We start from the raw sequence: 69,937 nt of genomic DNA on the forward strand, positions 1-69,937 counted from the left end.
AAATGGAGAAAGGAGGCTTTGGGATGTTATTTGGAAGGCTAATATTCCTTAGAAAATCAGAATTTTTGCATGATGTGTTGTGTCAAATAGCTTGGTCGTTCAAGTTAAAAGAGTAAAACACCATCAATCTACCATGTGTTGTGTTCGATCTATGGTGTTGAAGATGAAAGCATTTTTCATGCTTTGGTTATATGTTCCAAGGCTCATGCGCTTCGTATGGCATTGAGGGATGAGTGAAATTTGCCAAGCAAAGAGATCTTCAATTTCTCATGGACGGGTTGGTTTGTTATACTTTTGGATCAGGTGAGGTCACTGGTACATGAGCAAATTATTTTCATTTTATGGAGAGCTTGACGGAATGATTTGATCTTTGGCAAGGGATTGAAAGCTTTATTTGCCTCAATGAATTTTATCCAAAATTACTAGGCATCCTTTTCATCATGTCATGTCAATGCGCGGGTGGAGGTTAGCTACAAAGGTAAGGGGCGGTGGATGGTTTAAGGTCCGTCAATGACGTGCAGAGAAATTTTGTTTCTTGGCAACCTCCCTCATCGAAGTTCATTAAGATAAATGTCGACGCGAGTTGTGTGTAGGCCATTAGCGTTGCGAGCGTGGGGATTGTTGTTATAAATCTTACTGGTGAAGTCATCATTTCCTTATGGGATTTTATTGGAGCTTGCAATAGTGTGGATGAAGCGGAACTTGAGGTGTCCCTCTCCGATCTCTATATCGGTATCACCCTGCACAAGCCCGTTATTCTAGAAAGTGGTTGCTTTTTTGTGGCTTCCTTTCTTCCATATGATATTTTTGACAGGTCTTCCATCGTTGATCTTAAGAAGGAAGTATTGGGTGTCTCTAAGTTTTTGCCAAATTTCAAGATCTCTAAAATTAATAGAAAGGTCAATATGATGGCCCACGAGATCATGAAGTTTAGTTTTGTTAATAGGTCCGTGATGTTCTTCTTAACAATGTTCCGCCCTGTGTGACAAAAACTGTAATGAGTGATTGTATGAACTTTTAATTAAGTAATATATGGGGAGGGGGTTTTCCAAAAAGGGGGGTAATAACACAGAAGTTTGGCATATTTTCATGGATAGCTGATAGGCCATCTGAAAAAGATACAAGCCCTACAAGATTTTTGTAGGTCTAGGTTGATCTTGTTGGTCCTCTAATCTGGTTTTTATTCACCGTGGCCACAAGAACATCTTAGTGCAAAATATCGGCTTAGACATAAGAAAATCTAAGACAACTTAGTTATAGGAAAAAAAACATAATTAGTTCAGAAAGTCTGTTTGGGTGTTGTCATCGATGGTTGTTAATGTTGATGGTTGCTGCTACATGTTGCAGTTCACTCTGACAGGACTTTCAGGTCACGTTTTTATTTTTATTTTTATTTGCCTTTTTTCGTGTGTTGTTGTTTTTTTTTGCGAACTAATTCTTGTATTACTCAATCAAGGTTACATCACGCTCGACAGCATCCAACGCATCCTTTGGTCCAGACCCTAGCCACACCATTGTTCTGCCCTGAGTCCTACCAAAGTTTGCCAAAGCATGACTAGAGAAATTACAATTTCGACGTATATGAGTAATACAAGAGCTACGTTCCGACATGCTAGCTTTAATCTCCTGAACGAGAAACGCGTACTTTGATCTGTTTGTGTCTCTGCTCTTCAACATGTTGACAGCCGTCAAGTTATCACATTCAATATCAATTGGAAGATTGCTCCATTGTAGAGCTAGCATGATCCCCTCACGGATAGCTAAGATTTCACTCTCGAGCACATCATCACATGAGGATAAATGCCTACAGGAGCTGAAGATAATTTCACCCATATGATCCCGCAATAGCATGCCTGTTCCACCTACTCCATCTTGAACAGAACCATCTGTGTTTAGTTTGACTCTCCCAACAGCTGAGGGCCTCCAACAAGTACCCTTTTCTGAACTTTTATTGCATGTGAGTGAGGTACGTGGGAGGTAAAACTGGACAGGGTTTTTGCCTTTAATATGATCAGCATCAGGATGATCTATAGCAGATTGAAGTGAAGCCAAATAGCTAGAGAGAAATCTGACAGAAACATCAGTTGGAGGTGCAGGTTTGTTATGTACCAATTCGTTTCGCACATACCAGATGCGCCAAAACAGCATGAATATTCGAAGTCGAGTAGGCTCGTCCAGCAGGCATATAAACTGAATGAACCAATCTTCACCAGATCTTGTGATAGAGGTCACATCTGGCAATGTCCATTCTTCAGAAACAGCCCTCCATAGCATTCTGGCATTGATACAGGTACAAAAGGTGTGAAAGGAGTCCTCCTCCTCCGATCCGCAAATGGGGCAAGTCGCATCAAGCTCAAGTTTTCTTCTCTTCTTGTTACACCACGTGGCCAATGAGTCTGTAGCGAGTCGCCAAGCGAAGCTCAGAACTTTTGGAGGACACGCACATGACCATAGGGCCTTCCAGCCCTCCCGTCGTCCATCAGGCCGAGAACTTGAAGAAGAAACATGCCCATTGTATAATTCATCCGAAGCTAACTTATAAGCACTCTTGACAGTAAATAAGCCTGATTTCTCTGGTGCCCAAGCAATGAAATCCTCACCAAGACGAAGTGACGGGCGAATTTTCTGGATCTCACAAATGTCAACTGGGAGAAAAAACTGGGCTAGTTTTGCATTGTCCCAACAACCATTGTGGTCCATAAGCTCAGAAACCCATTTGTATCTACATCGTCCTTTTTGCGATATGAGACCACCAGTGGGTTCACGGGCAATCCATCTATCACGCCAAATCCTTACTTTTTCACCATTTGCAATCCTCCACACAATCCCTTTTTTCAATAGTTCAAGACCATGGCACACACCCTGCCAAGTAGACGAAGGATTGCTCGTAAAGACTGTGTCCTCCAATCTACCGTTCGGGTAGTATTTTGCCTTAAGTAGTCGTGCACACAAGCTATCTGGATAAGCAAGGAGCCGCCAAGCCTGACGGGCTAGTAACGCTTGATTAAATAATCTAAAGTCTCGAAAGCCCAGACCACCTTGGCATTTTGGTCTAGTTATTTTATCCCAAGCATACCAGTGTGTCTTCCTCTTCCCCTTCTCCACACCCCAAAAATAATTATGAATCATGCGGGTAAGATCATCACAAACCTATGCATTCTATTCATATAGAGGCCAGGTGTGTGCTTGTGATGATTGTATTCTCTGCGACATTATGAGTCAACAGAAAATGCTCTTTATCAGAAAAAGCTACTCCTACCTCTTTTTTTTTGCGGAGAACCAAAAAAGCGACATCAACTGTGTAATTTAGACCAGCTACCCGGTCAATAAGAACCGTATTCAACTAGGGAGTACTTGCTATCATAGTTCCATGCTTCTCTCCATGCATTTGCCCCCATGGTCGATGGACAAATGGGTGTTTGTCCACACAAACCGCAACAACATGCCGATATTCCTGTGGTACGGCATTGTACTACTGCACGCACCCGAAGAAGTTGAATTTTTTTGCGAGCGGCGAATGTACGTAGGTCTGAACGAATTTGTCTTGTCTCCGGGAGAAATCTCCCGAGTTCCAACGGAGTCAATGCCGTGGATACGCCGAACATATGCCTGCTACGTACCGATCCCACCACTGTACGTACCACCCGGCCCGTGGTTATCAGTCGGCACCATCCCATGTCTCTCGGGCAAGACCATGCAATGTCTTTCAAAAAATCAAAGAGCATGCATGCAAGGGAAAGGGATCAATCAATTTCCACTACGTGCTAACCTAGGAGCACCAATTTAAAACCAGCTAAGCCCACCTAGTAGTGCATCAAAAGCTTTCACCAGTAGAATATTGCGCACACTAGATCTTGTTCCTGTGGCCGGGCATACATCGGAGATCACATATTCTTTTGAGGCCAGGCTTAGTCGTTCGACCGCCGTAACGCACAAGGAGGAGGGAATAATGTTGGCCCTGAACTGTACAGGGCCGTACGAACAGTGGCTAGCTCGCACTAGTTTTAGCTTTTGGCGTGTACAAGGCCCCCCTGTCCCCTCCCTGGTGATGATGATCATATCGTGCTGCTTATCTTAAGACATGTTGGGGCGTACTGTGAGAGTAGAAGCCAGTCCAGATAATTGGGAGGTAGGGTAGGTGCATGGCCAGGTGCCCGGGTGCAGGTGGGCGTGGGAGTTTGGGGGGCGTTGGAACTTGGCCACGGGGCCGGCCGGGCCATGCACCATGTACGTAGGCGCAGTGTATCATATAGCTAGGCTCATCAAAGCTCTCCTGCGCCAGGGGGGCGCGGCTGAGTGGAGGATCTCGCCGCGCGGCGCCAGCTTTGACCAGATGCCCTGTGTTCAAAGCCCAGGCCCCAGGCTCGCACGCACCAAAGGTGGCGCAGTGCGTGTGAACTCAGACGCAGCACGTACTACAACATGCCGTCACCTTTTTTTTTTCTCAAAAGAGATTATAATCTATTCTATACAAGTTCATCAGAGATACAAAGTATCTTATAAATGTTAATAAATTACATCCAGCTTTCTAGACCGTCGAATGACCATTATATAATTCTGATATTTCTGATAGATGTTCATGTTAGTGTAGCAAGTGTGCTTGCCAAATGTGATACACTATGGCATTGCTTCGTTGGTGAAAAGTTAAATAAAAGTAAGTGTATCATTTGGACGTAACATTTGACGTTATACTTGTTTGTTTGTTTGTTTTGCATGGGCGAAAATGCTTAAGTTTTTCCCTTGAAAATTTATGGGTGCCACTTGGGCGTGACAATGAACATATATATTTGTTTTCAATGTTTTTTGACATTTGTACAATACATTTGGCACGCGGGAGCATGTGCTCTCTAGAGCCAAAATGGATTTCCGAACGAGTAAAATACTTTATTTGTTACTGTCCAATTCGGGACGGAAGGTGTGCATGCATGCAGTCAATAAGGTCCATCCATCAAATCTGAAGAGAGAATATACTATATACTTGCCATGTCGACAGGGCTAGAAAAGGAATGGCCTGGGAGGGAGATGCATGCATGGATGGTGCAACGCCGGACGAGGGAGGAAGAAAGCGTCATTGCTTTTCACGGTCGTTGCACTGTGCCACTTGGCTCAAGGCGTCGGGACACGTACGACCCGCGCCGCTCGTCTTTTTGACGCGCGCCGGATTGGACGTCAGATCCAGGGGCCTCGTGCCCGTGGGGCAGCACATGATCGATGCTGCACTATACCAATTATATCCTAAACTTCCATATCAAAAAAAAAAGTTATCCAACTTGACTAATCAACGTGACATCAAAGCAGACAAGGAACAGTCGCAGATAAGAAACGGTTTAGGGCATTTTCAAAGCTGGCCCGCAAATGTCTCTGGTGTATGTCCGTTTTTATGCCTGGACGTGGTATGTGGACATGATGCAGAAGGAAGTCATTCGAAGTTATTCGCAAATTAATCAGGTTGAGAGGCGAGAGAATAGAGGGGGAACATGCATACGATGGGATTTGTGGTGTGGTGTCCGGTTGGGAGAAGAGAGAGAGGAGAGGAGGATCATGCATGTGAAAAGAGAGAAAAGAGAGAAGATCATACGGAGTCTTTGTGTTGGTCAAGTGCATGTCTAGACTTCGGCAAAATTCCCCCACGTTTGTTTCTAGGATACCGAAATCTGTAACTGTTCATAAGGGAGCATTTGAGCTCGGGAACAGAATATGACTTTTGCGAAGGAAGTATGTTCCTTCGGTAAACAAACCATGTTGTCTTTCTTTTTCTTCCTAAAATCAAAGTTGACTTTTTATCATCATCTTTTGCTCAGTCAATCTATCCCTTTACATTGTCTTCTCAGTTATCTCACTCGCCCACAGTCTACAACAGTTCCGCCTTGCCTCTCGTGCCTTACTCAACCACCATTTTTGTCGGTCCTACTGTTGCCTCAAGCCATCGATCCCTCCACCCCGCCCCCCTAGAGTCACAAGTTTCTTCTCCGGTGTAGTTTCGCACCCCGACCCTATTCCGCACCACGGACACAAAACTACATCATTGCCACTGCTCCCTGTCCTCGCAGTCTCAAACTCAACACAAGCCCTCTGGCATCACATCATTGTTGCTCATGCTTCAGGCCATGCCCGCCCGCCCGCCCGTTGTCGCTGCCCCCCTCATCGCCTTATTCACCCAGATACTCATGTGTTGCTTCAAGCTTATTGCGCTTTAGAAGAAAAAAAGTGCCTACCGCCTAGAAAATGCACATAAAAAATTGGAAGTGTATATTATGGAGGTGGTTAATCATATCGTGTACTCCATTTCAAATAAGTTTGTCCAAGTTCATAGAGAGAAAAAAATCTACATCTACAATGTCAAACACACATCATTACTTCATTAGACGCATCATGATGCGTATTTCATATTACATTTTTTTTGTAATGTAGATAAAGATAATTTTTCTATGCATTTAGACAAAAATTATGAAGCCTGACTTTTGGGAAAATATTTGCAACTGAGGTTTTGTTGCAGTTTTTATTTTGGCAACATAGGCTTTGTTGTAGAATTTCTTTTTCCATCTTTATCTTTTGCAACATAGCTAATGTTACAGAAGAAACTTGTGCAACATTGTCGATGTTGCAGAAAAAAATCATCGGGAGCCCGCGGCATGTCACGTGGGCCACGTGTTGTGCGAGCGAGGTGGCGGATGGGATCCAAGAAATCAGCCGGTTGAGGGGAATCATTTCCCTTATAATTTGCCGACATGGAATTTTGGGCACGAAGTCCCTCCAGAGTCTCCCTTCTTTTTCATGACGATTCCTCTGTTGACAATTCAAACGTGACACGATCACCGGATCACATGAGAACGTGAGAAGTACGACCCATTTGATCAGCCCAACATTGATGGATGATGTTAGTGAAGCGGTTAGCTCGGTCCTTGACGGGTCGCCAGCTCGGGGAGCCCAGGTGTCGGACCCTGTTGCGGCAGCGGCACGTACGTACGCACAAGGCGTCGTGGTCGAGCGCGTGAGCCTGTCGTTGCCCGGTCGCCACGCGCGCCATCGAACCGGAACAGCGACCGTTCGTGACCGATCGCAACCGCAGCTCGATCCGTTGCGATCCCCGGCGGGTCCCCGTTGCCGGCCGGCCGCGATCGACGACTTGGGCACGCACGGCGCAACAAACGACCCACGGCGATGGATGGATGGATGCGCGGCGCCGATCGGTTGCCATCGCTCACCGGCCGGCGGCTAAAGCTGTGCGCGCCAGCAGCCAGCTGCTGCTGCAGCAGGACACGGCGGCCCCTTTCGGCGGGGACGGGTGGCCGGAGGCGTCGCCACCACGTCTGCCGCCGCGCCGACCGCCAGAGAGAAGGTGTCGGGAGGGAGTGCGTGGGGCCGTGCCGGGCACCGTTCCGTTGGGTGTCGACGCGGGCTTTCACATCTGCCCGTGTGCCGCCCCGGCCCTGCCCGGGTTGCCTGCCTGGAAATGGCACGCCTGGACCATACGTACGGGCGGCGACGGCGACGGCGACGCGATCGGTCTGGCGACGTACGTACGGCCTCGATCGCGGCCGGCCCACGGTGCTGGCGCCCCGCGGTTGCGATCGGCAGCGACGGGGCCGGGCTCGGCCTGTCGTCGACATGTCCCCGGCCTGCGACGTGCCGCCATTACCTTCTTGCTCGCTCCACCTCCACATCAGTACGTACGTACGGTCCCCGATCGACTCCACCACGGACGTCCCAGCTGGAGCGATGGGCCGAGGCGGACGGCACGGCACGTACGGCTCCAGACGCCGCAATCACGCACGTACGCACGCCCCGCGGCCGCCTGCGCCCTGGCCTGACGTACCGTACGTGCATGCAGCTGGGGTCTGGTCGATCTGGTTTTTCCTTGCAGTCACACCAACCGCCTGCACGACGCGGTCAGACCGGCCGTGCCCATCACCCACCGGTGCTATTGCTAACTGTCGCGTACAGTATGTCAGTATGCAGTAGCAGCAACGTTTACATCGGTGCGTACATGCATGCACGTTGTCCGTAGATATCTGTCCCGTCCCGTCTCACGGCAATGTCGCTGTACCAGGCCGGCCAACGCAGACAAAAGAAACCAGCAGGCAGCAGTGTGTTGCTGCCGCCCGGTGTGTACGTGTCTGCAGACAGGCGCGTACACGGCGTGTAACAATGTAGCGTACGGGGGGGACGTGGGAGACGGCAGGAATGGCCATGCAGGTGAGGCTGTCGGCAGTCGGCAGTCGGCTACCACCACCAGCCTCTCCTGTAGCTGTATGGATGGATAAGTGGAACATACGGGACGGTGCATGGACTACAGGTGAGCAGACTGTCTACCGAGATCAACGACGCTTACTAACTGTCACGGCCCCGCCTGATCATGCTTTAATTCTTATGGATCGTTGTCTGCCGTTGATCATCATGTGGATTATCATTGTCTCAGGTTCACATTGTAAGGTAGGTGCAGCCGTACATGCATCACAGTTTGAGAGTAGACGTGTAAACAAACAAGAGCTATAGACAGGCCATGCAAGGGTCCGCTCACAGTTTTGAACAGGTAGGTGGAAAACATGCATATATTATCTTCCCACGAAGGCTGCAGCTTCTTATTACTTGAGAATCATCACTGATCCCTCCGTTTACAAGTGCAACTTCACTGACTCACTGACCCAACTCCGACACAGGGAATTGCCACATAAGATAGGAAACATGTATTTCTGTTATATACACAAGTATAAAAACACAAGAGAAATCGTAACCTGCACTGAGAAAAATGTTGCAGCCGTGCAGGTGATACCAAACTCCAGTCACAGGTTTTCCGAGGTTTAAATAAGTCTAGTTTTTTCTTCTTCTGAAAACGTGAAGGGACAAGTGCTCTGGCAATTCATAAGAGAATGGATCGAGTTCATAAGAAAAACGGGTCGATAACCTCGCAAACATCTATCAGGCCATCCAAAACTCTAATCAAGGTGATAAATTACTGGGCAACAGTTTAATTGACCCTGAGGGCTGAGGCCAACAGCATGTACAACCCATAATTAGTCAAAACGATTGACAAGTTCTTTCTTGCACGAGCTTGAGCCATTTTAACGCAGTCAATTACAAATCAATGCTTTGGGTGAAATGCTACAGGTAAAGATAAAAAATTAGTTCAAGGTATCTTCATAATCTACAAGATCCACATCGTCCCAAACAAGTCAGTGGTGCTTGTGCAATCCATGTGACATTTTGAACTTACACTGAGGTTACATGGACAATCCTGGCTGAATCACTCATATCTGTGGTTCCATACAAAATTTAACTGGGAGTAGCAAGCTCTGACACCAGTGTCAAATACTCAAATTCCACCGTCTCCCTAGATAAACATGATGGTCACAAACTGCAAACATGTTCGAGCACATGCTGATCTATGGATCAATAAGGACTCTTGTGAAATTTAGTTGACAACTTGGCAATGCATTTTTATCATGTTGAGGAAGAACATCTAGTATTCGGTGTTCGGCTATTCTGCTGTTTGCTAGCCAAAGAATTAATCTGTATTTTTATACAACAGTCGTCCCTTGCCCACACTGAGGAAATTCCCAACAGCCAACCACTGCTATGTGGACCCCCTAAGGACTAGCTTCATCTAACTAGTTTCAGGCAAGCTCCCCTCAGGTTGGGACAGTTACACCTGGTAGAATTTACAACAGATTATCACCGATTCCAACAGTTTGGGGATTGTTTTAGAGTAAGCATAAATTTTCAAATACCTGAGAAAGCGTTTGCAGCTTAATAATCTGGACACCTTTTGTTACCTAGCTGATTTGTCCTAGTTCTAGGCAAGCAAGTTCAACAAGGTGTATTGTTGGCCAAAGCCTATATCAGAAATATATATAGAAACCAGTGACCCTGAGATATGGGTACAACGCAGGGTTTCAAACATCTGCCCCTATACCAGTAAATTCAGAGGAATGAGATAATGCATTTCAAGCCCAATGGATATCAGAGATATAATATGGAGAAGCAATTGATGCCCTGGATTGAGATGTACTTGCAGGGAACACACCCCTCTCAAGCCGTCCATTATACCATCCATTCGTCAAACCTAATGGTTAGCTTACAGTCTATTGAGACCTGAAAGTAAACTCCAGAAAGGTTTAAGATGATTTCTATTACAAGTTAAAATTAAGAGAGGAACGGATTTTCCCCAGCTTGGTCTCACAATAATTTTAATTATGCTTAAGGTTATATGCCTAAAGATGATAGGTACTAGAATATTAGATAAAAGTACAACCTGCACCAGAGAAAGGATGTTTAAGAAGCTATATATATGACCATTTCATTTCGTATCAAGCTGGGTGAGAAGTCAATTTGAAAACATTGCCACATCAAGGACTAATAGAAAGGATATTGAATGAATTAGGAACTGGACACTTTGTCTGTAATGCAACAGTAATACAAGCATAGCATGGTACTAGAATCAAAATTCAAAGGAATGGAAACTTCATTGCAATAGCAGAACTGCCGAGTACATTTACCTGTAATTTGTATAAACAGCTCATGAACCTTCCGGGTATGGTATGCTGCTATTTAAGATTTGGCCGTGACATTAGATTTCCTGCCCATGCTTCCATGGTTTCCTCAGAGAACAGCCCAGTGAAAATATGAGAAAGACCACTATAACTGGTTTCATTTCACTGTAGAACTATAACTGAATGTCCATTCAAGACAAGGTTGTTTGCCTTTAAAGGCATCAATGCTTTAGGTAGTCGGAATGACCATATGGTAAAACCATGGAGTAAAGGGTCATCTAAACCTGTATTATTAATCTTCCTGCCCAGCTCTCAGAAATACATCATTCAGTGTAGAAGCAGGCTAACAGCCTAACTCAGCACTCAGGTCCATCATCAACTCGGCCAACAGCCCAATAGGGTTTTGAGCAACACATCAGCAAGTGCATTGCGTGCAAAACATCCCTTCACTTTCACATGTTGTTTCGGGGAATAACTGCATGAAAGTTGGCAGAAAATTCAACACTACCCATTCTATTTTCCTCCAGTGCCAAAGGCACAAACTAACATTAGATCCCCAACAACGCAGAGCATCATCATTGTTTCAATCACCTTCTGATCCAATGACAACCAGTGGGTAGATGAACATGTTAGTATCAGTTTTTCTGTCTGGCTGCCAGAATTCAGATCACACCACTTAATGCATTATCACAGTCAGAATCTGCTCCTGGCAATTGAGTACCTAGCTCTTTCCTTGGCTTGGGCGAGAGGCCCTTCGCGAGCATCTCCTCGTCGTATTTCCTAGCCAAATCCAGCATACCCTTTTCCAGCAATGCATCAATGAGTGTGTTGTATGCAAATGCATCCGGGGTGAGCCCTTGCTCTTCCATTGTCTTCCACACAAAGAACACAGGGCGAAGGAAACCCCAGCGCCCAAACCTCTTTATGAGCATGACATATGTGTCCATCCTCGGCCGGCAGCCCCTCTGGAGCATTTTCTCAAACAGCGCAAGGACCTCCTGCGGGCGGCTCAGGTACTGGAAGAAGCAATGGTAGGTGAGCTCATTGGGCTCGCACCCGGCCTTGTGCATCTGCTGCACAAACGCATAGCCTTCCTTGAACCTCCCTTCCTTGCACAACAGCTTGACGATCGTGTTGAAAGTGGCGGTGTTCGGCCTGCAACCACCATCAATCATCTGCCTGTACATCCGAACGGCGAAATCGACGCCCTCTGCGAGCCCGACGGCGTGGATCGCAGTGTTGTACGCGACGATGTCCACCGGGAGACGCTTCTGCTTCATCTCCTTGAACAGCTTGACCGCCTTCCAGGGCTTCCCTGACTTGGCGAGGGCGTCCATGTAGATGGAGTAGGAGTGGAGGTCCTTGGCGACACCGCGGGCGTCCATGTCAAGCCAGTGCTGGCGGAGGCGCGCCCAGGCGCGCGCCTTGGCCCAGCCGCGGAGGAGCAGGTTGTGGGTCTTGGTCCCCGGCGGGAAGGGCGGCGGGGCCGCCCGGCCGAGGCAGAGGTGGTGGGCCTCGTCGACGCGGCGGTGGTCGCAGAGCGCGTCGACGAGGAGGTGGAAGGAGGCCTCGTCCCGCAGGCCGACGGAGGCGGCGGTGGACTCGAAGGCCCGCACGGCGTCGTCGACGAGGTTGGCGGCGGCGAGGCGGTTGAGGAGCGCGCGGAGGGCGGGGCGGAGGAAGGCGGGGTCCGAGGGGTCGTGGTGGGCGAGGAGCAGGGCGGTGGCCTGCGGGAACTCGAAGTGCTTGCCGAGGATGTCGACGGCGCGGGAGAGGGTCGACGGGGTCGGCGGCAGGTTGCCGCCGCCCGGGGAGGCGGACCAATGGAAGAAGTCGAGCGCGCGGCGCCAGTCGTTGGTGTAGAGCGTGAGCGTCTCCTGCACCGCGGCCGCGTCGAGAGGGGCGGGCGGCGCGGCCTCCGGCAGCGTGGAGAAGCGGGCGGCGAGGAGCCGGCGGCGCACCAGGGAGAGCATCCCGCAATCGAGTGTGGTGCGAGTGGACCGACCCTGAATCCTGAAACCTCTTTCCCCCCTTGACCTGACCTGAAACTTCTTCAAATCTCAGCCAAAATCTGAGTCAACTGATTAAATTCAAATCATATTTCCAGAATTTCAACAAATTTCTGTTAATGGAAATCGGAGAGAGAAGCTCTCTTTTATCAAAAAAAATCATCTATTTTGATGTCGTCACAGTCTTGCAGATTTTCGGCACAGCGATTTTTGGGCTCAGTGATGTGCAACTCTAGGTGGCAGAGGCATCAAAATTTTCAGGCAACCAGCAAGTAGCAAAACTGAAACATTATACATTTGCATCTTCTATACTCCTTGGAGCAGTAAAACTTTTACAATCATCATCACAATGTTGTGTGCGGCTGCTGTCTTTTGAATTTTGTACACAATCTACATGCCTGAAGTATCAGCTTAATTAATTAGCACAGGTAATTCCCAGTATGGTCTGTTTTTGTTAGTCCGCGTCGTCGACGTCGACGCCAAAATCTGGCTCGGAGGGCTTCGGCACTCTCACAATGGGGAGAGCAGCAGCCTTGCTCCGAAGCCGGTGGACTCCCCGGAGAGCGTTGGCCGCGAACCGGGACGCGTAGATGGTCGCTCCCAGGCTCGGGCCGCTGCTGCTGCTCTGCCGGTTCGCAGCCTCCTCTTCCCTCCGGCGCTGCTCGGCCATTTTCCGCTTGTAGTAGCGGCGCCAGGCCGCCTGGATGAAGCAGGCTCCCCATGTCCTCCACTGCTGCGAGTAAAACCGGAATGTGTGCTGAACTTGCCTGCTGTGCAGCCTCCTGAACTGACTGGCCACAAATTTCAGCTCGTCGGCACGCAGGGAGAATGCCTCGACCTCGCTAAGAGCCTTCACTGTCCTGGACGAAACCGGGAAGTTAGCACCAGACTTGGGATCCAATGCCCAAGTGAGCAGCTCGTCGCCACAGAAAGAACCCTCCTTTAGCTGGACCTTGTTGAAGAATCCACTTCGGCCTCCATCAGTAGTCATACTCTCCAAGGAACCATGGAGAATAAATTGCATCTCATCCACTGGATCACCTTCCCTCAAAATGTATTCATGTTCAGTGTAGAGTGCAGGTCTTAATCGCTCGCATATTGCATCTAGTAGTCTTTCATCCATATTCTCAAACAAAGGTACCTATTCGGCAGCAAAACAGGAGGAAATCAGTGTAGTTCGCTACAAGAATTTCAAAGATACCTGACCAAATATATATCCTACCCTTTTCACTAAACCCAAACAGAGATGGCGTTTGATGTCCCTCCTAAGGTCTTTTGGAAGGGTTTGAACCAAATTTTCTTCATCTACTCCTCTGGTCTCCAACCACCTATACCGTTCATACCGCCTTACTCGTTCTCTGATATCCGGCGGCAGCGATCGGTGATGCATCCACTGCTCAGCATCACGCTTCTTAACTCTCATCTCTTCAAGGCGTATAGCAACTGATTGAAGGTAGGTCTAAAAAGACAATGTTACAACTTAGAATCTGGCAAAACAGGGTGAAAAGATAGTTTGCGATGCATTATCATTCTACCTGCATGTTACCGATGAGGAGCGCAAAGAGAATCAGTCCAAGGATGCATATTGCAATGGAGAATAACACCTCCCAGGGATATGTACTTGTTACAAACCCTTGGCCAAGGGTACTGTTAAATGTAAAGGAAGTTAAACATATCAAGCACAATGAACCACAAATATAAGATATGGAAAAATAATGTACGCTCTAGTCACAAAAAATAGTCATTGTGAAGACAAACAATTACCACATTAGCTGCTATTTTTTATCATAATATTTTTTAAGGTCGCAAAAAATAATCTATTTTTGAAACTCACAAAAGATCTAGTAAAACGAATTCCATGCTGCCAATACAAAAATTCTATACACTGAAGGTCCATTAGTCTTCAAAAATGTTTGACCAATACAGTCTCTAGGACACTATATCTGAAATCGGAAGAAGTATCCAAACAATGATAGCTGCTCATATAAACCTGCAACAATTAGAATGCAAAGTTGATACCCCAAGCAGAAGGACCCAGGTCAGGGTTCAGAAAATAGCTTTTGCTAGATTTCATGACCTAAGCCAGAAAAATGTGAACAGGCTGGTTTTTGCCTCTTTCCTGGTATGCCATTTTTGCTGCAAGGAACTTAAGATCTTGTGTTCTCTCCATCTTGGATGACTAGTACTCCCTCCATTCCTAAATATAAGCCTTTTTAGAGATTCCAATACGGACTACATACGGAGTAAAATGAGTGAATCTACACTATAAAATATGTCTATATACATCCCTATGTATTCCGTAGTGATTGAAATATCTAAAAGGGCTTATATTTAGAAACGGAAAGAGCAGTATATGCATTCTGTTAAAGGCAGCATATGAAATACAACCACCCTATTTTCAAGTGTATTGAGCTAGGCAGCTAGCACAACAGGAAACCCAGAACCTGCAGCGGCCAGTTCCCTTTAGTTCTCTGTAAACCCCGATAATCAAAAAGTGTACTGCTGGAAAGAAGGCCAGTTTAAGGGGCTGTTTGGTTCTATGCCTTGCATTGCCACACTTTGCCATACACTTTCTGCCAAGCTTGCCTAAGGTTAGTTCAATAAAATGAGAGCCACAAGTTGGCAATCCTAAGGGAATCATGCCACACTTTTTGTGAGTATGCAATGTAGGGCCCTAGTGTGGCTTGAACCAAACACCCACCTAAGTTGGTCAAACTTGCCTAACCTTAGGTGTGGCAACCTTTGGCAAACTTAGTCTCAAACCAAACAAACCCTAAATAGCTAGAAAGTTGGGTGCAACTTTTTGACGCCACGGCAATCATATTTGAATTGGTAAGTTATGTTATAATATTGCTATTTCCAAACAAAATCTAATCTAACACCAGTAAGTCCAGGTTATACTAACAGGATAACACATCATATACAATATCTTATATTCTCACTAGCAATATGGCACACGTTGGCTTTTCAGACCATTAGTATAACCAATATTAACTGGCATGCTCTTTCAAATCATACAAAAATAATCTCTGCAAGTTATATGTATGCCACAGCATACAAAGTTAGGAAAGTAGGCAGTTCCTTTACGGGTCTCTAAGATCCACTCCATTTGTTGCTTCCAAGCTCCAATAGTCCAGTTTGTCTGGAGTGGTCATCATGCAGATCCAGGTATCTAACAAAATTTATTTTGCGAGACAGGGAGTGAAATGGACTTTACACACTCCTGCCACGAGACAAATTCCGTTCCGGTAAAAAATGACTCATTTTGTGGGAACTGTTTAAATCAGAGTTTTTCAAATATATTTTCTTGTGCACAATGAAAGACTTCCTATAGAATAATGAACAGATGTACGGAGTATTGTTTTTTTTCTATTACCTTAAATTTTGTAATCCCCACCAGAAGCAATAACAACTTTTAGAGACAAAATTTCCTGGACCAAGTATTCCAGACACCAATGCTTGCTGATAGATACCAAAATTGAAAGAATCATTAGTGCCATTGCACTGATTAAATATTGGGGTACTCGTACTCCAATTTTTGTACTTGTCACTGCTAGCATGATTCTCACTACAATACAAGTAGCTGGGTTCACAACCATCTGTGGCATGACAGTTGACAAGCCAGCAACTATCTTTGCGCTCTATGGATAAGAAGTACCACAGAGTACCAACATTCTGCAACAAACAGCGTATAGAAAAATTACAGGGTTAATCAAGGAAAACATGAGCACCTACGACAAACTATGTTCAGAGAATTATGCTTAACATGACGTAAGACAATAACTATATGTGAGGAGAAGAGGATACCATCAAAAGTTAACTAACAAAAATCATCTAACCATAACTGTAGTCAATTAGTTGACATATTAGCAATGCCTACAATGTAGAGTATTATGCACAATCTCCAAGTGCTACGAAATCTTTAAACTATCATATCTGACGGGATAACTGAAGAGTTCAGATAGCAAAGATGGTAAATTTTGAAAAGCTACCAGGTATGCAAGGAACCTCAGTGTATCAACAATGTTTCTACTCGAGGCACTAATCATAGTGTAAAAACGCACAGATAATTGTGTGATAATGCTCTCTAGATGAAGATGCACATGGCATGGATAAACAATACATAGCATAGCAATCACTTACATGGCCAGCAAGCATAAACCAGAGAAGATAGTAACCAGCACCAGCCCATGCAGTCTCAATAAAAACACCAGCTGTCCTTTTCAAATCTTTGGTCACAGGGAATATCCTTAGCAACCTTGGAATGTATTGGCACAGGACAACCCAAACCAGTGCATCTTTTGTAGCCAGCACATCTGGACCATCAGAACTGTGGAGATATCTCCAAACAACAATCTGTCGATAACCAACGAGATCATTCAAGGAAAATATGAAAATTGTCTTGAAGTATGCAGTAATCATAGTTCAGGATAGTCGAATACGAATATCAAATTAATGGGACAAATTTAATGCAGCAAAACTGTGCATAGAGCCGGGCTATTGAAATGACAAATAAAAATATCTAACGCTAAAGTGTAAAAGCACTTAAAAGGTTTATCATTTCCATGTAAAAGAAAAGGCTTATTGTTTCAGATAGACCAAGTGACAGTAAAATAACCTTCATACTATTGAAGAGCATGAATGCAAAGAAGTACCTGTGGAAGTGGTAACAGTGCAAAGAAGTCCATTAGAAAGTAACTCTTAATGTAACGCATCGCAATTAGCGTTGGATCAATCACAAGCTCGCCACTTCCAAACACTCGAGAAGATGGAGCAACATAAGCGGTGCGGAATTGAAGAAACACACGGATAAGATAGACAGAGTCAATAATAGTCCGTACTACTGTTGATGTCACTGCCAATTTCTTATCTATACCGATGCAATTTGAGTTGTCGATGATGGGTAGGAAGAAGAAGAGTGGATCAACTGCAACAGCGAAAATACATGACAGGAAGAAAAATCTATTCATTCGCAGCAGGAACTTTTGCTGGGGATCAAATATATTCTTCTTAAAAGATTTAAGATCTTCCGCAAAAGCTGTCTTAGGAGCACCAGATGGATTGGGGTGCCTAAGTGATTTCAGTCTTCCAGAACTCTTTCTCAGCCCTGACATGAATGATCTTAGTGGATTAAACGAATCATAACCGAACCCAGGCATGCTGAACCTCAGGCTGCTCCTCCCACCAATTTCAGATTGTACAGATGATCTAGGGCTAAACTCATCCAGCCTGCATAGAGTATTGATATATAATTAAAACAAATTCAAAAGAGCCCACGGTTAAACAAAAGTAACATAAATATGTGTACGTACAGTGCACAGTGATAAGTTAAATCATATAATGCGTCTGATAGAGTGCTATGATTGAGATTTCTCCCTTATATTTTCTACATCATCACTCCAGCATGAAGGAAAATGTAAAAACAAATACTGGCTGCTTCTCTGTTTATTCTAGGAATAAACATGATGCAACTCTTACAGCAAAATGGGTAAAAGTAAAACCCAGTTTATCTGTTCAACATGACGGAAAAATGTAAAACGAATGTCTGGCTTTATCGATTTCTTCCAAAAATTAACATGACATAACTCTTACAGGTAAAACCAGAAGGTAAAAAAAAAGACCTATTGAAGCTAAGAAAGACAGTGAGAAAGATGCCAGGTATCGGACGAGGGGGTACCATAGGAAGAACTCATGAATATTTGTTGTGGACATGGACTATACAGCAAAAGTGTATGTTTCGGCAACAGGAATACCACTATATACAGGAGAGAACCAAAGCTACAGGAAGGTGTCCAGAGAGAAATTCGTGACAGGAAGGTGTTGAGTACTACAAATGTTCAGGCTTAAGAATTGACAGTCATGACATGTGAAAGAGGAAAAAGGAAAACATTGTCACTTCAAAGTAAATGACCTTTAATACTAGTTATGAAAGCGCATAGCAGGAGTGCCCTTTTAAGCAAAAATGACCAACCTCTTAAAGTCCTCTCTGTGTCTGTCCATGTATTGAGCTTTCTAACCACAATCAAACATATGGCTATGTCAAAGGAAGAGCAAAGCTGGCGAGAGACCCTCCACAGCTCCAATAACTGCCATCAATCAGCCGACCCTTTAGCTGATGTTGTCAAAAGCCGTCCACAGTCCGTCCTTGCACAAAATGCTCTGATCTGTTTGATCAATCACACTGAATGAACACAAAAAACAAGCGTAAGTACAAAAAGGAAGTTGCAAGGTAAGCCTCATCATATACATATAGATGTAGCACAAATGCGGTAGTGGCACACAGAAAAGGAACTGGGGCACTCAAATTGGGAAGCCTGATACATTTAAGGAACGGGTATGGTAGAATCCTGATACAGTAAGTAAAGTGGAGCGGCCTACTATTATTAGCAAGCAAAAAAAGAGGCTGAGCGCTGAAACTCTGCGGCCTCCGCCCGAATTAGGCGCCGCGCCAGCGGAGACCACGCCTCCATTTCCCGATAGGGTACTATGCTGGCAGAGGAACGGAAGTGGTGCCCCCGTGCTGTCTGACTGAATCCGTCCACCGGCCTTCGTCCCTCCCGCGCTGGCTGGGCTGATCCAGATCTACGAGCCGGCAGGGAGCAGCACCAAGCGGCTCCCGGAACGCGGCGATCGAATCGAGGGAACTGCCATGGCAGCATCAAATTCGCTACGCGGCGGCAGCAGCGGCCGAAAGGGAAAAAAAGAGCAGCGAGGAATCGAGGGAGGAGGAGACGGCTGCGCCTCACCTGCGGGCCTCGCGGGGGGGAGAGGCCGGGGGGAGGAGCCGGCCGGCGGCGAGGTCTGGAGGGGAGCGGAGGCGGAGCGGAGGCGGAGCGGGGCGAGTTGGGGGAAGGGGAGGCGGAAGGCGGAAGCACGGGTTCGGGGAAGGCGAGGAGGGAGGGTGGTAGGCAAGACGAGGCGAAGCGGTCAACGAGGCTTCGCTTCGCTGCGCTGCGGCTGCGGCTTGGGTTGCTGCTGCTGGGTCTGGGTCTGGGTCTGGCTGCTGCTGGGTCCGGGTGGGGAGAGGAGGAAAGGAAACGGACGGGGCGGACGGCGGAGGGACAAGGGGAGCAGGCGCGCACGCGGATTGGCCGGGTTGGCGGTTGGCCCGAGAGCGAGTGAGTGGGGTGGCGGGTTGGCGGAGAGCCAGCGATGGGCCGATAACCGTGCTGCCGACGGTGGCCGGCGCGTGCTGTACCCAGCACACACATCCTGTCGCGCACATAGAACGTCCGTGAATTCAAAAAATGCTCGCTAATTCAAAATATATATTCGCCTCTAATTTTTTGTTAATTTTAAATCGTATTGGATTTCATAAAATGTTTGCGTATTCAAAAAAAATCATGAACTTAGAAATATTTGCGCGTTTGAAAAATGTCCACGAGTTCAACACATGTTCCAATTTTCAAAAAAAATAATCAGTATTTTCACAAATTTTAAAATAACATGAATTTGAAAAAATGCTAGTGAATTAAAAAACTATTTACAGATTTAGAAATATGTTCCTGAATTTAAAAATGGGAAAAGGAAAGCGAAAATGGCCAGCCCATGTAGGAGCATAGGAAAACTATTTGACGCATTTTGCATGAAATTGTCGAGGGCTCGCACAGCCTAATGACCGAGCTTCCAAGAGATGCGCCGGTCATTTAGCATCTACGTGCTCTACAGATTCCCGGTTCTAGGAACTCTTCAGTAGGTTCTTGTCCGTTTTTATCTGTTTGGGAACTTTCAGTCTAGTTTTATGTTGTTTCCTTTTCTGGATGTTTAATATTTTTTATTTTTTTAGATGTTTGGAAATTTCTAAAATGTTGAAATATTTTAAAATTATTTAGTTTTTCTAAATATCATTTTTAATAAATGTTTAGCATTTGTATTAGAAAACATGGTTGAAACAATGTTTGGAATTTAAAAGACGTTCATGTTTCTTTTTAAATCCTGTTTTCCAAAAAAAATTGTTGTAAAAAATTACTCATTACTGATAAATTTCATGAAATTTTTGAAAAAATTCATAAAATAAGTTGTTCACAATTTAAAAAAAGTTCACTTAAATGTATTTTTTTGAAAAAAAAACTAGTGTTCTTTTTGGAAACCGACCGTTGATTTTTTTTTTACTACAGTGCTCGCTTGCTATGATTGTGCATCACTGGGTCGGCCTAGTCGGGGAGCAGACAGGTTGAAGCACATAACATTATATGGGAACCTCCCCCTCCAGTGCAATAGGAGATTAGGGAATTGTTGTGCGACGCCTTTGAGTTTAGTGACACTAGTTGGGCTGGCCCATTTTCCATTTTGTTAGAGTTCCACTATTTCAATCTTTCATGTACGTTCTTGAATTTGAAAATATGTTTGCGAATTTTTTAAAATGTCCACAAATAGAAAAAATATTCGTGAAGAAGAAGGAACCAGAGGAGGAAGTGGGAGGAGAGGGAGGAGAAACGAGTAGGGGTATCGGCCAAGATGATCGAGAGATTCGAGGACACCATGGCGAAGAAGGAGAGGCATGCGTCAAGCCAATAATATGGAGGAAAAGAAGACCAAGAGGTTTGAAAACTTCATGGTGGTTCAAGAGAATATGATCAAGCTTCAAGAGAAGATGGTTGAGCTCGCGACCGCTTCGGGGGAGATGAATATCTTGACCATGAAGATGTTGGACTTGGATCCCAATGCGACGAAGATCATGCAAGCCTACCATGCTAAGATATTGAAGCGCTTGGTGGCCAATTTGGAGGAGCTGGCTGGTGACGAGGACATGGCGGCACAGTGAAGAACTTGGCATGGACCGCCGGTCTAGGCGGCAAAAAAGTAAGTTGTGTTTTTTTCATGAATAACATGACTGGCAACTTCGGGATCGCCCCATATAAAAACCTTATGAACACCCGACTTTTTTTTGTTTGTGGTTGCATATGTTTTGCACTATATTTACATATGCTTAAATTGCCATTGATCTACATATGGCATGTCAAATGGACGTGGCCGGACCCTAGGCAAGCATTTGATGCATACGGTTAGAGCAAGTATAATAAGCTTATGTAAGCAGGCTGTAAGGATTAAAATATTGTTTTTCTGTTGACGTGGAGGGAAGAAAAGAGGAGAGAGGAGATGAGCCGGCTACAGAATAAGAGCTAGTTGCAGCACGTGCTCCTAGGCACTATGTGAGAGTGGGAGTATTATACTTGAAGCTATAAGGTTGGCTATAGATGACATGGCAATGTCATATAGCCATCAGTTGGTTGTACTATTAACCATGCTCTTAGATGTCAGCCCCCTATCTGCTATCTGTGGACATGTCCGAACATGTCCATAGACGTATTACGTGTTTCAAGACATTGAAATGGGGGAGGCGTCAAACGCCAACATTGGTCACAGTCCTCACCATCGGTGCCATGCGACTTCAACTTCCAATGAGCAATAATTCAATGAAAGATCCACCCAAGGCCGCTGCCCTGGCTTTTAGAGCCCCTCACGCCAGCGCGAGGTAGCAGATCCTCATCGTCACCTTCAACGGAAGATGCGCAAAAGCCGGTGGCCTCATCGGGTGGCGGCTAGGGTTTGGGGCCGCTCCCGTGTCACCCAAGAGGGGCGGCGCGAGGGAGGGGGGGGGGGGGATTTAACGAGTACTACTCTACTTCGACTTCTCAAGCTTTCTTCCTTTGGTAGTGGTCATTTTTCATCTTTCGATCTTTCTTGACGACTCTACTTCGGCTTCCCAAGCTTTCTTCCTTTTTCAGTTTTGCTTGGGATTGTAGTAGTACGTAGTACAAAAGACATTGAAATGTGGAAGGCGTGTTTGTGGTATTGCCTCGGTGTGTTTGTTGCCATGGAGTCGAAGTTGCGGCGGCAGGCCCCTGTGGTATACGATGACTGCCTACAAGTGGCCTGTTCGGCGATCTCCCGTGGCTCTAGCTGTGCCTGATTCTATCCTTCATAGTTCTTCGTCAGAGTCAGAGCTACGTTGTCTGGCCGCAAATGGCTGAGTTTTGGCACAGATCTTCATGCAACTTCATGCATCCACTATGGTGTGGATTGAGTCGACGATTGCTTATGGCGAAGTCGGAGTTGTTTCTCATAGTGTAAGGATGGCGATGCTGCCTCTATGGGAGGAGTAATGACGATGGCGTTTATGTGCTGTCTCGTCGAGGTCCTCTTTGAAGTGGTGTGCGTGGGGTTGTTTTATGTGTGCCGCTTAGCGATTGTGATGGTTTTTGCCCGTTTTTTATAATTATCTGGGCAACTTGGTTTTTGCTTTGTTTTCTCTAATTAATCGAGTAACTTTTTTCATCTTAATGAATGTAGGATAACTATCATTTTAAAAAAAATGTGGGAGGCGTGGAGGTCAAAAAAGGGTCAAACGCTAACGCCAGCTATTCTGAACGAGCTAAGCTAGCCATGACCTCCAAGGTAGGGGACCTCGCAGACGCATGCAGTAAAGCCTTCCGTGCCATGAGGACTGCAACTTCCGATGAGCAATAATTCAACGAGGCTTTTAACATCTTCCTTCTGGGAAATGTAAAGCCCCTTCAGATTCCACCCCTACCATTTACTGACTCCGCCGTTATCAATACTGGGCGCCGCAGTGAAGCCATTGGTATATGCAGCACCTCATCTCGTCTTCTTCTTCACCACTTCCTTCCTACTCCAGATGACTAGCTTGCTTAGGAGAGCACTGCTGACAAAACAGCCTCTTACTGGACTGTATTTCAATGTTGCTATTGAGCCAAATAGTACATATCTTTGTAAGCTTCCTGACAATCTGTTGGCGGAACAAGCAGCTGAGGCTGATACCAACTTCAAAGCCATCAAGGTGAGGGTTGTTCAGACCAAGGATGATTCAAATATGCTGTACGCTGAGGTTGGGCAAGATTTCGTCGATCTTGCCTTTGGACTCCTCTGCATCCCACTTGGAACTATAATGAAGACTTTTAGCCAGTTGCCTCAGAAGGGATGCATGGGTAATCTTTACAAGAGTGTAGCTGGAAGTGTGAAAGAAGAATGTCAAGGCGTGCTGCTGACCCCAAAGGTAGCGCCTTTCTTTGGGTGCAGCAGCAATGTGCTGCAGGTAGAAGAATTGCGACCACGCATATGTGCTTGTTTGTCCGAGACGAATCCCAGATCCCATGGCGATGGTACTGATAGAGCCTACATCTGTTGGCGCCGCCTCCTCGTAGCGCCGCCTCTTCTTCTTCCTCCTCTCACACAATTCTCTCTTCTCTCTTAGTTTCTCTCAAGAACACAAGAACACACACACACATGAAACTCTACACACACGCACCAAGGAAGAAGCCCAACTAGCTTTGCCGTGAGGCACTTCCTTAGTGGCACACCGTGACTACATTTTCCTCAGCCCTCTCGGCCTCTTTTCCATTTACTCAGTGCAATATATATACACGAAGGTAGGCACTCAAGCCATGCAAAACTCACGCCACTAACCCACTAACCAACTTCCTAGCTACATGCACGCACTACCCCAGCCGCCGCACTCGGCCACCATACCACTCACGAGCACATCCAGCTAACTAATCCCTGGATTCTCTCCATTATCTAGTACGGCCCAGCTACCCAACTAACACCCATGCATGCACTAAGGAACTAACTAATCTATGCATGCAACTAACTAAACAGATTAGCTTTGCATATGTGTACACGTGAAGCACAACTCTGACGTGCACACCTGCCGCAGCTTGAACTACATGCATGACTCATCAATAACAAGATTAGTTCTAACAACATCAAAGGTAGCCCCATGAACTACATGGTGACTGACGACCTCCAGATCCGCCCATTCTGCTTGATCAACACCCTCGAGTTCCTGCGTGCATCCAAGGTTCCCAAGGGCAAGCTTGTGGAGAAAGAACTCACGCTCAACAAAACCCAGGTATTATCTTTCTTCCATTGCCGGTAAACAATGCATACATGCTACTGAGGGAGTTGAGCATATATTAGAAGTTCTCATGTTCACACTGGTTTTCTTGTGCTGTCTCGACAGGTTCTGAAGATCATCAGAGCTGCATTCGAGACACGTGAAGCACTCAGCAGCGTGCTTCTCCCTTGAAAGCAGTGGTGGCGTTGCTTTAAGCTAGACCTGAGAGCCTCCTGCAGCCCTCCACTGATCTGAAGAACTAAATATGAGATGTTACTAGAAGTTTTATTTTCTCAATGTTTAATGTTTGCAATCTTGCTAGCTTCTTGTTAGTTGTTACTTTATTGTCTCTCCGAACATCAGTTGTAAACGTATATCGCCTATTTAGGGGGTGTTTGGTTTTAGGGACTTTTTTGTGTTGGGACTAAAAAAGTCCCTAGCAAACCAAACAGGATGGGACTTTTTGCTAAAAATTTTTAGAAGCATCTCCTTAAGAGTCTTTTTTAAAAAGTCCTAGGGACTAGAAAAAGTCCTAGGACTAGACAACCAAACACTACCTCAATTTGATTCTGAAATGAACTTTATTACCCTTTCTAGTTTCTACTCGTACAGATCAAATAACTAGCTGACTAAGATTAGATTAACTAGTCACAAAGCTGTACGCGCAACACCGATCGAGGAGCTATGTTCGCTGAATCGGTCAACTAAATGTACTTCATTCGTTACAAAATAATTGAAGCTGTAAGATATTCGTAAGCCAAACTTCTTTAAAGGTCCAAAGGAAAATCTGCAAAGGTCTATGACATCAAATAATATGAAAATCCGCAAAGATCGCACTCGAGGAAAAGAAGTTAAAGATACCACCAATGTGGAGGACACCAAGATGTTGACCTTGAATGTGGACTCTTTGAATGCCGACGCAAGAATAATCTTGCAATCCATTCGCTGCCAGATGTTGCAACGGCAGAAAGATCAGTTGACGGAGGCGGAGAATGAGGACGCGGCAGAGGCGGACGCCGAGGTGGAGGCTGCCTACGCGACGGCGACAACATCTTCATCGGGGAGCAGATGGCTGGGATTGTCGCTCCGGCAGGGCAAAATTTTGCATGGACTGTCAGACTGATGTTCTTTTGGATTCGATCATGTAAACACTAAGCACACTTGCCTCTTTTTTTTTTGTGATCGGGCATGCGATCTAGCGGCGGTGTGCCCCGGCGTGCTGGGTGGGTCGGAGTAAATTGAATATGAAATTGCCCTTTACAAGCGGACATATAAAAGATAGCGTTGAATGGCGGCCTCCCACATCCGTGTCCATGGACTGGTTCCTTGTCCACGGATGGATGCAGGAGGAAATTTACGGGTCGTCGTTGGAGATGCCCTTATGCTTTATAATTTGACATGTGTCCGACTTTCTGCTGGCCATGGCAAAGTATATTTTTTCCCTTACTGCAACTTAACATATTTTGTTCTCATGGCAATTTTACCATGATGTCTCTCGGATTTTTTTTCCTTTTTCATTCAAAAAATTTGTATGTGTTGTCATGGTCAACTTTGTATATTTATGTGTTTGTATGTTTGACAGTAGCTTACCAAATCAATCAGATTGGGGTTGGCAAATTGTGTCATCATAGCCTCATTGGATTGGATTATACAAGTGTTGTACCATGACAAATTAACTTCATGGAGCACGGCAAATTCACTTTATGAACGATGACAAATTCACTTTTATGGAACCATAGCAAATTAACTTCTATAGGCAGTGGCAGATTTCATGTTACTGATTTGATGAGGTAATTTTACACTTTCATCATGGCAAATTTTTAAAGATTTTTCATCATTAATGCCTTCTTCTAACCGTCATGGCAGGCATCTTGTGGGTGCCATCATGTCACACTTGCACACATTTTTTTTGTCCATTAATGTTTTCTTCCAGCACTAAGCCAAATGGTTCCGTCGCAACGTGGCATTTTCATTCTACATGGCAATCAACAATTATTTTTTTATCATAGATCATGGCAAATTTCCTTCTTAGCAATATGATTTTTTTACTTTTTATGTGACCGTCGGCAGTTTTGTTTATTTATCTTGGCAAATATAGTTTATGGATCACGACAATTTTACATTATGGACCATGCCAAATTTCTCTCTCTTTTGCAATATGAGAAAAAAAATTATATGTGAACATGACAATTTTGCTTTTATAAACCATGGAAACTTTACTTTTTTTATCAAGACAAAATTTACTCTAGTGGACCATGGTAAATTTAGTGTATAGTTGATGGAAATTATTGCGAGCATGGCAATTTCTATTCTTACCATGAAAACTTTTATAGTTGGACCATGAAAATTTAGTTGATGCCTTTTCATTTTAGCATCATGGTAATTGGTTTTGTATCATGGCATCTTATGTGCATCATGGCAGATTTACACTATTTTTTGCCATCATCTCAAACTTGCACACATTTTTTTATCCATTAATGTGTTCTTCTAATACAAAGCCACATGGTTTCTTATGCAATGTGCCATTTTAATTCTACGTGGCAATCGACAATTATGTTTTTATTTTAGATCATGGCGAATTTCCTTCTTTGCTATATGGCCAAAATATTACTTTTTATGGGACCATGTCAATTTTATGAATCATGGCTATTTTACTTTACAGACCATGGTAAATTTCTTCCGTTTTTGTAACATAGCAAAGTTTCTTTTATATGTGATCATGGAAAATTTAGTTTATGCACCATGGAAAAAAAAGTTTATGGACCGTGGGAAAATTTTTAGAAAGATGGTAATTTTATATTTACATGGGAAATTTACATATTTTGGACCAATTCAATTTTTAGTTTTAAAACCATGTCAATTATTACCCTTTGGCATAAGTAGTAGCTACGCAAGCATGGTGGCAACTACACTCCTTTGGCATAAATGCCTTTTTTATATATGAGGTGTCAGGTTTCTTATGGCACTGGCACAAGTGCATTTTTGTTGTATAGAAATGACTTTTTCTCACTTCTCTTCGTCTTTTTTATTATCTTTTTGACACAAGTTCCTTTTCATGTGTAGAAATGGCGTTTTCTCACTTCTCTCAGTCTTTTTGCTTGCCTTTTTCGGCGCAAGTGCATTTTTGCTTCCCTGACTGGTCCAAAGTCACGACATTCTTGTTATAGAGTTATTTCTCATGGTACAAAATAATTTACCAAAATAATTGGAGACAAAAATTGGGGCCATGTGTAGATACCACCATGGGTAGCAAATTATTTCCGTTATTACCATGGCAACTTTTATCAATTTTTTCGGACATAGCAATTATTGTTGTAACACCATGATAAATTCCTTTATCTGTACAATTTTTTTATATCATAAACCATGGAAATTCCTTTTTGTACATCATGGGGGAAAAATTATTTTGAACATCCCATGGGTAGTTGGCCCGATAATTGCCATGGTAACATACAATTGGTTGCACAACTTAAGAAATTGGGTTGCGCAACATGCAACTATGGGTTGCACAACTAAAAACAATTATTATACAAAAACATCAATATCAGTCACCTTAGTAAGGTACCAACAAAAAAATTCAATCCTTAGCTGATGCTTTCGCACAATAATTTGTTAAATTTTCTAGTTTTGTTTCATGATATGGCAGATTTAGTTCTAGTGCATGTCATTTTGTGAAATTTCTTCTATGACATTTGTGTGTATTTGAAAACTTTTTTCCTAAATGCATCCAACAAGCTGTTTTTTTTTGTTTGCATTTCTTTAGTGATCGCAGCAACATTGCCATCAACAATTTTGTGAAATTTCTTCTATGACGTTTCACTCGCTCGGGCTAGGCTAAAATCTGACGTTCGGTAGATATTGGGATCCAAAATTAAACGCCAATGTCGAGACACAGCAATTCAACTCCTGAGCTCATCTGCTCCCTTGAGTGAATAGTACAATTAGGAAAATACTAGGGAAATTCAAAAAATATCTGTTTTTTTTTGGGATGGATGATGCTCGGGTGCGTGATGTCCGTGCCAAATTAGATGGTGTTTGAACATCTGGGTAGTTCTTAGCAAAAAAAGGTGTTTGAGCATCTGAATGGCTCTTAGAGAAAAAAAGTGTGGTATGTGAGAAAGTTTACTGTTCATACTGTTTGGATCAATTTTATCCTTTTTGCCATGAGCTTCTTAGATATCCGAACACGATGAAATTTGACACGGACATCATGCACTCGAACATCTTCCATTTCAAATACATTTGAATTTTTTTATTTTACTGTTCACCAAAAGCAGATAAGCCCGAGCTCAGAAATGAATATTCGCCCAAGAGCTCTCTACCAGACCCCTTAAAATCGCAAACTGTAAAACTGGAATACGGGTCGAAAAAATGCATTTTAAGGGTTCATTTTAGCTACGGCCGAAAAGACACTGTAAAACAGGGATAAAGAGCTCCTTCCTCCAGTCCGGCCGCTGCCGCCCCTTCCCCCAACCGGCCGCGCCCCACCACGTCGGGCGCGCCCCGTCGCCCACCGACCGTGCCCCGTCGCCCGTCGGCCGTGCCCGACCTCGCCGGCCACGCCCCGTCGCCTCCGCCGGCCGCGCCTTGCTCTATTGCCAGCCGCGCCGGGAGGATTCCGACGGCCAGGCTGAGGTCATGGGAGGCCACGACGGTGTCAAGCTCATCCAATTCGAACCGGCGGCGATCGATTGCGGCGTCTAGCGGTCTTTTCCGGTGTGCGGTGATGAATCCCACGAGTTTAGGGCGGATTCTGACAAACTCCGCGGCGGCGTGTTTGCTCCGACGAGGTTTGACCGGTATACGGGGCCCCCTAGATTCGGCCTTCCAATCTCCAAAGATAAGGGTTTCGGGTGTGCATTTTCGGTGGCCCTTAAAATTTTACGGGTTGGACCACTTTCACGGTTTTTGTTTTGGACACATTTTTCGACAAAAACTGTAAAACGCAAAAAATTTACGGGTTTAACCACTTATACGGGGTCTGCTAGAAATGCTCTAACATCGGTCTTTTTCCTTCGAAGGTCAGGGGATTCTTTGGTGGGCCGTGAAAAACAAACGAAGATAGAAAAGAAAAAAAGCAGTTCACTCCGTCCATAAAAAAATAGATCACTCCTAATTCTCCTCTCACATCAGATCGTGTGACTCTTTTATGGGCCGGGAAAAACAAACGAAGATAAAAAGAAAAAAAGCAGATCTCTTCCGCCCATAAAAAAAAAAGCAGAGCACTCCTAATTCTCCTCTCACATTAGATCGTGTGTGAAAATTAGTGAATTGGTCATACGCAGTCTCTCCATCCGTGGCATGACGCCTGCAACAACTTCTTTCTTTTTTGAGGGAAAACCTGCAACAACTTCTGATGAGAAATAACTCAGGGAGGCTCAACATCTTCACGTCGGGAAATGTAAAGCTCTACACGTACTCCAATATGAGACTTCCCGTGGAGCATTTTAATTAGCCCCTTCAGATTCCGCGCAACCATTTAACTCCGCCGTCACCAATACTGGGCTGTGGAGGATATTTAAAGGATCGTGTATGCATCACCTCAGCTCGTCTTCCTGTTCACCACAGTTCCTCAGAAGTTACAATTTCCACCTCAACCCTAGTCCCCTACGAGCATGTCCTCATTGGCCATGTCGAAGGACGGCGGACCAACGGTCGCCGTGAAGCTGTTCATCGACAAGGAGAAGAGAAAGGTGCTGTTTGCAGAATCTGACAAGGAGTTCGTCGACGTCCTCTTCAGCTTCCTCACCATGCCTCTCGGCACCATCGTTCGTCTCTTCGACAAGCGGTCTCAGGTAGGATGCCTTGACGAGCTGTACAAGAGCGTTGAGAGTCTCGGTGAAGATCACTTCCAAACCAAGGCGTGCAAAGCGATGCTTCTTAGCCCGCTCAATGCTGAAGCAATTGATTGCAATCCGCTTAAAGTGAAAATTGCTGACGAAAACCCAATGTATCGCTGCAAAAATGCTAGTTGTGGCTATTCATCATTTAGCTACGTCCCTGATGCTATTTGCGGCTGTGGAACTATTGTTCAGTACATCGGGGAATGTCCTCCTGTCAATGGAAACAACAAGGATGGTGGAGTTTTTGCCGTCAGTATCCCGAAGTTCATCATAACTGATGATCTCCAAGTTGCTCCTGCTTCCACAAGGGTCATGTTTTCGCTGATTGAAAAATATGGTATACCGGAAAAGGAGAATATCCAGGAGAAGGTGCTCCAACTCAATTGTGCCAAGGTCTGTCTCTCACTCTCTCTACCTGTGAACATGACGCCGCTAAATAATTTTTTCACAAGAAAGCTGCTAAATACTCTTATTGTTGATGTTAATAAGTAGTTTTATTGCACTTCTTTCAGCTGATTGGTTTGCTTAGGAGAGCATTGCTGACGAAGCAAGCCCTAACAGGACTTTATTTCAATGTTGCTATCCCGCCGAATGCTACAGACATGTGTGTGCTCCCTGACAGTGTTGTCAAAACAGGCACTTGAGACCGATCCCAAGTTCAAAGCCATTAAGGTAAGGCTTGTTCATGCAAAGGATGATTCATTGCTATATGCTGATGTTGGGCAAGACTTTGTTGATCTTGTCTTTGGACTTCTTACCACTCCAGTCGGAGCCGTACTGAAGACTTTCAGCAAGTTACCCCAAACCGGATGTATTGAAAATATATACAAGATAGTATAGCTGCAAGTGTAAAAGTGGGTCGTTGTCAAAGCTTACTTCTATCCCCAAGGCTTGCGCCTTACTTTAGCTGCAGCAGCAGTAATAATGTGCTGCGAGTAGAGGAATTATCTCCTCGATGCCTTATGATTGGGTTTTGGGTATACTCGGTGTTATGAGCCCCAAATCCTTTCAAGGCCCCTATATCAAGGGTGGGCCCATGAACTTCATGGTGACCGATGACCTTCATATCTGTCCATTCTGCTTGATCAACACCCTCGAGTTCCTTCGTGCATCCAAGGTTCCGAAGGGCAAGCTTGTGGAGAAAGACCTGACGCTCAACAAAACCCAGGTATAATTTCCATTAAATAAACAACACCCTTTTGTGGGGGAATAAATAAACAACATCATCAGAACGTGCCACCGTTTTCTATGTTCTCATTGGGTTTTCCTATCTTACCCCTACAGGTTCTGAAGCTTGTGGGAGCTGCATTTGGGACAAGCAAAGCACTCAGCAGCGTGCTTCTGCCTTCAAAGAAGTAGTAGTGTTTCCTCGGCGGCCAGGCCATGGCGTCGACCTGAAGCCCGGAGATGCGGAAATGTTACTACTATAAGTTTGTTTTCTCAGTATTTACCGTTTGTCGAACTGATTCCTTAGCTTGTTGTCTCATCAATCGACCATTATGTCGAAGTGGAACATACCCTACTCATCGATCTTGGAATGAATTTAAATATTTAATCATCCTTTCTGTATGTAATCAAATCAATGGCTCAGATCTATTATGTACTCTTACCTCTCATGTGCAAAGGGGAGGTAAGAGGGACCATGCTAAAATTTGCCGTATGTATCAGACCACCTATAGATCAGCGAACTAATCACCTGTAGACTCATAAGGAACCAGTTTACTATCTGTATGCGCAGCGCCACCTGATGTAGCTTCCGTTGAATCTTTCAGTAACTCATGAGTATTCAGTAGGACGTACCGTTGCATACCTGCGAAATGGGTTTGCTGAAGGCTGCTCCCGGAAAAATGTACCACTGAGCAGATTGAACGAAAAATGGGAAAAACTGCAAGCATAGCCTCCTGTCCGGTGTCCGCAACATAGTTTTATCGGTATTAATTGGAGGTAGGAAATGAGAATTAAAGTGGTACGAAATTTTTTAATCCATCCCATCATTTGGAGGCATAAAAATTGATGAGGGGTTAGGCATGAGAGTTGAGAGTCCAACCCTCACCATTATATTAGCAAGGGAATGGTGGTAAATGGGAATTGTGAAGGAATTATTTTTAGTGGTTAGTACATCTTAACCCATTGTCTTGCCAATTCCCACTAGTCAAACAAGGGAATGAACTTCTATGTCAAATTTCCACACATAATCTCCTTTAGATGCCAAAAAGGAGTGGGAATAAAAGAACCACTAATGCATAAGCAACTATAGCCACCACCTTACCAGTGACGAGCACAGAAAACTAAAAAAATAACTAGTGCCTCCTCAGTAATAAATCAATATCAGTGATGGTTTTGTTTTACGCCTATCACTAGTGAAACAACCATGTCAAACTTACCAGTGGTCGGCACGCTGAAGCCCTCCTCATCAATAAGTGTTGCCTCGACTGCCATGTGGCCAATTTAGTAGTGAAGGGGTACCCACATGGCTTGCCAGTACCTTGCCTTTCAAAGGCAACAGAGAGCTCACTACTGGCTCCCCCACTAGCAGCAGCAAGCTCACCGCTGCCATTGCTGTCGGAGTCCCTTGGTAGCATTTCTCCACTCAATATAACTCCCTCCTCTTAACTCATATTCCTCTTCCCAATAGTTGCCATGAGGGAAAAGAACCTCACAATTTTTATTTTAGTTAAAGATCTCTTTGGTTCCAAGGCTAGAAAACAAGGAAATATATATTTACAAGAAAAACTTGGGATATGAAAAACAAAGTAATGTAATATCACAGTTGTTTCAATCCTATAGATTTCTATTTGAATTGAAGTTTATTTAATTGAACTAGAGAAAAACGATTCTTTCCAAGAGGTTTGAGTGGGTGGAAAATTTTATTTGAAAGGTAGTTCATAGGGTTTCTAAAAAGTATAAGCATCCGTGTCAACAAGATGAAGCTAGTCAAATCTTGATGTGGAGTTAATGATCTCATCAATCCAGGGCAAATGGTACGGATCTTTGGCGCACCCATTATTGAGGCCAGGGATGTCCAAGCACATGCGCCATTTGTCATTAGGCTTTGCGAATTAGCACAAACTTTGCTAACTAATCAAGATAAAAAAAATTAATTTTCCAGAGTTACATTCGTGAAGTTTGAAGGTCAACCCAAAGGAAACCACTAGTGCTTGAGCATCTTTGCTTTCTGAATCACGGAGAAGAAGGTGAAGCTTTGTGTCGTTGGAGGTGTGTGTGTGGGGTTGAGGGGTTTGGGGAGGGGGGGTATGTTTCAGCACCTCTTCAACCGGGATTACCAAATGGTTGGGTGCATCGTGGAGAGGCAAACTTTTGTTTACCTCCTTAGCTAGGACCAACTGAAGTACAAACCCATTGGGATTGTCGCATGGACTACCACAGTCAACATGGGGTATAGAGCGAGTGCCTACAAGAGCTGGAGAAGATGGCATATCAGAATGCGACATCATGAGTGGAAGGAGTGGTCGTTAGAGGGGGGCTAGGGTTTCGGTTGAGGTGGTCGTGTTGTATGTTCATTGTTTAAACGTTATAATGGTCATACCAGGGAGTCGTTTACGCCAAAGACTTAGTGGACCCCACACAATTTTTCAAAAAATATTCATATTTGATTCTAGTAAAAAAAACTAATTGTAGACACGTAAATCTTTTGCGTATTCATGAAGAATAGAAAAGCATACTCCATAATTTGTCCTATAAAATTTCTATATGTACATTTTTCACCGGATCGGAGATTCGGAGGGAGTACCTTTTTAGAATACGGGATTGAGAAACACATGAAAAGGCAAAGAAGTGGGATAGAAATCCAAATGAAAACACTAAGGAATATAAATAGACTACCGCTTAGAATGCACCTAACTCAAAAATCACACGCCTCCTGATAATATGATTAAACCACGGTCAGAGACTTGAAGCATTAAAGTTTGGCCACACTTGTCATTTGCGGGAATTCAAAACACATCGTATTTTTCATACTCAGTGTGTATCAAATGCTTGTCTCGGCAACGAACCCACTTCTCAGATTAGTAGAAAACACATGTTTAAGTTTCAAAAATCACTAAAAAAAACACACGTAAGCTTGTCGTCTTATGTATTGGCGAGATCCCATCTAACCCCCGCATCGCCCCCTCCCGGGCGGCTCCCCCAACCTTCCCCCTCCCTCGCCGTCGCCTGAGGCTAGCACTGGGCAAGCCCGAGCCCACAGCCAAGGAAGGTGGCTGCGGGACTCGTTCTGCTCACCCTTATCGCACGCCGAGGGGGGGGGGGGGGGGGGGCTACGGACGGAGAGGGGGTTGCGTCACGCCCGTTGGTTCTGCTTTGGCGACCTGCGGACGGTGCGGGGGGTGGCGGCGGCCCGGTGTGGCCTTTGATCTAGACACGTTTGTGCCGGCAGTTCCTTGTTGGGCCGCCGGAGTTCCATGGAAAACATTGTCTTCGACTCGATCTGCTCCGGTTCGTGCTGGCTCCGGTTAGGACCTCTGGTGATTGCAGTCATCGTCTCCAGGTGCTGGCAGGTCGGATCTAGCCGATGGGCATGAATCCGGGGGAAACTCCAGGCTGGCCTGGCAGCCTCAGCAAAGTCGACGCCCCCTGGTGCCGATCCCCTTCCTGGAGGCTTTGATGTGGATCTTGCGCCTCTCACCCCCTCTATGAGCGTAGGCGAAAGCCTCTGTTCCTCTTCTTTGGGGGACGACGACACCTGGGTGTCATGTTCCTTCCTGAAGGCATCGTCCGGGGACTACTGATGATGGTGGAGTTGTTGGTAGTTCGGAGTCGGCTTGAGATGGAATGTAGGTAAGCAGCGTGGCATCTACCTTATCGACGACGGCGGGTCTCAGCAGTATGGTGTAGCAGAGTCTTGGCGACGAGCGCGTCTAGATGGACGGTCGCAGGGTGGTGGCGCTGTTTGGCGCCGTGGCAGTGTCGACAGTTGGCCGGTCTGAGAAGGATGATGCAGATCTCCTTCCTGGAGATGGGTCAGCAGTTCGATGATGGTGACGGCTTCTAAAACGTGTGCATGCAGTATACGGTTTAGGTTTGCTGCACCGGGTGTAGGCTCCTGATACACCATGCGGGCGGGTCGGCAACGACCCCGTCCTTTTTTTGTTTTCTGTTTAGGGTTAGCGACCCCGGTTCTAGATGATGAGAGTGAGGGCACTCCATATTATTGAGTTTGTAGGTGTGAGTGATGACTTTGAATGATTTTAAAGTATGTTCTTGTCAGACCATTGTTGAATAATTAATAAATATGACTGCATACATCAGTTGATGCAGAGGCTGGGGTTTTAACCTCCTTTTCCAAAAAAAAAATGAAGATACTCCAACGCCAGTTCTTCTACAAGGTGGGCAGCTCTGGTGGGCCTTGAAAAACAAACAAAGTGGCTAGCAAATCACTCCGAAACCTCCTCTCGCTTTAGATGGCGTGAGAAATAACTCAAGGAGGCTCAACATCTTCACGTTGGAAAATGTAAATCTCTACACGTACTCCAATAGGAGACTTCCCAACTTCCCGTGGAGCATTTTAATTAGCCCCTTCAGATTCTATGCAACCATTTAACTCTGCCGTTACCAATACCGGGCTAAAGGAGGATATTTAAAGGATCGTACTGTATATGCATCACCTCAAGTCGTCTTCCTGCTCACCACACACTTCCTCACAAGTTACAAGTTCCACCTCAACCCTAGTCCCCTACAAGCATGTCCTCATTGGCCATGTCAAGCGATGGCGGACCTACCTTCTCTGTCAAGCTGTTCATCGACAAGGAGAAGAAGAAGGTGCTGTTAGCAGAATCCGACAAGGACTTCGTCGACGTGCTCTTCAGCTTCCTCACCCTGCCTCTCGGCACCATCGTTCGTCTCTTCGACAAGAAGTCTCAGGTAGGATGCCTCGACGAGCTGTACAAGAGTGTGGAGAGTCTCGGTGAAGATCACTTCCAAACCAAGGCGTGCAAGGCCATGCTTCTTGCGCCGCTCAATGCAGCTGCAGTCCATTGCAATCGGCTTAAAGTGAAAGTTGTCGACAAAAATCCTATGTATCGCTGAAAAAATGCCAGTTGCCGTTTTACAGCATTTAGCTCCGTCCCTCATGCTATTTGCTATTGTAAAAACGTTGTTCAGTACATTGGGGAATGGACAAACAAAAATTGTCGTGATTCTGACAGTAAGGAGGATGCAGTTTTTGTCATTGGTGTCGCCAAGTTCATCATAACGGATGATCTCCAAGTTGCTCCTGCTTCCACAAGGGTCATGTTTTCGTTGATTGAAAAATATGGGATACCAGAAAAGGAGAATATCCAGGAGAAGGTGATCCAACTCAATTCTGCCAAGGTCTGTCTCATACTCTCTCTACCTGTGAACATGAAACTGCCAAATACGTAGTTTTTTTACAAGGAAACTGCTGAATTTTGCTGGTCAATAATAGCCAGTTTTATTTCTCAAAAACCCTGGTAAAAGTCTCTTAGTTAATTCTAGTGGTGTTGCATTTCTTTCAGATGATTGGTCTGCTTAGGAGAGCGCTGCTGACAAAACAAGTCTTAACTGGACTTTATTTTGACGTTGCTATCCTGGCAAATCCTGCAGACATGTGTATGCTTTCCGAAAGTATGTTGGCAAAACAGGCGCTTGAGACTGAACCCAAGTTCAAAGCCATCAAGGTAAGGCTTGTTCATGCAAAGGATGATTCGGTGCTATATGCTGAAGTTGGGCAAGACTTCGTTGATCTCGTATTTGGACTCCTTAGCACGCCACTTGGAACTATCATGAAGACTTTCAGGGAGTTACCCCAAACCGGTTGTGTTGATAGTATTTACAAGAGTGTCGCTGCAAGTGTGAAACAGGAATGTCAAAGCTTACTTCTATCCCCAGTGCTAGCGCCTTTCTTTGGGTGCAGCAGTAATGTGTTACAAGTAGAAGAATTAGCTGTTCGATGGCTTGTGATTGGATCCACTAGCTGTTTTGAGTTGAATCCCAAATCCGTTAATGATAGAGCCTATATCAAGGATGGCCCCATGAACTTCATGGTGACCGACGACCTCCAGATCCGCCCATTTTGCTTGATCAACACCCTCGAGTTCCTGCGCGCATGCAAGGTTCCCAAGGACAAGCTAGTGGAGAAAGAACTCACGCTCAACAAAACCCAGGTAATTAGTACTTGCCAGTAAACAGCATCATCAGAACTTACCACCGTTTTATATGTTCTCATTGGTTTTCTTATCTCATTACCCGATACAGGTTCTGAAGCTTGTGGGAGCTGCATTTGGGACGAGCAAAGCACTCAGCAGCGTGCTCATGCCTTCGAAGAAGTAGCGGGCGTTACCTCAGGCGGCCGGGCCGTGGCATCCACTGGTCGATGTGAAGCCCGGAGATGCGGAAATATTACTAGAAGTTTCCTTTCTTGATGTTTTACCTTTGTTTGTTGCAACACTGATTCTTTAGTTTGCTACCATCCATTGATCATCGTGTAGGACGCGAACATGTCCTACTCATCGAGCTTGAAACGAATTTAAATATTTAATCATCCTTTCTATATCAGACTGCGTGTAGATCAACGAACAAGCTAGTCAGCAACAAGGGGCAAGAGAAACCAAATTGGTTGCAGCAGCTTGAAACTGAAGCAATCACAGGCCAAAACAAGTGCAGCTGTCTGTTAGCTTGGTTACAGTTTGGAATAAATCATTATAATTACTCATCTCTTCTGTTCAGCTTTGAAATTTAAACTGTTTAATAGTTGAGAAACCTCACAAGGCCATAAGTGATTCATAATAAATCACCATAGCATAAAACCAAGTATGAGCAAGCCCTGACGACTAGCTAATTAGACCGTCTCTATCAGAAAACTTACTTCAAAGCAACCGAGCTAAAATGGCTGCCCTTGTTTCTTGTGCTGAAAAATGCAAGTGAACCCACCCAAGGTACTAGATAAATTATCATATCTGTGGTCATGAGATGCAAGGCGTGAACCACACCGGCCACAAGAGATGTCCAAGTGTCTTCCCCAGTCCACCGAATCGGCGGTGGCGGTCACAGCGGGGACGACGGCGGCGGCGGCGGCGGCTGGGACCGGATGGAACAGAGATCAGGTGACACGCTGCAACTTGCCTCTTATCTGACGTCCATTCAGGATCTAACGGAGGGGATCGGCCCAAGGGGAAGACAGCCCACACCGTAGTCAGTTTTGAGAAGAGACGTCTGCACTTGCACTTTTAACTTTTATTAAGCACGAGCAACAAAAGTTACGCACTAAGAGCATCTCCAATAGGGGCCCAAAAAATGGGCCGCGCGCTAAAACCCAGATTTTTTTGGGCGCCGAACAGCTTCAGCAGAAGCTGTAAAACATGCACGCATAAAAAAGAGTTGAGCACGCGCTGAAAAACGGTATCAAAAGCTGCAAATTTGAGGCGCCGGATTGCGCGCACTTCACAATTTACACTGCGTGTTCTTTTGGGCGTGCGTTTTTTGGCATCTGCGCACTAAAAGTGTTACAGTGGCGTGCTAAAACTATTTTAGGGCGCGAAATTTTTGTGCACATGTTGGAGATGCTCTAATAAGCACTCTTCATATTTAGATTCTCAAAAATAAATTAGAAAAAAGAATAACTGAAACTATTATGCAGGAACATATTAAAAAAGCAAAAACTGAATAATTCAATAGCACTTGTGATTAAAATTCAAAAACATTTAACGTAGAAGCTCTTGAGCACTAAACATAAAAATTCAGAATAGTGGGAAAATTGTAGTTGCACTAACCATTTAACCGGCACTAACGATTACAAAGCACTGACAAATTATGCAATTTGACGGCCTTAAAACCGGAGAGCTTGCTACTGACTTTATAACAGAACTAAGCGGTGCGATAGATAATCGAAAAGGAATCCACTGCACTGCTGACTCTCCTTCCTCTATCTCGACATTGCCGGCCCTCAACAGCGGTCTTGCGCACATTAGTCTATTGCTCCCCAACGGCGGCACGCTGGCCTTCCTCTCCTCCACGGCGGGGCATCCCCGTCCTCTTCCTCCTCCTCCGCTGTGTTGCTCGCCCTCAACCCTCTCCTCAGTGGCGCTGCGTGGGAGAGAAAGAGCTTGCTAAGCCCGCTCGGAGCGTTCCATGTGTTTCTGATAAGAAATTTGCTATTGAAAACTGCGAAGTGTGGGTTGTTTTACCCTTGGTCCAATCCCTTTGATTGGATATATGATGGACGTCAGATAGAGGGGGCCAAGTTGCAGCATGACTTGCTAGAGGCAATTGTCCTGGTGTCTTATCATTTCCTTCTCCGTTTTTTTAGAATCATATGGTCTCATTATTGCTCTATAATAAGGGGTACAATAGAAGGATCCCATGGCTGAAGAAGCTAGAGATAGCGACCATGATCAAGGGAGAGAACACTCTTTACAAGATTATGCGCCTCGTAGTTAGACGCTTCACCCTCATGAATAAATCTTACTGAAATGAATGAACTTGCTCATTCCATGATCTCCGCAAGCATTGAGCTATATGCGAACCCGCTTCATTGATGTTCTTTACTACGGTGGATGTGTCACATGCGATAACAAGTTCCTGCAAGTTTAGATCCTCTACGAGGGCCAAGGCCTTGCAACATGCTACACATTCCAAGGTAGTTAGCCGGATAAGTGCAGTTGTCAAGGACTCGTGCTGATGACCGAAGCTACCTTCCGGAGTCGTCTCGGCAAATAACGGCAGCTGCCCCCTTGGGATGTTGATCTTGTGAAATTTGATACACAATTCTCGGTTCCCTTGTCCTCATGGTGCCAATCTAAAGCAAGCCACGGTTACCAAGGGGCCAACACTAATGATGGGCACTAAAGTTTCCGACCTTAGGCACAAGGACGCAGAATTCTATGGCCTCGCGAAGACTAGTGTGATGTCAACTCTTGATGATGATGATTATGGAGGAGGTGGTGGAGCTGCTGGAGCTAGTGTTACGTTGGAGCATGTAGGCCTAGGATGTCGGTGTTGTGTGCAACATGTCTGATGAGTTTTCATGTTTAACTTTATTTTCTGCGCGTGATGTTAAAATGTTGAATGGTGATGTTGTTTTATGTCAGTTCCAGTGTGTATGCATAAGTTTGTTGTTTCTATAAATTTTGGTAGGAGGGCTCGCTACCAAGTTGAAGAAATTGACTGCAGTGATATGAGCATTCGAGGCGGTTAGTAATTGGAAACTTCATGCGATGCTGTGAGCAGTAGAGCCAGTTAGAAAGGAGAAACCACCTATGGCGCCCTGAACATTTGAGGTGGTTCGAGTAACCGCGTCTGACTCCCGAGTATTAGCAACACAGATTTTCAGACGGGTTGGGTATGTTGGGTTTCGTAGTAATTTCAAAAAAATTCCTACGCACACGCAAGATCATGTGATGCATAGCAACGAGAGGGGAGAGTGTTGTCTACGTACCCAACGCAGACCGACTGCGGAAGCGCTGACACGACGTAGAGGAAGTAGTTGTACGTCTTCATGATCCAACCGATCAAGCACCGAAACTACGGCACCTCCGAGTTCGAGCACACGTTCAGCTCGATGACGATCCCCGGACTCCGATCCAGCAAAGTGTCGGGGAAGAGTTCCGTCAGCACGACGGCGTGGCGACGATCTTGATGAACTACAGCAGCAGGGCTTCGCCTAAACTCCGCTACAGTATTATCGAGGAATATGGTGGCAGGGGGCACTGCACACGGCTAAGGAGTAGATCACGTGGATCAACTTGTGTGTTTCTGGGGTGCCTCTACCTCAGTATATAAAGGAGCCAAGGGGGAGGGGGGGCGCCGGCCAGGAGGAGGGCGCAGGAGGAGTCCTACTCCTTCCAGGAGTAGGACTCCCCCCCAATCCTAATTGGACTAGGATTCCTCGAGGGGGAAAGAGGGAGAGGGGGGCCGGCCACCTCTCCTAGTCCTAATAGGACTAGTGGAGGGGGGAGGTGCGCAGCCACCTTGGGCTGCCCCTTTCTCCTTTCCACTAAAGCCCATTAAGGCCCATATGGCTCCCGGGGGGTTCCGGTAACCTCCCAGTACTCCGGTAAAATCCCAATTTCACCCGGAACACTTCCGATATCCAAACATAGGCTTCCAATATATCAATCTTTATGTCTCGACCATTTCGAGACTCCTCGTCATGTCCGTGATCACATCCGGGACTCCGAACAACCTTCGGTACATCAAAATGCATAAACTCATAATATAACTGTCATCGTAACCTTAAGCGTGCGGACCCTACGGGTTCGAGAACAATGTAGACATGACCGAGACACGTCTCCGGTCAATAACCAATAGCAGGACCTGGATGCCCATATTGGCTCCTACATATTCTACGAAGATCTTTATCGGTCAGACCGCATAACAACATACGTTGTTCCCTTTGTCATCGGTATGTTACTTGCCCGAGATTCGATCGTCGGTATCCAATACCTAGTTCAATCTCGTTACCGGCAAGTCTCTTTACTCGTTCCGTAATACATCATCCCGCAACTAACTCATTTAGTTGCAATGCTTGCAAGGCTTAAGTGATGTGCATTACCGAGAGGGCCCAGAGATACCTCTCCGACAATCGGAGTGACAAAACCTAATCTCGAAATACGCCAACCCAACATGTACCTTTGGAGACACCTGTAGTACTCCTTTATAATCACCCAGTTACGTTGTGACGTTTGGTAGTACCCAAAGTGTTCCTCCGATAAACGGGAGTTGCATAATCTCATAGTTATAGGAACATGTATAAGTCATGAAGAAAAGCAATAGCAACATACTAAACGATCGGGTGCTAAGCTAATGAAATGGGTCATGTCAATCAGATCATTCAACTAATGATGTGACCTCGTTAATCAAATAACAACTCTTTGTTCATGGTTAGGAAACATAACCATCTTTGATTAACGAGCTAGTCAAGTAGAGGCATACTAGTGACACTCTGTTTGTCTATGTATTCACACATGTATTATGTTTCCGGTTAATACAATTCTAGCATGAATAATAAACATTTATCATGATATAAGGAAATAAATAATAACTTTATTATTGCCTCTAGGGCATATTTCCTTCAGTCTCCCACTTGCACTAGAGTCAATAATCTAGATTACACTGTAATGATTCTAACACCCACGGAGCTTTGGTGCTGATCATGTTTTTCTCGTGGAAGAGGCTTAGTCAACGGGTCTGCAACATTTAGATCCGTATGTATCTTGCAAATCTCTATGTCTCCCACCTGGACTAGATCCCGGATGGAATTGAAGCGTCTCTTGATGTGTTTGGTCCTTTTGTGAAATCTGGATTCCTTTGCTAAGGCAATTGCACCAGTATTGTCACAAAAGATTTTCATTGGACCCGATGCACTAGGTATGACACCTAGATCGGATATGAACTCCTTCATCCAGACTCCTTCGTTCGCTGCTTCCGAAGCAGCTATGTACTCCGCTTCACATGTAGATCCCGCTACGACGCTTTGTTTAGAACTGCACCAACTGACAGCTCCACCGTTTAATGTAAACACGTATCCGGGTTGTGATTTAGAATCGTCCGGATCAGTGTCAAAGCTTGCATCAACGTAACCTTTTACGGTGAGCTCTTTGTCACTTCCATACACGAGAAACATATCCTTAGTCCTTTTCAGGTACTTCAGGATGTTCTTGACCGCTGTCCAGTGATCCACTCCTGGATTACTTTGGTACCTCCCTGCTAAACTTATAGCAAGGCACACATCAGGTCTGGTACACAGCATTGCATACATGATAGAGCCTATGGCTGAAGCATAGGGAACATCTTTCATTTTCTCTCTATCTTCTGCAGTGGTCGGGCATTGAGTTTTACTCAACTTCACACCTTGTAACACAGGCAAGAACCCTTTCTTTGCTTGATCCATTTTGAACTTCTTCAAAACTTTGTCAAGGTATGTGCTTTGTGAAAGTCCAATTAAGCGTCTTGATCTATCTCTATAGATCTTAATGCCTAATATGTAAGCAGCTTCACCGAGGTCTTTCATTGAAAAACTCTTATTCAAGTATCCCTTTATGCTATCCAGAAATTCTATATCATTTCCAATTAGTAATATGTCATCCACATATAATATCAGAAATGCTACAGAGCTCCCACTCACTTTCTTGTAAATACAGGCTTCTCCAGAAGTCTGTATAAAATCAAATGCTTTGATCACACTATCAAAACGTTTATTCCAACTCCGAGAGGCTTGCACCAGTCCATAAATGGATCGCTGGAGCTTGCACACTTTGTTAGATCCCTTTGGATCGACAAAACCTTCTGGTTGCATCATATACAACTCTTCTTCCAGAAATCCATTCAGGAATGCAGTTTTGACATCCATTTGCCAAATTTCATAATCATAAAATGCGGCAATCGCTAACATGATTCGGACGGACTTAAGCATCGCTACGGGTGAGAAGGTCTCATCGTAGTCAATCCCTTGAACTTGCCGAAAACCTTTCGCGACAAGTCAAGCTTTGTAGACAGTAACATTACCATCAGCGTCAGTCTTCTTCTTAAAGATCCATTTATTCTCAATTGCTTGCCGATCATCAGGCAAGTCAACCAAAGTCCATACTTTGTTCTCATACATGGATCCCATCTCAGATTTCATGGCTTCAAGCCACTTTGCGGAATCTGGGCTCACCATCGCTTCTTCATAGTTCGTAGGTTCATCATGATCTAGTAGCATGACTTCCAGAACAGGATTACCGTATCACTCTGGTGCGGATCTTACTCTGGTTGATCTACGAGGTTCAGTAGTATCTTGATCTGAAGTTTCATGATCATTATCATTAGCTTCCTCACTTACTGGTGTAGGTGTGACTGAAACGGTTTTCTGTGATGTACTACTTTCCAGTAAGGGAGCAGGTACAGTTACCTCGTCAAGTTCTACTTTCCTCCCACTCACTTCTTTCGAGAGAAACTCCTTCTCTAGAAAGGATCCATTCTTAGCAACAAATGTCTTGCCTTCGGATCTGTGATAGAAGGTGTACCCAACAGTCTCCTTTGGGTATCCTATGAAGACACATTTCTCCGATTTGGGTTCAATCTTATCAGGTTGAAGATTTTTCACATAAGCATCGCAGCCCCAAACTTTAAGAAACGACAACTTTGGTTTCTTGCCAAACCATAGTTCATAAGGTGTCGTCTCAACGGATTTTGATGGTGCCCTATTTAACGTGAATGCGGCCGTCTCTAAAGCATAACCCCAAAATGATAGCGGTAAATCTGTAAGAGACATCATAGATCGCACCATATCTAGTAAAGTACGATTATGACGTTCGGACACACCATTACGATGTGGTGTTCCGGGTGGCGTGAGTTGCGAAACTATTCCATAGTTTTTCAAATGTACACCAAACTCGTAACTCAAATATTCTCCTCCACGATTAGATCGTAGAAACTTTATTTTCTTGTTACGATGATTTTCAACTTCACTCTGAAATTCTTTGAACTTTTCAAATGTTTCAGACTTATGTTTCATTAAGTAGATATACCCATATCTGCTTAAATCATCTGTGAAGGTGAGAAAATAACGATATCCGCCACGAGCCTCAATATTCATCGGACCACATACATCGGTATGTATGATTTCCAACAAATCTGTTGCTCTCTCCATAGTACCGGAGAACGGTGTTTTAGTCATCTTGCCCATGAGGCACGGTTCGCAAGTACCAAGTGATTCATAATCAAGTGGTTCCAAAAGTCCATCAGTATGGAGTTTCTTCATGCGCTTTACACCGATATGACCTAAACGACAGTGTCACAAATAAGTTGCACTTTCATTATCAACTCTGCATCTTTTGGCTTCAACATTATGAATATGTGTATTACTACTATCGAGATTCAATAAGAATAGACCACTCTTCAAGGGTGCATGACCATAAAAGATATTACTCATATAAATAGAACAACCATTATTCTCTGATTTAAATGAATAACCGTCTCGCATTAAACAAGATCCAGATATAATGTTCATGCTCAACGCTGGCACCAAATAACAATTATTTAGGTCTAATATTAATCCCGAAGGTAGATGTAGAGGTAGCGTGCCGACTGCGATCACATTGACTTTGGAACCGTTTCCCACGCGCATCGTCACCTCGTCCTTTGCCAGTGCCCGCTTATTCCGTAGTCCCTGTTTCGAGTTGCAAATATTAGCAACAGAACCAGTATCAAATACCCAGGTGCTACTGCGAGCTCTAGTAAGGTACACATCAATAACATGTATATCACATATACCTTTGTTCACCTTGCCATCCTTCTTACCCGCCAAATACTTGGGGCAGTTCCGCTTCCAGTGACCAGTCTGCTTGTAGTAGAAGCACTCAGTTTCAGGCTTAGGTCTAGACTTGGGTTTCTTCTCCTGAGCAGCAACTTGCTTACTGTTCTTCTTGAAGTTCCCTTTCTTCTTCCCTTTGCCCTTTTTCTTGAAACTAGTGGTCTTGTTAACCATCAACACTTGATGCTCCTTCTTGATTTCTACCTCCGCAGCTTTCAGCATTGCGAAGAGCTCGGGAATAGTCTTGTTCATCCCTTGCATATTATAGTTCATCACGAAGCTCTTGTAGCTTGGTGGCAGTGATTGGAGAATTCTGTCAATGACGCAATCATCCGGAAGATTAACTCCCAATTGAATCAAGTGATTATTATACCCAGACATTTTGAGTATATGCTCACTGACAGAACTGTTCTCCTCCATCTTGCAGCTATAGAACTTATTGGAGACTTCATATCTCTCAATTCGGGCATTTGCTTGAAATATTAACTTCAACTCCTGGAACATCTCATATGCTCCATGACGTTCAAAACGTCGTTGAAGTCCCGATTCTAAGCCGTAAAGCATGGCACACTGAACTATCGAGTAGTCATCAGCTTTGCTCTGCCAGACGTTCATAACATCTGGTGTTGCTCCAGCAGCAGGCCTGGCACCCAGCGGTGCTTCCAGGACGTAATTCTTCTGAGCAGCAATGAGGATAATCCTCAAGTTACGGACCCAGTCCGTATAATTGCTACCATCATCTTTCAACTTTGCTTTCTCAAGGAACGCATTAAAATTCAACGGAACAACAGCACGAGCCATCTATCTACAATCAACATAAACAAGCAAGATACTATCAGGTACTAAGTTCATGATAAGTTTAAGTTCAATTAATCAAATTACTTAAGAACTCCCACTTAGATAGACATCCCTCTAATCCTCTAAGTGATCACGTGATCCAAATCAACTAAACCATAACCGATCATCACGTGAGATGGAGTAGTTTTCAATGGTGAACATCGTTATGTTGATCATATCTACTATATGATTCACGCTCGACCTTTCGGTCTCCGTGTTCCAAGGCCATATCTGCATATGCTAGGCTCGTCAAGTTTAACCTGAGTATTCTGCGTGTGCAAAACTGGCTTGCACCCGTTGTAGATGGACGTAGAGCTTATCACACCCGATCATCACGTGGTGTCTGGGCACGATGAACTTTGGTAACGGTGCATACTCAGGGAGAACACTTCTTGATAATTTAGTGAGAGATCATCTTATAATGCTACCGTCAATCAAAGCAAGTTAAGATGCATAAAAAGATAAACATCACATGCAATCAATATAAGTGATATGATATGGCCATCATCATCTTGTGCTTGTGATCTCCATCTCCGAAGCACCGTCATGATCACCATCGTCACCGGCGCGACACCTTGATCTCCATCGTAGCATCGTTGTCGTCTCGCCAATCTTATGCTTCCACGACTATCACTACCGTTTAGTAATAAAGTAAAGCATTACATCGCGATTGCATTGCATACAATAAAGCGACAACCATATGGCTCCTGCCAGTTGCCGATAACTCGGTTACAAAACATGATCATCTCATACAATAATATTCAGCATCATGCCTTGACCATATCACATCACAACATGCCCTACAAAAACAAGTTAGACGTCCTCTACTTTGTTGTTGCAAGTTTTACGTGGCTGCTACGGGCTTAAGCAAGAACCAATCTCACCTACGCATCAAAACCACAACGATAGTTTGTCAAATAGACTCCGTTTTAACCTTCGCAAGGACCGGACGTAGCCATGCTTGGTTCAACTAAAGTTGGAGAGACAGTCGCCCGCAAGCCACCTGTGTGCAAAGCACGTCGGGGGAACCGGTCTCGCGTAAGCGTACGCGTAATGTTGGTCCGGGTCATCTCGTCCAACAATGCCGCTGAACCAAAGTATGACATGCTGGTAGGCAGTATGACTTATATCGCCCACAACTCACTTGTGTTCTACTCGTGCATATAACATCAACATAAATAACCTAGGCTCGGATGCCACTGTTGGGTTTCGTAGTAATTTCAAAAAAATTCCTACGCACACGCAAGATCATGTGATGCATAGCAACGAGAGGGGAGAGTGTTGTCTACGTACCCAACGCAGACCGACTGCGGAAGCGCTGACACGACGTAGAGGAAGTAGTTGTACGTCTTCACGATCCAACCGATCAAGCACTGAAACTACGGCACCTCCGAGTTCGAGCACACGTTCAGCTCGATGACGATCCCCGGACTCCGATCCAGCAAAGGGTCGGGGAAGAGTTCCGTCAGCACGACGGCGTGGCGACGATCTTGATGAACTACAGCAGCAGGGCTTCGCCTAAACTCCGCTACAGTATTATCGAGGAATATGGTGGCAGGGGGCACCGCACACGGCTAAGGAATAGATCACGTGGATCAACTTGTGTGTTTCTGGGGTGCCTCTGCCTCAGTATATAAAGGAGCTAAGGGGGAGGGGGGCGCCGGCCAGGAGGAGGGCGCAGGAGGAGTCCTACTCCTTCCGGGAGTAGGACTCCCCCCCCAATCCTAGTTGGACTAGGATTCCCCGAGGGGGAAAGAGGGAGAGGGGGGCCGGCCACCTCTCCTAGTCCTAATAGGACTAGGGGAGGGGGAGGTGCGCAGCCACCTTGGGCTGCCCCTTTCTCCTTTCCACTAAAGCCCATTAAGGCCCATATGGCTCCCGGGGGGTTCCGATAACCTCCCGGTACTCCGGTAAAATCCCGATTTCACCCGGAACACTTCCGATATCCAAACATAGGCTTCCAATATATCAATCTTTACGTATCGACCATTTCGAGACTCCTCGTCAAGTCCGTGATCACATCACGGACTCCGAACAACCTTCGGTACATCAAAATGCATAAACACATAATATAACTGTCATCGTAACCTTAAGCGTGCGGACCCTACGGGTTCGAGAACAATGTAGACATGACCGAGACACGTCTCCGGTCAATAACCAATAGCGGGACCTGGATGCCCATATTGGCTCCTACATATTCTACGAAGATCTTTATCGGTCAGACCGCATAACAACATACGTTGTTCCCTTTGTCATCGGTATGTTACTTGCCCGAGATTCGATCGTCGGTATCCAATACCTAGTTCAATCTCGTTACCGGCAAGTCTCTTTACTCGTTCCGTAATACATCATCCCGCAACTAACTCATTTAGTTGCAATGCTTGCAAGGCTTAAGTGATGTGCATTACCGAGAGGGCCCAGAGATACCTCTCCGACAATCGGAGTGACAAAACCTAATCTCGAAATACGCCAACCCAACATGTACCTTTGGAGACACCTGTAGTACTCCTTTATAATCACCCAGTTACGTTGTGACGTTTGGTAGTACCCAAAGTGTTCCTCCGGTAAACGGGAGTTGCATAATCTCATAGTTATAGGAACATGTATAAGTCATGAAGAAAAGCAATAGCAACATACTAAACGATCGGGTGCTAAGCTAATGGAATGGGTCATGTCAATCAGATCATTCAACTAATGATGTGACCTCGTTAATCAAATAACAACTCTTTGTTCATGGTTAGGAAACATAACCATCTTTGATTAACGAGCTAGTCAAGTAGAGGCATACTAGTGACACTCTGTTTGTCTATGTATTCACACATGTATTATGTTTCCGGTTAATACAATTCTAGCATGAATAATAAACATTTATCATGATATAAGGAAATAAATAATAACTTTATTATTGCCTCCAGGGCATATTTCCTTCAGGGTAACCGCCTCGGGCCCATTTACGAAAACCACCTACAAAGCCCGATTCCATACTAGTGGCACATGCAAGGAGGAAAGGAGAGGGTAGAATAGTGGGTGGAGGCAAAATTTCGAGCTAGAGCATCCAATTCCATTGTTTGAACAGAGGAGTAAATCTGAATTCACTCAAAATTTCTACTTAACATGGGTAAGAAAGGTTGCCAAGTAGATAGTAGATAGGTAAGATAAGCATGTGCTGGATTTATTTGAGAATTGTTTTATGGATATTTTATAGGTCAAACTAGGAGCGAGTATGTGATTGATGTTTGATCATTATTTTGAACATGGCCATGTAGTGAAACTCATGTGGGATGTTCAAAATGATGAAATATTTCTTGACTAAATTACTAAGATTTGAGAAAAAAATATTTAACCATTTCTACAAGGAATTACGTATTTTAAAATTATAATCTTGAAGGGGCTAGTGATTTTATATATAATAGACTCAAGAAATTATTTTTAATGAATTATTGTTTTGAATAAATAAATATTTTTAGTTCAAACCTTATTCTTAGGGTTTTTGGAAAATAAAGGTTTATTTGCTTTTTGACGAAAATAAATGGTAAAAAAATTGGGCTCTAACCACATGACCTGATCACAGGGAGAGATTTGGGGCATAGGATTGCAAGAGTATAATTGGGGAATTTATCATGAATTAAAATTCCAAAAAACTCTAAATAAATGCAAGAGGCAAAGGCAACACAATAATTTTGTTAGTCCCAAATTTTTGTCTTTGTTAACATGGATGATGTGATTACTAAACACATGGTGTGGCCATTCCTGGAACACTTTTTTTGTTTAAGCCCAATAAAGTATGCAAGAGCTCCATTTAGGGCCCCTCCTAATCTACTATGCTTTAACACTTATATTTTTCCTTCAAATATTGGGAACATTTTCAGTTTCACAAATAGAGGTGAAAATCATAATATATTTGGTTGTTTACAAAGTTATACTTGTAAAAGCTAAAAAAACATAATACGTAAGTCCAGCCAGATGGTTTCTATGAGCTTATAATATATATGGCTCCCATTTCTTTTCTCCCTTTCTCTCTCCTTCCCCGTCTTAAGAGTTGTTCGTGTCTCCCTGTCCCTCTCCCTTCCTCCTCCAGCGGCCTCGTGTCAGCCGGAGTAGGAATGCGAGAGGTGGCTGGCTGGCCTCTGTAGATAGTAGCGGTAGGGATACGTGTAGACTTACCATCTAGGATACTGGTGTTGTGTCTTTGTTATTTGCTCCGTTGGCAACGAGCAATGTATGAAGCTCGCCTTCCTCCTCCTCAACCGGACTTCCATGGTGGACTGTGGCGGCGAGATGTGGATTTGGTGAAAGCTTCTTCAATAAGCTCACAAGAACCCTGGACAGATCTAGTGCCAATCTTTCTTCATCAGTTGGTCAAGTTAAAGAGGAAGCAGTATATTTGATTTCAACCTCCGCCAATTTCTCTGGGGTGTGCAAGCTATCTTGTGGATCTCGAGCACAGAAATTGTAGATTAACAAAGGAAATTCTTATGAATGTGCCATCTTCAACCTCCATGCAACGGCCTTATCCCCGGGTCCACCGTTGGCAAGGTTTGTGTCAAAGACAATGAACTTGTCGGTTACGTGCGATATGACTCAAATCATAGTTTCAAATAGCGGGCTATGCCTCCTAGCAGCGGACCTCTCCAAACGCTATAGGGTGATATTTACTACAATGGACTCAATTGCAATCCTCTTGTATGGGTTTAGAGTCCTACCTGCGATATGACTTAATTGCATTTCTCTTGTATGGTTTCGAGTCATATATGCAAAAAAAGAAGGGCCGTGTTGTATTTTTTTTTCTTCCTAGGTCCTCTATGGTCTATGCAACGATGTGTTAATTTTGATGTGAATTTTATGGTTCGAGCCATTTTGATTTCTCATACTACTATGTAACTAGTTTGCATAAGAGATATTGTGGAACGATATGTTCGTGTTGCTACTATAACATATTTTTTCCAAGCATTTTCCAACAATCATAAATGGGGTTTTGTAAACCAGGTGCACCAAATGGTTGGATGCACATGATACCTTTCCCCGATGCGACCTACCCTGCCTACCTATTCCGGCCGCGATTCTGATTGGGCCACTTTTGATTAAGCGTAAGTTACATCCAAGTTGATCTGGCTGCCGCAAAGTAGAAGGGAGCATGTTGTCAGCGAACGTATTTCCTCCCCTAAACATTAGGGTGTTTGGTTCAGGTTTGTTGAGATTGAAAGGTGTTGAGTGGAATGAAATCCGCAAGTCCTCCCATTACCATGGGGAAAGGATTAACCTAACATGGCCTTGGTGAGTTAAAGAACACACTGGATGCCGGCATAGCTGACAAAGGACTTGTGCTTGATCATTTCTAGTTCAGATGATCCTCCGTGGACCACCTCCACACCAGTGAGCACAGCCGCCCTGTTGCTGGGATTGCCCTGGGCATCTTGCTCCCCGGTGTCAAATTTTCCGAAGATGCAAAACCTGCCGGCTCCAAGGTACAACAGGCTACGGCTTATCTGCACCCATCCATCGGGATTGTCAAGGATTTGCCAGTTATGCAGCAAGTTGGGAGCCCTGCCAAGGTTGGAGAGGTCCAATGCGCACAAGCTGTTGGCGTTGTTGCCGGCCATGCCGAACCAGAGGTTGCGAAGCTCAGGGACATGCTCAGCCCGTCCATGGAATGGCAGGGTCCAGCGGCCAGCCTTTTCCCAGGTGCAGCTAACAGTGTCGAAGCAGTAGGTGCCGATGAGCCCAGCGGAGGACACGCAGATAGTCGAGCCATCACCCAGCAGCATGTAGGACTGGATGGCCGTGCACTCATAGGCTGCGTCGTTGACGTAGGGCGGCGGCGGGAGCCGGTGCCACTCCCAGCATTTCTTGCCGTAGATGAGGGCTTCGAAGTTGAAAGCATTGTGGGGAGCCGGGAACCTGTCCATGACGTACAAGGCCTGACCGGAGGTCTCCGCATGAGCGATGGAGAAGGAGACGGGGCTGTCACCCTTGGGTTCGTTGAGGCCGGCAACGGGCTAGACGGAGCAGCTGCCGGCGTCGCAGAGGACGGTGTTGCCTGCCGAGTCCATGGAGAGGATCTTACCATCGCCGCCGCCTCGTCCGTAGAAGGGCAAAAAGTCGAGCCTTGGGCCGTCTACGCGGTACGCTTCGAATTTGAGCCTGGGCGGTGGCATCTTCGGAGCAACCGCTGGTGATGGCGGCGGCGTATTCTCCTCCGTGGGTTGCGCTGCTGCTGCCGCCCGTGCTTCCGCCGTGGATGGGTAGAAGAGATGCTCCCCGGGCTTGATGCGGCTCACCGTGTACAGGCTGCCACTGCTGGACCTCCGCATCACCACATTCAAGAACCGCCGCGCCTTCATTTTAATTCTACCCACTCCTACAAAACGGAGATCAGGAATTAGAGTAGATCATAGTATTTGATCTTCCCCTGACGTTACAGAAGAGATTCTTCCACAATATCTACAGAAACAAATAATGAATACACGCCAAATGGTGAAGAGAAAGATCGAGTAATGCCTGCGACAGGACTTATTCCTTGGGCTGATCGAAGCTGGCGCTGTCGGACGAGGAGTGGCGGCGGCGGCGGCGCGAGGAGATCGGGATGGGGTGTGCGATCTAGGTCTAGCCGTCATGCCCTTTCTTCTCTTCTTGTTATTTATCTTTTTTATTTTTATGAGACCCTTTTTTATGAGGTGATTATTATTTTTGTAGCTTTTTTAGGGTTATTATTTTTTAGCTTTTTTTAGAATCATTTTTTAAAATAGCTCTTTTAGGGACGAAAAACTTTGTTCATTCATCGAAAACCACAATTTGTGGGATACAAGGAGGATTATGGGGATGATCAAGCCACACGTGGCTCCCCTGAGCTAAAGAAAGTGAAAATTTAGCTAAACTATGAGCATCTTCGTTCGACCGGCACCCTTCAAAGACGATGTTGCAATTGAAGCCCAAGACTCTTGATTTCATTTCTGAGATAACCATGCGGTAAGGACCCTTGTTGTTGCTGGATGTCTTGCACCACTTGCTTTGCATCAGATGCCACAATAAAATTTTGAACAGCTAAGTCCTCGGCAAGTGCTAAAGCTTCTTGTCATGCCATGCATTCAAGAACTGAAGAATCCTGCATCCCTTCAACCACCAATGCTTAACTCCCCAAGTAATTGCCTTGCTCGTCGCGACATACATCCACTGTCGCCCCTCTCCTGTGGCGTTTGGATACTCCCGCATCAACATGGATTTTAGCAAATCCTGCCGGCAGGGCCTTTGGTCTTACACTGCCTGATGGTTGTGTTGTGTGTTGTCGTTCTAGACATTCCTGAAATTGGCCGACTGGATCCAATCGGCCAGCAGTAGGCCAACTGGATAATATTTAAAAAAAATATAATTACGACGTAATATTTCTGAAATTTAATATAAAAATTGTATTATTTAAAAAAAATTAGCGGCAAAAATAACCTGAGGCTACTGTTCACACCACAGACGAGCTGACATTTGAGAACAGAATAAAAGGCGCAGTACAGACTACAGAGTACCCATGGATCATAGAAGCTAGATCTCGTAATGGGTGATGTGGATGACGTCCTCGGGCCTGGACGGCGGGTGGGTCTTGTTCCTCATCCGCAGCTGCATGTACTCGTCGTACCGGAACCCCCTGTACCGCGGCGGTTCGCCGACGTCGGCCGCAAAAGCCGGCAGCGGCTCGACCCACTTGTCGCCGTGGAGGTTGAGGAAGAAGGCGATGGAGTGGCGGTGCGCCCCGGGCCTCCTCACCACCCTGTGCGTGGCGCTCTTGAACTTCTTGTTGCTGAGCACCTGCAGGACGTCCCCTACGTTGACGACGATGCTGCCCTCCACGGGCTCTGCGGGGACCCAGCGGCCGTCCTCCCCGAGCACCTCCAGGCCCCCGACGCCGTCCTGCAGGACGAAGGTGATGCAGTTGCCGTCCTCGTGCGCGCTGATGCCGTTGTTCTCGTCGGTTGTCGCCGGGAAATAGTGCAGCGCCGTGAGGAAGTCGAAGCCGCGGTCGGCGTTGTACTCGGCGAGGAAGCCCGGCGGCAGGCCCATGCACTCGCTCAGGATGTTCTGGATGAGCAGCCCCAGGTCGGTGAGCTTGGCATAGCACTCCTCCAGCGCATCCCTGAAGATGAATTCATTTTCTTTCAGTTTATAAGACAGGGGAAGGTCGATGCAAAGGGGGGGAAATGGAGTTCTGCCTGTCTCTGTGACACACTCACAATTCAGAATTGAAGCAGAGGTTGCTAAGAACTACATATACAATCCACAATTGAAGCAGAGCAAGAAAGAAGTAACCTGAATCCGGCAGGCTGGGCGGGGTAGTGGTTGAGCCCGAGCTTGGGGTTGAAGAGGAGCAGGTACTCGTTCTTGTCAGCGGAGTGCGCCGGCTGCCGCGCGTACCCCACCGGGAGCGGCGAGGCGGAGGCGCCTTCGGCGGGCCGGACCTTGGCCTTCTCCTCGTCCGGCAGCGCGAAGAACGCCGCCGACAGCTCGAGCGCGCGCGCCATGAGTTCGCGCGGCATCCCGTGGTTCACCGCGCGGAAGAACCCGGTGGCCTGGCACGCCTCGCGCACGGCCTCGGTGGCCCGGGTGCGCGCCCCCTCGCCGTCGGCGTCCCCCACGGCGAAGAACGGCGCCAGATCCACCACGGGGAGGGCGCCGCCGTTGCTGGCCGCCATGCGTGATGGATTGTCCTCTAGCTAGCTTCTTGGTGAAGAGTGGTGGCTGGTTAGGACGCGATCGTTAAAATAAAAGAGTTCTTTATGAATGAAATCATCACCCCCCTCACCTCCCCTGACCTCCCACTACCCCTCCTCCCCTGAATTTCGATGTGGGTCCCGTAAGCGGGGTCAGCCGTACGCACAAGGCAAACTAAGCTCGAAGCTCAGTCGCTATCCGGCGCGCGAGAGAGAGAGAGTGAAAAACAAAGAGGTGAGACGTGAGTTGGGTGAGAATTTGGAAGCGTGTGACCGTCGCCGGAATATTTAAGGAGCGGGGTGATTAGCCAATCGAAGATGCATACTCCCTCCGATTCCACGATACATGTCTTCCATTTGTTAAAATATAAATGTATCTAGACATGTTTTATTATATAGACACATTTATTTTTGGACAAATGGAAGTCAAGTATTTTGAAATGGAGAAAATATATTGCAAAGGTATCATTTTGTAAGCCAAAATTTGTCTCGGGTGGCATCTCTTCTGAAGCCCTAGAAGATTGTTTAGGAGCAGGATTGACAAGGACATCTCCAAAATAACCGAAAGATACATCATTTGAGCTAAAAAAAAGTCAGATAATATAGGTGTATATTTTTTACATCTGATATAAAATATATCACCAAGTGATGTCAATATACATCAATTGGCATCTGTGTAAGACCAATAGACCATGCCACGATTCCCTAGTCGACGGCATATATTGGAGGCATTGGCTAGTGCAGGTGCGGCCAACGGACTCACTCCCTCCCTATGCAACCCTAACCGTCATCTATTATTTCTCTTAATGTGCTGCTTCCGGCGATTCTATCTTGATGACTGCGTGCACGGTCGGTCGGAAGAGTAGGCCTCCGGAACCCCGTCCTTCGAGATCCCGCACCGGAAGAAGGGTGATAAGTTTTTTGGGAGGGTCTCAACATGACTGCTCTTGATCCGTCCTTTGCTTCAACTACTTCCCGATAGTGACCCCATGGCTGGAGACGATGCCGCCAAGAAGAAGGCCATGGAAGTTGCCGAAGCTGTTGTGGCCTTAGATAGCCTGGCCTACTCGAGGGTATAATTAATTCATCCCATACTTGTATGTTTATGTGCTAGCTGTATATGTTCTGTTGATAGACGGTAATGCTACACGTACAAACGTTTTACAGGCTTTTACAGGATGGTTAATCTTGATTGGTCAATAGGTGAGCGGGGCGGCCCACCTCCTGAAAATCAGGGGGGGGGGGGGGGGAGAGAGGTTTGTGATTGGTTGTTAGATGGAAGGAGCGTGTAAGTCTTTATATGTCTAGCATTTTTGGTTGATAGATGTGCCAGACCTTTTAAAGTCGCGTGTCAGGTCAATCCTTCTTGTCATGGCTTTTTTATAAAAGGGTCAACACCAACCGTGTCACGCCGGTCCATATGAACAGGTTTGCCTCAAGAGATATAAAGAGTTAAATTGCTCCACACGATGTAAATATGTGTTTCTCGTGCAAGCACAATGCTTTTTTTTTCCTTTTGGAAAGCACAATTGACTTTGCAAAAAAAAAAAATTGCTTTAAAACCTAGGAAAACCCGGGGAAATCCAGAAGGAACGCAGGGGCTGCTCTCTGTTCCGCTCGACTGCTCCTCCGCCGCCGGAGCTCCACCACCTGACCCGCCGGCCGCCTCCCGCGCACCTGCAGCTCCTCCGCCGCACGCTCCCGTCTCGTATCTCTTCTGCCCTTCCTCCTCCTGGCCACGCTGCCTTCCGCCGACCCCAGCTCGGCCCCGTCCGCGAAGGCGACAACCAACAGCAGCGACCCGAAGAGGGCCCTCTCAAGTGAGCGGCTCTCTCCCTCTCTCTCCCCTTGGCTCCGACGGCGTCGCCGGTCGACTCCGACGGCGTGCCGTGCTACCAAACTGATCCTCTCACGGTGGTGCTGCCGTACCGTGCTTAGATTTGTTTGGTAATGTACGAACTCTGTGTTTCTGGGCTGAGGCTTTTGTGCTGTTGTGCACTATTTTTTCTTCTTCTGTTATTTTGGTCAGGGATACATTTTGGTCATTCATGTCATCTAGCAAAGTAACATGATTTGTTTTGTCAATTGGCAAAGAAGCTGAGATGTGGCATTTTATCTTTCAATTGCAGAGCAAACAAGCTGCGGCATTTTATCACCTAGCCGGCGTGCCATGCGGCTCAAACGACATCGAAAGAAGGCTGACGCCGACGTTGCCAGCCTTCCGGTGGATATACTAGCGGTAGCCAACATCCACCGCCGCCTGAGTCTCCTCGCCCGCCTCGCCTTTGCCGCTGTCTTCCGTGCCTGGCGCGGCGCATTCAAGCCGGAGGCTCCATGGCTCCTCCTCCGCGGCCGCACCCCGGAGACCGCCACGCTCTTCTCCCTCTCGGACCGCTGCACCACCACCGTGCGCGTACCCGAACCCGCGCTGCGTCACCATGTCGTCCTAGGCTCCTCTTCCAACGGCTGGCTTGTCACCGGCGACAACCAGGCCCGGATGCGCCTCGTCAACCCAGTCACCGGCGAGCAGCGCAAGCTCCCTGCCATCACCACCATGCCAGGCCTCGTCGAGCAAGAGCAATGTGGACAATTCGTGCTCGACCTGAAGCACTTCGTTAAAGCCCCACCGCACCCCGTCTACGACTACCGCCCGTCCGACTGGACGCATAGGATCAGTGCCCACGACATGTGTGCCAAGCACATGCGCTCCTTCTGCCGCGAGGTTGTCCTCTCCAACTCCCCACCGTGCCCCGCCGCCATGATGATCATGGGCACCCAGTTTGGCTTTGTGGCCTTCGCCACGGCGGAGGGCGGCGCGTGGCGGCTGGCGCGTGATGCTGTCGACCTCGCTAACACGGTGTGTGGGACGACGCCCTCACCCGACGGCATCGAGGACGCCATCCACTATGAGGGCAGGTTCTACTCGATCACATACTCCGGTCAAGTGGAGGCGTGGGAGCACAACACTGATGATGTGGGGGTGTTCACGAGCGTGGTGGTCGCGCCAAGGCTGCTGCTGCCAGCCGATTTGGACCACCGCAGGTTCCTCGTGGTGGTGCCGGGCGGGCGGCTAATGGTGGTGATCAAGGAAGCCACGCATGGTTATCGGGCGCTGCCGTCCTTCAAGGTGCAGGTCCTCTACACTGGCAATGAGGAGTGGAGGGAGACGGACGACATCCGCGATGTCGTGTTGTTTGTCGGGGGGAAGAGCTCGCTCTGCTTGCCGACGAGGGAGCACCCGGAGCTCAAGGCCGGATGTGTCTACTATGCCAGCGAAGGGTATGCCAACGACTGCGCCGCCGACCTTGTCAGGGTGTTCAGCCTCAAGGACGGCAGGGCGGAGAAGGTGGAGGGCCTCGGGCGGCGCCGGACCAGGCCGCGGCCGGTGTGGTTCACGGCTTGCATCCCATGACCATATTAGATATGATAACTGATCGAGTACCTTGGGTGGGTTCACTTGCATTTTTCAACACAAGAAACAAGGGTAGCCATTTTAGCTCGGTTGCTTGGAAGTAAGTTTTCTGATAGAGACAGTTTAATTAGCTAGTCGTCAGGGCTTGCTCATACTTGATTTTGTGCTATGGTGATTTATTATGAATAATTATGGCCTTGTGAGGTTTTTGGATTATTAAACAGTTTAAATTTCAAAGCTGAACATAAGAGATGAGTAATTATAATGATTTATTCCAAACTGTAACCAAACTAACAGACAGCTGCACTTGTTTTGGCCTGTGATTGCTTCAGTTTCAAGCTGCTGCAACCAATTTGGTTTGTCTTGTCCCTTGTTGGCGACTAGCGTCAAGTTTGCTGTAAGCACTTTTGCCTCTGTCAATCATTTCAATGTGCTGCATGGAGTTGAGCAGTCACTTAGGATTAGTTTGTCTGCACAACAATTAGGGACACTGGATGAACTGGCAAGGCAGCTCAGAGTTTTTTCTCCAGTCATGTATATGTTGGTGGTACCACAGGCCACAGCAAGTATCGTTCATAAATCAACTATGGGATGCATGTTTAATGGGATACCATTCATGCACTGCATCTGCCTAGCTAGCTGCATGTTGGTAATCTTAATTGGTCTGAACAATGAAGAGGCAGGTTGGCAAGCAGATTTGATTTGAGGTGCTGTCAAGGCCGGTCCTCAAATTTCAAGGCCCTGGGGCGAAACTAGAACCTGGGCCTCTTAATATATGCATCGAATTATAACCCTGAACTCATAAGTCTGAATAATATCTATCTCTAAATTGTGCTGCATCCATTGCAACAGCAAAGAAGCAATATTGATCTATCTCCAATATTTTTCAATCATGGCAAAAATGCAGGCATATGGTATGAGAGTCGTAACTTCTCTGATTCTCCCTGATTGGCTAATTTTACTTCTTCCAAGGATTGACCTGAACGATCAAAGGGCAAGCCCAACTCATAAATTTGAATAAATCTATTGCTAAACCATGTGCAGTCAATCAATTCTCAACTCGGAAGTGCTATGTGATAGTAACATATTATGTTATTCCATTTGTCTCTCTTTATTTACTTGCAATATCATGTTTTTTGCCTATGTGCCTGCATGGTACAACCTATGTTACTCGAACTGTGAGTAGTTTAGGCATGAGAGTTGAGAGTCTAACCCTCACCATTGGCGAGGGAAGGATGGGAATTGTGAGGGAATTGTTTTTAGTGATTACATCTTAATCCCTCGTCACTTTTTATGCCTCTAATTACCACCAACTATACAGGTTGTCAAGGCAGGAAACTACGCTGCCGACAGCAGGCCACGCACACAGTTTCTCCCATGCTTCGATCAATCTGCTCATGCAGTACATTTTCCGGAAGCAGCCTTCAGCAAACCCGTTTGAGGGGTATGCAAAGGTACGACCTACTGAATACTGAGTTACTGACAGATTCAACGGAAGTTGTACCTCTGGTGGCGCTACTTATGAGTTGTGACTAGCCACCTCAGGAGTAATTTGCAAGCACTAGTTTATTGGTGACTAGTTTGCTGATCTATACGCGGTCTAATATCAAAAAGGATGATTAAATGTTTAAATCCATTTCAAGCTCGATCGATGAGTAGGACATATTCGCCTCCAACATGGATGGCAGCAAACTAAAGAATCAGTGTTGCAACAAACCAAGGTAAAACATCGAGAAAGGAAACTTCTAGTAATATTTCTGCATCTCCGGGCTTCACGTCAACCAGGATACCACGGCCTGGACGCCTGAGGTAACGCCCGCTACTTCTTACAAGGCATGAGCACGCTGCTGAGTGCTTTGCTCGTCCCAAATGCAGCTCCCACAAGCTTCAGAACCTGTAGCGACAATAAGAAAAGAAAAACCAATGAGAACATAGAAAACGGTGGTAAGTTCTGACGATGCTGTTTATTGGCAAGTAATTACCTGGGTTTTGTTGAGCGTGAGTTCTTTCTCCACTAGCTTGTCCTTGGGAACCTTGGATGCACGCAGGAACTCGAGGGTGTTCATCAAGCTGAATGGGCGGATGTGGAGGTCGTCGGTCACCATGAAGTTCATGGGCCCACCCTTGATATAGGCTCTATCAGAACCCGATTTGGGATTTAACTCAAAACATCTAGTGGATCCGATCACAAGCCATCGAAGAGCTAATTCTTGTACTTGCATCACATTGCTGCTGCAAACAAAGAAAGGCGCTAGCATTGGGGATAGAAGTAAGCTTTGACAGTCCTGTTTCACACTTGCAGCTACACTCTTGTAGATACTACCAATACATCCGATCTGGGGTAACTCAGTGAAAGTCTTCATGATAGTTCCAAGTGGCGTGCTAAGGAGTCCAAATACGAGATCGACGAAGTCTTGCCCAACTTCAGCATATAGCACCGAATCATCCTTTGCATGAACAAGCCTTACCTTGATGGCTTTGAACTTGGGATCAGTCTCAAGCGCCTGTTTTGCCAACATACTTTCGGAAAGCATACACATGTCTGCAGGATTTGCCGGGATAGCAACGTCAAACTAAAGTCCAGTTAAGACTTGTTTTGTCAGCAGCGCTCTCCTAAGCAGACCAATCATCTGAAAGAAATGCAACACCACTAGAATTAACTAAGAGACTTTTACCAGGGTTTTTGAGAAATAAAACTGGCTATTATTGACCAGCAAAATTCAGCAGTTTCCTTGTAAAAAAACTACGTATTTGGCAGTTTCATGTTCACAGGTAGAGAGAGTATGAGACAGACCTTGGCAGAATTGAGTTGGATCACCTTCTCCTGGATATTCTCCTTTTCTGGTATCCCATATTTTTCAATCAACGAAAACATGACCCTTGTGGAAGCAGGAGCAACTTGGAGATCATCAGTTATGATGAACTTGGGGACACTAATGACAAAAACTCCATCCTCCTTACTGTCAGAATCACGGCAATTTTTGTTTGTCCATTCCCCGATGTACTGAACAACGTTTTTACAATAGCAAATAGCATGAGGGACGGAGCTAAATGCTGTAACACGGCAGCTAGCATTTTTGCAGCGATACATAGGATTTGTGTTGGCAACTTTCACTTTAAGCCGATTGCAATGGGTTGCTGCAGCATTGATAGGGACAAGAAGCATGGCCTTGCACGCCTTGGTTTGGAAGTGATCTTCACCGAGGCTCTCCACGCTCTTGTACAGCTCGTCAAGGCATCCTACCTGCGACTGCTTGTCGAAGAGACGGACGATGGTGCCCAGAGGCAGGGTGAGGAAGCTGAAGAGGACGTCGTCCTTGTCCGATTCGGCAAACAGCACCTTCATCTTCTCCTTGTCCGCCATCGCTCGACATGGCCGATGAGGACACGCTCTTAGAGGGCTAGGGTTGAGGTGGAACTTGCAACTTCTGAGCTGTGGTGAGCAGGAAGACGACCTGAGGTAATGCATACACTACCCTTTAAATATGAGTTAAATACATCACGGGTGCCTTAACTTGTCCGTCGCGGTCAGTTTGGTACCTAAACTTGTAGAATACAGAAAAGTGGTGTTGTAACTTGTCCTCCTGCGCATATACGGTGCCTCCGCCCGTATGCGGCCGTATGGGCTACCGTATGCAAGTAGACGATTGATTTTGTTTTTATAGAAAACACCTCATGTTTTATTTGAATACATAGAAAGGCTTCTCAAATTAGAAATGCGAGTCCCATGTGCCAGTATGAAAGAGTGAGAAATCACTAAAATAAATTGCAGGGACGGGGATCCTGGAACTACTGCTTAGTGCATAACGTAGGCACGAGATGGCCACCAGGCCAATCTAAATAATGCATCGTAGTATTAGCCAGAAACATATATAGACCAATTCCGCATATCACTGTGCATGCAATCCCTGGACACATTTTCTTCATGTTCTTTTTTCAAGTTCCTGGTTAGTTTTCATGATATGTAAATTTTACCATATAAAAATACAATAATTATCAGTAGGCAAATATTGTGTATTTTAATTCAATATTCTATATTAAAAAAATTCTTTATTCTATATTCTTTTTTGGTAATCTATTCTATTTTCATTATTGTGTACTTTGAAGAGGTAAAAATGATTTGTTCCCCTCATGGCGCTGCGATGCAGCGAGTTCTCGGTCGGTCGGCGGCCCGACGCGGAGATGACGGGCTAATCTGAGGCGGCGAGGCGACCTCCTCCTCGTTGGTTGCGCCATGGCTGGCTCTTCCGATGCGGCGATTCGATCTCGTCGTCGCCGGCAGCATCACGGCGGGCTCCTACAGGCTGGCGAGGCGATCTCGTCCTCTTTGTAAGAGTCACGGCCGACTCCTCCAGGGCAGTGAGGCGGCTCCCTCGTATGGATGCTGGCCGCGCCGTGGGCGAGCGCCCTGCAGCCCGGCGCGGCGTACTGGCGGCCGCCGGCGGATGACGCTGGACCACCTGTTCCTAAGCGTGCAGTGGAAAATCTCAACGATCTCACACCGCGCAGCTGGGCCAGATCGACGAGCTGCAGCGCTCAATTTTGTAACATGCAGATTCTGAACTTCTGTGCAAATTCTGAACTTTGTGCAAGCTCTGAATTTTCTTCTGCTTTACAGGGAGAGGACTATAGACACTCCAGCACAAGTGTTATTGTCTGTGCAATGCCACAAGAAACACAAAGTGTTGTTTCACCAAATGAAGGGAGACCAAAATCAAGGCCACATAAGATTGCAGATTATGCGTGTGTCTGCGGAAGATAACTTGAATGTTCCAAACAGAATTGCTCATGTAGTTCCTGTTGAGTGTATCATGTACTTCTCAGAAGTGCTCATGTAGTTGCTTTCAGTTGTAACATGTACTACTTCTTGCTACATGAATTTGTGTACTCCGACCTTATCAATAAAATCAATATATAAAGTTGTTCAGTTCTGGAAAGTTTGAAGGACGAAGACATCATTATGTATTGTTGTTCTGGCTATGATTGTTGAGATTCTTAATAAGAATAAATAAAGAGTATCACACTGGGGATAGTTGTACATTGTTGCTGTCAATTTAGACAAGATTGACATGGAAGCCATCTTACATACAGTACATAATCCTGAAGCTCATGAAAGCAGGCAGTCGTGTGAGACAAAAAGCTCGGCTACCATGGCTCAGCGGACTACCCTCTCCTCGGCAACTACCTCGGCTTCTTCCTCAGTTCTGGTGAGTCCCTGTTCTCCTCCCTCTCCCTAAGCCATGAGATGGTCCGGTCATCGAGCCGTGTCCGGTTGTGGTGTTGGCCATTGTGCCAATGGTTTAGGGCTCGGTTCTATGTTCATGCTTTCTGTGGTGGTGCCTTGGTGGTGGCGTTTCGGCCACCACAATCCTGTGATTGTGATGATCTCATCATGGAAATTGGCCCATATGCTACTGTATATTCTATCCGTTGGGGTTTGATACTTTCATACTTATTTAGAATCTTTCCATGCTACTGTTTAGGGTGTAAAAGAATGGATCTCTTTTTCTTCACTTGCCCTAGGGCTTGGTGATGGTCTATGTCTAATTTGAGATGGTCTTTGTTCCAGTTTTTTACTCCCTCCGTCCCAAATAAGTGTCACTGATTTAGTACAACTTTGTACTAAACCAACGAAGAATTGAATCATGCCAAGTCAATGTAGTAGCTACATGTAGGGGGCTGGTGCTTGATGTTGTGGAAGCAACAGTGATTGCTTCTTCCTACATACTGTAATCATCGTCTATTCAATCTGAATGACTGACTGTACCCTTCCTCCTTCTAAGCATACATATGCCTGGACTGGCTACTTACTTCGGTTTTGTGTTTGGAATAATATGATAGCCTCAATTGGCTCAGTGGATGATGCTCTGGTGCTTGCCATAGTTGCTGCCAGCTAGTTCAAAGTGACCCCCTTTGCCAGATACAGAGTATATATAAATCACATATTCCACGCACAAGTACTAGGGTTAATCCATGTGGAAGCGCAAAATTAGGCTCAAATATCTTGTTTTGTTGCTTGTATGGCTGGCCTTGGGATTTATATCTGATTATTTTCCTTTTACCCAGTTGATTGTATGGCAGTCATTGGGATTTATAAATTGTAACAGAATGAGTTAATCCCATGACCTGTTAACTAGTTACCGAACTTGGCTTCCTTGTATATGGTGTGACCAATTTCTGCTGCTTGCCACAAAATTAGTAATTTTTTACTGGGCCTTTTTGAGCGGAAGAGAATTGATCTTGTGCATTCGTCTCAGCCATGACTCTGGTTAAGAAACTAGAAACATGATACTGTGCATTACCAATCTTATCCTCAGTCTAATGTTCTAAGTTTCTTGTTCATCTTATATTGAAGTGTAGTGGTTTACGTTGTTCCTTCTTGAAGTGAAGTATAACATATCATCGGTTCGTTTTTACTTCTAGGTGCTTTGATATGGCTCGCTTGAATGCCATCCTCAGGTCTTTGCCCTCTGTGGAGACATTAGGATGCACAACAGTCATTTGCAGTGACAAAACTGGCACTTTTATGACAAACATGATGTCAGTGTATGAGGTGAATACTCCATTTTGCAGCATCATTTATCTTCTAGTTGGCCCTTTCATTTTATTTTCCTTTTTGCATGCATGAGTGTGCAGTGGGATTTGACTAAAAATACAATATGCGTTTTAACATTAAAGTCTGTTACACTTGGTCAATATATTATGTTCACCGCATAACTAACAGGTGTCTTAATATCCCTGTTATGTGTTGTGCGTCAAGCATGCAACAGTTATATTGATTGTAAGCAGGATGCTCTACAAGCCTATCCTTATATGTATTTCTTTCAGATCAACCAAGGCTGTTTTGTATCACTGTATCTCTTTTCATGAAAATCACGGTTTTGATCTGTGACCAAGGGGCTCAAATGGTTGGAATTTCATTATGATTTTTATTTTTTAAGACTTGTAGTCTAAATCAAACCTGGTCAATCAAGTGACGCCCTTATATGTCAGATTTCTGTTTGTAAATTCTCTTGCTAACAAATATGGGTTTGGCAAGAAAACTGGAGTGGTTAAGGTGTGTGTTCTGTTTGTAAAATCAAATCTCGTGCTAACAGACGATGCTAAGCTAGCTAGGTTAAATTTCATGAGGTGTCTTGTGGCATACTCGACCTATTCCAATGTGTTTTGCTTATATGCTTCTTTTGCCGTGCAATCCTTTGTAATCAACTGAGTTCTTCTTATTTGATGTTTTGCCAGGACAGTTTGTACTAGATGCAACCACCATGATTGTGCTTCACGCCCAGGACGTCGTATTGTGTGCATCAGAAGGTGAGCTCGAGTGGCTCGAGGAGAGATTGATCGATCTTGTCGACTCCCTTGATGGTGGATCCTCTTTTGAGTGAAGAGTAGACCCTCTTTGCTGCAATTTTCAGTAGTTGTTGGAAATAGAAGTAGTGTGGTGATCGCCTCCTTGAAGGGCATTATTAAGCTGCTGCGCTCGTCTTTTGTTTCTTTTGTTACTGGGATGATGCATATCTTCTATTTTTGGGAGAGTTTTCCTTTTTTGTTTATGTACTGTTGTAGACATGTGGATGAAACTAAACGTCAGCCAATGAATGTATGTATAAGGCTGATCAGAATCATTGTGTGACAATGCCATGTTGTCATGTCTTTGAAAGATGCAATCAAACCAAATACATGTTTGTAGTTGATGATCTAAAGGACTTGTTGATCATATAGTCAGTTTGTCTTTTGAGGGTCCATGCCTATGCATGGATAGATATGTTACCAGATCCAGTCACTTGTAAACTAGCATATGCTGGATGCTTGTAATTCTTGTGAAATACTTGAGACAAACGAGACTACACATGCCCATAAACATAAAAAAAAGGCCCGCCTTGAACATTATTAGAAACATAAGCCTTGAAGAAACCAGAATAACTCAAGTGACCCTAGAACATTATTAGAAACAAACTCTTGAACAATCTTTTTTTTTCGCATCCTCAAAGAAACCAGAATAGCTAGGACTGACAGGACATTGAAGGGCGCGATGGAGATTGGTGGCAATGGAGGCCGAGGCGGAGGGGAACCCGTTTGCGGCAACGGCCTCTGTTTCCTTGACTCCTGTCCTGACCAGCGACGCGTCCTCGACAAGGCGGCTGTGCCTCAAGAATGGCATCCAGACCAACTTGGATGACGACCACGTCTTCCAGTTTGCTTCTTGGTAGGTCCCCGATTCCCCGGTTTGGCTGTTCAACTTGGGTTGAGATGAATTAGGTTATTCATGATCTGAAGGCCGTATTGTGTGTGACCATGATTAGATTGGATCAGAATGGCGCAAGCTTTATTCCTCATTGCTCATTACTGAACCTGTTGATGAAAAGCATGTTGCTTGTTGATATGTCTAGCATCGCTGGGTGACCCGTGATTAGATTAGATTAGATCAGATCATAAGAGCTGTGAGAAATTTATCCCATGTAATAAATTCATTTCCTGAAAACGAAACAAAACAGATCACCATCGTCATGTCATTAAACGCCCTAGGGATGCCCACCAGCCATCCGGTATTGCGCCACCTCATTGATCTCTCCATCATGCATTGCCTTCTTCTAAGATCGTCTTTATATATACTAGGAAGAGTCATCCATCCGCGTGCTGCGAGCGCGTGTGACTTAAGACTTGTATGAGAAGCAGAGCACGCGTATGAGAAGCAGAGACTTGTATGAGAAGCAGAGCACACGTATGAGAAGCAGAGCACGTGTGTGACTTGAGGCAAGAACATCTAAATGGTACTGAATGGTTGTATGAGAAGCAGAGCAAGCGTATCTCTAGTTTTAGAAGTAAAAGTGTGCTACTCAATGCTACTCTTGTTCACTGTGCATCGGCCTAAACTAAACACCGACTTAAAAAAGACTTCAAACATGTCTACTTCATTTCCGCAATAGTCAGTCTTTAGTTTAAGATTAGTGAGGTATCAAAGAAATATTGTCTTGTATCAGCATAAATTCCATTGCCAGTAATTAAGTGATGTAGGCTATGTGCTTGTATTTCATCTCAGAAAGGATTAAAAGAAAAGATGTTTTGTGTCGCTTCAACAGACATGCTAAAGAGGAAGATTGTAGTTACATGTGCAACCTTGTAGTACTTACAGATGTCGTCCATGTAGTCGACAACAGCGGGCTCATCCACTTAGGTGTCCTGACATTAACACACAAGCAGACTTCAGACTTATAATATAATAAAGGTGTCCTTCCATGTCGCTGGTTTAACACTGCCATTTATCAAATAGGTGTCCGTATCTTTAGTTTGATGGCCTGTCAGTATAACCTGCTGTAGTTAATCATCAGTTTTATAGTAAAATCTTGGGCAAAAATTTTATCTCCAACAGGTCAAAGATGACACACATCAGAATCCTCACCAGACCGCGCTTTGCAATTCGAGACGAAGACCCACCAGACCGAGAATCTTACAGCCCCTTATTCGAGCTTGGTGCCACAATGCAAGCGCTAACATGAGTCGATGTGTCCATGCAAGAAGTGAAACAATGGAAGCGTCCAGGCCTAAGACAAGAGGCAGTGGTGCGTGGGGAAATGCGGCACCGTGTCATTCTGCCCTGAGCCGATGTGGGCACTCTCCCCTGAGCCGAGCGAAAGAAGTTCATATAACCCCCTGTGGTTGCACAAACCGGCCACTCCAACCTTTCCAATACAATTTAAATGACCCCCTAAACAAGATTAGAGCGGTTTTAGCAGGCTGCTTTGCCCACGTGGCAGGAAGGGTGCCAGGTAGCTAGGTGGGTGGCACAAATCCTTTGGAATAGGAGGGAACTGGCACTGGAAGTTTCTCCTGTAACGCGCAGCCACTGCCCGTTCTCCATCCACAAGCAGCGCTGCTGTCGTCGCGCGCCAGCAGAGCTCAAGCTCATGGTGTCCTGCACTCAGGATATTGGTAATTGGCTTAGACAAATCTAATGGCTAAGCTACAACCAAGTGACAAATCAAAATTTTGGAAAAGCAGCAACTTTCTATGTAGAAAGGCTATATATAAAGATGAGACAAGAGGTAATTCAGTTGTGAGTTGATAATCTGTATTGCTGCATACATGTCGTGAATGAGTGCTCGGACACAGAGATCTGGCTAACAGATAAACAGCAGCAGCAAGATCCTCTACCAAAGCATGCTAATCCTGTCCTTGTTTCTCACACAAAGAAAAAGGCTGAAGCACTTGACATGCCAGTTGCTGTTCTTCACTTGGGAAAGCAAAGTTCAGAAATATATGATATACACATCAGAGGATATAGTAAATGGCATAAATGTCATGATCAGGACTTGGCAAAGATCAAACAGCTAACATGTCAAACATGACATAAAGAGTAAATGCAATAAATGTCAAGATCAGAACTTGGCGTATATTTCAAACCCTAGTTAGCCGGCCCCAAACGCCTATGTCCGCTGCCCTAACCGCAGCACCAAACAGCCGCAATCTTCCCAAAAATCAAAATTTTACCAACGCCTTAACATTGGGAGTGATCGCCTAAACTGCGCGTTGTCATGTGTACTCTGATCAGGCGGCGATCATCGCATCCACCCGCTGTCTCGTCGTCATAGACGGAGAAGCCAAAGCGGGGTTCGAGGGGGTCATTTTCTCGGCTACTAGCGACACCCAGGCCAGAGTGGAAAAACAGCCTGCTAAAAACAGCTCTAATCCGGTTTAGGGGTCATTTAAATGCTATTGGAAAGGTTAGGGCATTAAGAAAGTGGTTTTAGACTTCAGGAGGTGGAGTGGACGGTTTGTGCAGCCCCAGGGGGTATGCGGACTTCTTTTGAGCCGAGCACAAAGGCATCCGCCGGAGGTGGTGAAGGCAGCTGTCGGCAGCAGTGCATGGTGCACGGAGAACTGCACACGTTTGCAGAGAACGACGACCCAGCAGCAGCGGATCATGAGCGATGCGATCATGGTGGTGCCGAGGGGTTATAAGGGAGGGGAGGAGTGTAAGATACAGCATTGCTGCATCAAAAAAATGGCATTTCCATCCGATAATGTGCATGATCACTAAACATCATATGAACGTTCCAACTTTTCAAACCATTCAGGCTTTTACCAGTTATAAACCATATCACAATTTCATAAAGATTCTAGTCCATCTAATAATCTAATAATAAAATAAAAGCACCTAAGAAGCTATGTACTCCCTCCGTCCCAAAATTCTTGTCTTAGATTTGTCTAAATACGGATGTATCAAGTCACGTTTTAGTATTAGATACATTCGTATCTAGACAAATCTAAGAGAAGAATTTTGGGACGGAGGGAGTATACAGCAACGGCAGCAAATATAGTGATACAACATACTGAAGGAAATGAGCACTACTACCCAAAAACTAACATAGCAGAAGTTGTAACTACTAGATACTGATGGAAAGGGGGAGACAGACAATTCCAATCCTCCTGGAAAAACCCGTGTTGCTCCCCTTTCACCAAGTTACCTTACAAGACACATTGGATGTCATCCCTGAAGAACCTGTAGAATTTGGACCTATGGTTGACCA

General features: G+C 45.4%; 8 protein-coding genes and 2 pseudogenes across 10 annotated transcripts in view; 4 read left to right on the forward strand and 6 right to left on the reverse strand.

Moving 5' to 3' along the window:
* Positions 1 to 9,403: 9,403 nt before the first annotated feature.
* LOC125540106 (pentatricopeptide repeat-containing protein At1g80550, mitochondrial-like) lies at positions 9,404 to 12,637 on the reverse strand. Of its 3 annotated transcripts, none has more exons than XM_087545170.1 (3): positions 10,497 to 12,637; positions 9,729 to 9,907; positions 9,404 to 9,649 (listed from the first exon to the last, which is right to left on the reverse strand). In XM_087545170.1, the coding sequence occupies exon 1, from the start codon at positions 12,461 to 12,463 to the stop codon at positions 11,153 to 11,155; it is 1,311 nt and encodes a 436-aa protein (XP_087401296.1). In that variant the 5' UTR covers positions 12,464 to 12,637; the 3' UTR covers positions 9,404 to 9,649; positions 9,729 to 9,907; positions 10,497 to 11,152. The 3 variants fall into 3 exon arrangements, with proteins under 3 accessions (XP_087401296.1, XP_048559653.1, XP_087401295.1); XM_048703696.2 differs by having other exon boundaries at positions 9,729 to 10,092; XM_087545169.1 differs by having other exon boundaries at positions 9,729 to 12,637.
* A 135-nt stretch (positions 12,638 to 12,772) lies between these two features.
* Positions 12,773 to 19,501, reverse strand: LOC125540105 (putative cyclic nucleotide-gated ion channel 5). The gene is made up of 8 exons (XM_048703694.2): positions 19,246 to 19,501; positions 18,471 to 18,680; positions 17,155 to 17,728; positions 16,643 to 16,855; positions 15,876 to 16,174; positions 14,035 to 14,146; positions 13,722 to 13,958; positions 12,773 to 13,640 (listed from the first exon to the last, which is right to left on the reverse strand). Exons 2-8 carry the CDS (start codon positions 18,497 to 18,499, stop codon positions 12,954 to 12,956), a joined length of 2,151 nt encoding a protein of 716 aa, XP_048559651.1. The 5' UTR covers positions 18,500 to 18,680; positions 19,246 to 19,501; the 3' UTR covers positions 12,773 to 12,953.
* A 3,637-nt stretch (positions 19,502 to 23,138) lies between these two features.
* On the forward strand, positions 23,139 to 24,548 carry LOC147987185 (uncharacterized). The gene is made up of 3 exons (XM_087542306.1): positions 23,139 to 23,555; positions 24,210 to 24,371; positions 24,483 to 24,548. Exons 1-3 carry the CDS (start codon positions 23,139 to 23,141, stop codon positions 24,546 to 24,548), a joined length of 645 nt encoding a protein of 214 aa, XP_087398432.1.
* Positions 24,549 to 29,986: 5,438 nt separating this feature from the next.
* Positions 29,987 to 30,691, forward strand: LOC125538160 (uncharacterized). The gene has a single exon (XM_087542307.1). It carries the CDS (start codon positions 29,987 to 29,989, stop codon positions 30,689 to 30,691), a length of 705 nt encoding a protein of 234 aa, XP_087398433.1.
* A 5,223-nt stretch (positions 30,692 to 35,914) lies between these two features.
* On the forward strand, positions 35,915 to 37,507 carry LOC125534339 (uncharacterized; annotated as a pseudogene).
* A 14,076-nt stretch (positions 37,508 to 51,583) lies between these two features.
* Positions 51,584 to 52,645, reverse strand: LOC147987186 (uncharacterized; annotated as a pseudogene).
* Positions 52,646 to 53,663: 1,018 nt separating this feature from the next.
* LOC125534345 (2-oxoglutarate-dependent dioxygenase 19-like) lies at positions 53,664 to 55,062 on the reverse strand. Its single transcript, XM_087545171.1, has 2 exons — positions 54,597 to 55,062; positions 53,664 to 54,423 (listed from the first exon to the last, which is right to left on the reverse strand). The coding sequence occupies exons 1-2, from the start codon at positions 54,977 to 54,979 to the stop codon at positions 53,835 to 53,837; spliced, it is 972 nt and encodes a 323-aa protein (XP_087401297.1). The 5' UTR covers positions 54,980 to 55,062; the 3' UTR covers positions 53,664 to 53,834.
* A 2,070-nt stretch (positions 55,063 to 57,132) lies between these two features.
* On the forward strand, positions 57,133 to 58,529 carry LOC147987187 (uncharacterized). The gene has a single exon (XM_087540268.1). The coding sequence runs from the start codon at positions 57,168 to 57,170 to the stop codon at positions 58,407 to 58,409; it is 1,242 nt and encodes a 413-aa protein (XP_087396394.1). The 5' UTR covers positions 57,133 to 57,167; the 3' UTR covers positions 58,410 to 58,529.
* A 2,536-nt stretch (positions 58,530 to 61,065) lies between these two features.
* Positions 61,066 to 61,842, reverse strand: LOC147987188 (uncharacterized). Its single transcript, XM_087540269.1, has one exon. It carries the CDS (start codon positions 61,771 to 61,773, stop codon positions 61,153 to 61,155), a length of 621 nt encoding a protein of 206 aa, XP_087396395.1. The 5' UTR covers positions 61,774 to 61,842; the 3' UTR covers positions 61,066 to 61,152.
* Positions 61,843 to 69,704: 7,862 nt separating this feature from the next.
* LOC147987189 (uncharacterized) overlaps positions 69,705 to 69,937 on the reverse strand; it is a 1,617-nt gene continuing 1,384 nt past the window's right edge. The window contains exon 2 of the mRNA XM_087545172.1: positions 69,705 to 69,937. This exon is cut by the window's right edge and continues 1,092 nt beyond it. Within this exon, the coding sequence (XP_087401298.1) occupies positions 69,876 to 69,937 (62 nt within the window). The 3' untranslated portion in view covers positions 69,705 to 69,875.

Source organism: Triticum urartu, chromosome 2A, assembly GCF_056163025.1.
Source record: "Triticum urartu cultivar PI428250 chromosome 2A, HENAU_Tu73, whole genome shotgun sequence".
Classification (NCBI taxonomy): domain Eukaryota; kingdom Viridiplantae; phylum Streptophyta; class Magnoliopsida; order Poales; family Poaceae; genus Triticum; species Triticum urartu.

Coding starts and splice junctions, on each gene's coding strand:
- LOC125540106 (XM_087545170.1), bottom strand. CDS start 12,463: ATGCTCTCCCTGGTGCGCCGCCGGCTCCTCGCCGCCCGCTTCTCCACG.
- LOC125538160 (XM_087542307.1), top strand. CDS start 29,987: ATGTCGAAGGACGGCGGACCAACGGTCGCCGTGAAGCTGTTCATCGAC.
- LOC147987185 (XM_087542306.1), top strand. CDS start 23,139: ATGACTAGCTTGCTTAGGAGAGCACTGCTGACAAAACAGCCTCTTACT. Junction 23,556..24,209: donor GCAGCAGCAATGTGCTGCAG/GTAGAAGAATTG, acceptor ATCAATAACAAG/ATTAGTTCTAACAACATCAA. Junction 24,372..24,482: donor TCACGCTCAACAAAACCCAG/GTATTATCTTTC, acceptor CTGTCTCGACAG/GTTCTGAAGATCATCAGAGC.
- LOC147987188 (XM_087540269.1), bottom strand. CDS start 61,773: ATGGCGGACAAGGAGAAGATGAAGGTGCTGTTTGCCGAATCGGACAAG.
- LOC125534345 (XM_087545171.1), bottom strand. CDS start 54,979: ATGGCGGCCAGCAACGGCGGCGCCCTCCCCGTGGTGGATCTGGCGCCG. Junction 54,424..54,596: donor GCCCAGCCTGCCGGATTCAG/GTTACTTCTTTC, acceptor ATTCATCTTCAG/GGATGCGCTGGAGGAGTGCT.
- LOC125540105 (XM_048703694.2), bottom strand. CDS start 18,499: ATGGACAGACACAGAGAGGACTTTAAGAG. Junction 14,147..15,875: donor TGGGGATTACAAAATTTAAG/GTAATAGAAAAA, acceptor TACATTTAACAG/TACCCTTGGCCAAGGGTTTG. Junction 13,959..14,034: donor TCCTCATCGGTAACATGCAG/GTAGAATGATAA, acceptor TTGTCTTTTTAG/ACCTACCTTCAATCAGTTGC.
- LOC147987187 (XM_087540268.1), top strand. CDS start 57,168: ATGCGGCTCAAACGACATCGAAAGAAGGCTGACGCCGACGTTGCCAGC.